Source organism: Zalophus californianus, chromosome 9, assembly GCF_009762305.2.
Source record: "Zalophus californianus isolate mZalCal1 chromosome 9, mZalCal1.pri.v2, whole genome shotgun sequence".
In the NCBI taxonomy this organism is placed as follows: domain Eukaryota; kingdom Metazoa; phylum Chordata; class Mammalia; order Carnivora; family Otariidae; genus Zalophus; species Zalophus californianus.
The window spans coordinates 27,871,631-27,943,719 of record NC_045603.1 but is presented as its reverse complement, the minus strand read 5'-3'; the positions used below and the strand labels follow the sequence as shown (position 1 = coordinate 27,943,719).

General features: G+C 41.1%; 1 long non-coding RNA gene across 1 annotated transcript; it reads left to right on the top strand.

Moving 5' to 3' along the window:
- The first annotated feature begins 59,629 nt into the window (after positions 1-59,629).
- On the top strand, positions 59,630-68,793 carry LOC113923153. The gene is made up of 4 exons (XR_003520193.2): positions 59,630-59,753; positions 60,277-60,469; positions 67,960-68,082; positions 68,614-68,793. It is a non-coding gene; the product is annotated as an uncharacterized LOC113923153 (long non-coding RNA).
- The last annotated feature ends 3,296 nt before the right edge of the window (positions 68,794-72,089 follow it).

Genomic DNA, 72,089 nt, shown 5'->3' with positions numbered 1-72,089 from the left:
TACATATACACATATAATATGTATAATTTCTTGAACTACTTGAAAGCTAGGTGCAAACATCATGATACTTCAGGTTCAAAGATTTTAACTTGCAGCTGGAGGTGTTTCAAGCATGAACAAAACCTCACAAAAGCAATTTGGAAAGATGTATCAAAGCCTTCAAGACATTAAATCAGCATAATAATTTCACATTTAAGCATTTGTTCAAAAAATATTTTATTTTCATTCCTCAATCTGAGCCTCCTTTTTTTATTACATCCATTATAACATTAGTTCTTATCTATGATTTTATAGAAAACTACTCAAATTACTACAAAGAAGGTATATAAAATTACTTCTAGCTTTTGACACTAATGGAATACATGTATGTGATAGCTTTTTTCCAGAAATGTGTTCATATATTCATTTATCCCACTAATATGTACTAAGCACTTTACTATACCAAAAGAGATAGGATGCAGACTTACTCTTAAAGAGTTTATTATCATGAGTGGCTTTTTGGGCGATGCCTAAAAATTTACACCTTGCTTAAAAGGGGAAAGTAGTGAAGGATTTTAGATATAGGTCTAATCTGATTTGCATTTCAGAATAATTCCAAAGATAGTTTCAGTGTTAAATCAGATGGGAAAAATATTTGTTAAGGAAAGCGGTTGGGAGGCTGTTACAGTAGCCCAGGTAGTTGAAATAAGAGAAGTGGACAGATTCAAAAGAAATTAACTGGAAAGACTCAATAGGAGATGAAGGTTTGTTGAACATTTTTTTTAAGATTGATTGATTGATTTATCTGAGAGAGAGAGAGAGGGAGTGAGCAGGGGGAGCAGCAGAGTGAGGGGGAGTTGTAGAAGGAGAGAAGCAGATCCCCCAGTGAGCGTGGAGTCTGACATAGGGCTCCATGTCATGGCCCAGAGATCATGACCCAGAGATCATGACCTGAACCAAAGTTGAGTTGGACACTCAACCAACTGAATCACCTGGTGCCCCAGGTTTGTTGAACATTTGAGTTACATGAAAAGGAGGACTGAAACTTCCCTTCTGGGTTTCTTAATTTGGGTTACTTGCCAATGGTGGTGCCATCCATGGTTAGAGAGGCAGGAACCGAAAGTCAGGTGAGGATAAGGAGTATAATCGTGAGTTCAGTTTGGTGCTTGCGAGATGCTCAGTAGGCTGGATAATAGATGAGGCTCGCTCTGGAGATATAATAAGAGTTATGGAATTAGATAAAAATACGGATTTAGAAGACATCAGTGTATCATCAGGAGTTAATGCTGTGGGAGTAAATGAGATCATCCAAGAACAGTGTAGAAATTTAAGAAGAAAATTGAAGCTGGACTCCCAGAAAACATTTTAAAAGTAAGCAGGAAAACAAAAAAATAGAAAATGTAGACAACAATTTAAATAATCTAGGGAAGGAAGGTCTTCCTAAAAGCAAATTAGGACATTTTAAAAGTAAACAGGAAAACAAAAAAATAGAAAATGTAAACAATAATTTAAATAATCTAGGAAAGGAAGGTCTTCCTAAAAGCAAATTAGGACACTCAGAAATCATAAAGGAAATGACAGCTGTATTTTAATTCATTATTTAATTAATAATGAATTTTAATTTTTTTTATGACATGTGACACCACTGAGCAAAGTTAAAAGGTAAACAACTGAAGAGTAGCACAATATGTCACCACAAAATATGTCACTTTGGCATGAGGATTATCTGGAGGTGAAGGCAATTGAGATAAAGCAGATATAAGAAAAGCTCTCTGTTCTCCCCCTATTTGCATAAAAGCAAGACATAAATTTGTAAAGCTGACCCACCCCCCAGGAAAGACAGAAGTTAATTCTTGGAGATACTCTAGACCCTTATCGGTCCAGAGACAAAACCCAAGAAATCTAGATAACAAAATTTACTGACTAGCCCCTGTCTTCCATTAGCGCACCCATGTATTTATCTTCCAACAATTGCTGCCCCCCAAATCCTTTTCCTTTGTCTAGTCACTTCTGCAAGAATTTTTTTCTTTCGTAAAGGTGCTATGCAAGGCCAAGTTCTCACCACCTTTTTGAGTTACTCATCACTGCATACTCCCATGTGTATGTGCAATTCACATGTTTGTAAACATCTTTTCTTTTCCTCTTGTTAACCTATCTTTTGTCAGTTTAATTTATAGGGCCTCAGGCAATAGACCTAAGATGAGTAGAGGGAAACAATTTTTCCTCCCCTATATCACAGACAGTAACATATATGATAAAAAGCTCCTACAAAATCACAAGCAGAGAGCAAATGCCCCAAAGGAAAAATGGAAAAATATATAAACAAATACATATACCAGAAATAGAATTTCAAAGGACAGCAAACTAATGAAAATATATACAACCTAACAAGAGTTGGAGAAATGCCAATTAAAGAAATGGTGGGATTCTATTTTTCATCCATTAAACTGGCAAAAATTAAGGTATGTTCAATTTCAGCGAAGAGGTAAGGAAACGAATATGCCCACTCAACATGTGGCTGATGGAGTTGTAAATTACCATTTCATTTTGGGAAACATAGCAACATATATTAAAATGTAAAAGACATGATGAAGCAATGTCAATTTCATACTTGAAAGAAACAAAAGCACCAAAATTTTATGTGTGTATGTGTAAATATATGTGTGTTTGTAACTGTATATTTATTTAAAATATGTATATGTAAGAATATTTATTGTAGCATTTTTGAGTAATTGCAAAAATGGGTTGATTGTTCAAAAATAGAGAAATACTTGAATTAACTATGAATCATTTATAGTACAGAATATTATGCTACTATAGATGCAATTGGTGGGATCTATTTTAGCTGGCCAGAAGAGATGTCCTGATGAATTAGTAAGTGAAAAACAGCAAATGTCAAATTTATGTGTCTAAGCTGATTCCATCAGCACACAGCTTCCCCATATATGAGAACATGTATTTAGGTTTATTGTCTAAGCATACAGAAAAAGAAATGTGAGGAGGGGCATCCATCAAACTACTAACGTTTATTTTTCAGAGGAGTCAAAATGGATTGGATGGAACAGGGAAGATTATCAACTTTTTCTCTATAAATCCGTGGATGGTTTCAAACCTTCCTTATATTAATAATTTTTTTAAATTAAACTAAAAACTGCAAGAACAACATACAAAATAGTAACTCAAGAACTGCCAAAAAATTAACAGATACCAGTGATTTTTTTCATTTTTCTATATTTTATATTAAAGTGTAAGTACAAAATATAAGAACATTGTTCAAGTAAAAGCACATATCTCATCTCACTACTTAACAAAAAAATTATTTTCGTATCAGTGGTCCTAATTTGCACCTAAGTCGTTCTTGCCAGCGTAGGATTCAGACATGCCGGGGCATGCATAGAATCACAGACACTGGGGGTTGATTTCCATGAGGAACTTCAAAGAACTCCTAAGAAAATCCCTCTTAAACAAGTGAGAGTGGACACTTACTTTTGGTCCAACGGTGCAGGGAGGAGTTCAGTGATTTGGAGCACGGCGTAAGGAAAGGTGACCATAACCTCTTTACTATTTAACGTTTTCTGACCCGGTTGAGCAGGCGAGGTTGTACGAGATGGGGACCAGTGTGGGAGAGGTGGCCCTGCAGTGGGGGCTGACATGGTGGGATTTCGGCGGCATTACCAGGAAGCGCCCCTCATACCAGTCTCACTGGTGGGCACAGGAGCACCCGTGGTGACACTGGAAGCTTCATCAGGTGTCTACAGGCTCTGCACCCACAGCAGCAAGATTCAGAGCAGACAGAAGGTTTGCTTGAATAACTAGCATTGGAGGCAGCAGGGAGACCCCTCGCTGTTATGCTTTATTCACTTATTGTGGAGTCTTTCTCCACACTTCTCTGGTCTTCTTCGTTATCATCTTAAATGGGTAAATAATATTTTCTTTGTATATGCAGTTTATTAATCTTTTTTCTCTTTTTTTCACTTTTTTCTAGTATTATAGAAGTTTATATATACAGCTTTGTTTTGATGTTCAATTATTTTCCCAGAACAAATTTCCAAGGGTGCACTAATGGGTTCGCAAGCCTTGAACAGTTGCACAGATATGATACGCCACCTTCTTGTTTTCCCAAAATATTGAGCCAAGTTAGCCTGCCCTCAGCAATGTTTGAGTTATCCAGCTTTTGTCACAAATGGGACAGTTAGGCATTGTGGTTTATATTGAATACATTTTAATTGAGTATCTGCTATGGGATCAAACCTCAAAATTCTCTTCAGGGAGCTTAGATTCAATGGAAGGAAGCTCGTTTACTAGACATAAAGTCATTTTCAGTGTCGCTTTGGCTTCATGTTCTTGGTTACATGTGAAGGCGATCACCAGTCCGTGTTTCTTGGCTGCCTGTCATTGCAGTTGTGTGAACTGCTGATTTGTGTCATTTTTTCCATGTATTACATGAGTTCATAATGTGAAGTCTCATAAGATGCCCTGCAGCTTCGATTTCTCTCCAACTTCCCATGTGGCCTCCTGAGTCCTGGGATGATTGTCTTCAGAAATCACTGCCCTGTCACCGCCCCATAAAAAATTTACTCACAGCTAAGTAAAATCCACCTGCCATGGGATCCTGTTTCCCCTGCTTGCAGACCCTCCACTTTCCAGTGGGTCTTTGGGAGACGCTGTCCCCATCTTCTTCTTTGCCTGGGGAAGGAATTTCTGTCCTTGTCACTGAGCTTATTTTCTAGGACAGCTCTCCCAATACTTTGCAGCAACATCCAGAGCTGTATCCTCTGTGTTTTTCCTTCTTCCTTTCTCCCTTCTGATGAAAGGAGCCTGGTAGAAGACAGATTGCCTGGGTGACCACATCCTGCCCTCCCCTCGAGCCGTTCCAATTCGTCAGTCCCCAGAGCCTTGCCAGATTGAGGCGAGCGTCAGGTCAGCCCCCTTCTCCCTGTGCATGGGACGTGCAGTGGGGCGGTCCCAGGCGGGACCCCACTACACCAACCGCACTCCTGCCCGGAAGCGGGTTTTCCTCTGCTCCCACGGCCCCCACGTGGAGAAGAACCGGTCTACTGCTTTCACTCCTCCTTTGAAGGTGTTCATCACAGATGATAGCCTGTGTGTGTCACGTTTGATGTGATCCTTTCCCATCTGCTGACCTAAGTTATTTTGTTCTCGTTGTTGTACATGTGTTTACAATTTTTGATGTAGCCAAATCTGTCAGTCTTTTCCTTTGTGATTTCTTCTGTCACTTCAAAGGAAAAAAAGAAAAAATAATGGCTTCTCCAGATATCTGTCCAGCAATAACTTCTACTTCCTGCTAAGTTTCCCATTATCTATCATGTTAGCCAGTTCAAATGTATTTTGATCAGGGAGGTATGAAATTGGGGTATTAAATTGATTTTTTCAAAAAAAAATGTTAGTTAAGTATCCTAAATAATGAGTATCAAATAATTATTTGCTATTCTTTTGAGATCTCTCTTGTTATCTATTATATCCTTAAACACAGTATGCTCATTTCTGAACTATGTTGTCCCATTTATCTACATGCTTATTCAGGGAAGACCTAGCTCTACTTTAATGTTCCCTTTGCAAAATACTAGTTAGTGTTCTTAATCAAGCATGGTGGTGTTAAGTGCATGGGTACCAGAGCCAGACAGCCTAGATTTGAACCACGGCTCAGCAATTTATTAGTCATCATGTGAACTTGGCCAAGTTATCTAACCTCCCTCGGCCTCAGTTTCCTTATTTGTAAAATGAGGATAATAAAGACACGTATTTGTTTTCTATGATGATTAAATGAGTTATTAACTGCATGTGAAGCCTTTAGCATAGTGCCTGCCGTATAGTAAGTGCTGAATAAATAGGATCTGTTTTTGCACATACAAATTATACTCATCAAATTCAAAAATCTTATCAAGATTTTTGAGTCGGGTTATCCTCAACCTATAAACTGACTGAAAGAAATAGAAGCCTTTCTGATTTATTATTACTTTCAAGGACAACAATATGCCTCTCCATTCATCATCTTTAATATTCAGTAAAGTTTTACACTTTTGTTTATATTAAATAAGACGTGCAACTCTCTTATAGGAATACTTATTCTTAAATCAGTTAGACATCATGTGATTATTTTGACATGGGATAAAGAGCTCTAGTGATTTATAGATATTTGTTTTGCATTCATTGTTTTGCTTTCTTGATGCCTATACATTTTTTTTCAGATTATTCCTTTTAGTTAGAAGACAATCACAGTATCTTAAAAAAATGACATTTTAATTTTGTTTGCAAATATTAATTCTTCTAGTTTCTTAATATCCCCTTGCCATGACCAGAACTTGAAAAACAACATTGAACATATACAAGAATGGTCGTTTTATTTTCTTACTGATTTAAAAGAGGAAGTTTCTAACAGGAGAAAGGACAATTTGGAACAAGACTTGACATTTGCTTTGTACTAATGGTGTCTCTTACTAGCTTGAAACACAGAACAAATCCCACAATTTCTCTGCACCCTAATTTCTTCATCAACAAGACAAGGTATAAACACTTATCAGCATTACAGGAATAACTGAGACATCATATGTAAAGTGCCTGGCACTCACAACACCCATTACATTTTAATTCCATCAGAGTACATCATTTATCTATTAAGAAAATCTATTTTCCTATTCCTAAATTTCTAATGTTTCTATTACAAATGGATAGTTCTTAAATGTACTTCCTTTGTGCTCGCTTCGGCAGCACATATATTAAATGTACTTACTTTGTGATTAAAATCCAACTTGAAAACCATTACAGTTTTATGTCTCCTGGCATTTATGACTTACTTCCAACCCCTAAAAATACACGTGTTTCTTAATTATGCAATAAATATTTGCTGACTATTTTATTGAATGAATGAGCTCAGTTAATTGAAAAAAAAACTAAAATTTTTTTGTAGGTAATTCATAAGCAGCAGTTCACAGCTGAATACCCCTTTCTTTGTCAAGTCTAGAAAAAGGAACTTGGAAACGTAATAAGTACACATACACACATACATATATACATTTTATATGTATTATTCAGAGACAAAGTTTTTCTAAGAGGAAGAAAAGTTTTGTTTACTATGGAAAAAATAAAGACACTTTTTAAAAAATTGTTTTACTTGTATTAACGTACTTGAAAAATTATAACAAATTTTGTTGATCAGGTACTACTAACACAGAGAAAGGATTGAATTGGTCCTTATGGTTATATTTAATTTACATTATGTTTGCTCACTACTAAAGCATTTACACTTTCACCTTGAATTTCATCATATCATATCTTTCCTAAAATAGCTACTGTTCTGGTTACTTTTCTCTTGATGACTTATATATAATACTGGCCAACACGTTAAGACCCAGTTGGGGGGAAAGTGAGAGAAAGGCCATAAAAAGGGAGATTAAAAAAAAAAAAAAAAAACAGAAGAAATAATATAGATGACCAAATTTGGAATCTGTGTATTTTCTTAGTAATAGTAGGTCACCGCACAATATTTCAAAGGGTTCGTTTTTCCTTTGACTACCTGTCATGGAGTACTGAATGTATCAAGCAGTTGCCATGCACTTACTCCTTCCATTCTCACCTCCATTACGAGATACAGGTACTACTCCCTTCATCTGCAGCGGACTGAGGCTCAGAGAGATTAAGTTACTAGCCTGAGGTCACACTGCTGCTTTCCACCAATGGAGGCGAGAGTTGAAGCCAGATCTGGCAGACTTCCGGGTCCATATTCATACCTCCCTTCAGAGGGCCTGCATCTGTATGGGGGTCGTGCCCCTGTCTGGAAACAAACACAGTCACAGATCTATCGGCAGCAGCAAAATGAGCCCTGGACACTAAGCTATTTCGGTTTCCCTCACACACAGCATCTCAGACAGATGGGCAGATTTGAAATGTCCATGCTCTATCTCATAAATACAAATTCCGACGTAGTGGCTACCTCCGGGAAGAGAAGGAAGAGGGGCTGGTTGGAGTCAGGGGACGAACACACAGGGAGATACAAGTTACTGATACTATTCTGGTCCTTAGTTTATATGATGGTTTCACGTGTCGTCATTATATTATTATACTCTAGTATGTATCAAGTTTTATATAAAAAATATAATCTTAAACCATTAGACAAAGCAAAAACAAAAATCCTCTGGGCGCATCTCAAAGGTAAAGAACATGAGCCATCAACAAACAATTCCTTTTCTCTCCACCCCACCTCGTTCTATAGTGACCAAAAGTATCTCAACCAGGCCGAGCACCTGATTCTTTCCTCCTGACAAGCACAGCCTCTTGATCCAAAGACCTGAGAGTCACGAGACCAGATTTTTGGAGGAAAGTAATACGAAATGTTTTTGGAAAGTAATACAAAATGTTTTTCTTTAAAAACTAGTCCTCTTTTAATCAAAGTGTCATGAGGCAAAGGAAAAAAAGAATTTGAGAAAACAGCCTGTTTCACTGTCACCAATTCCTAAAGACTGCACCGAAGGGCAAGGACCACACTGTCTCTCCCTCTTGCATCACCCGCAAGCACCCAGGGCAAGGCCATGCACTTAGTAGGAGGGCCATTGATGTTTATGCATCAATGTATAAATGGATCAGTCAAGTTTCGCATTTCCATGGAAAATTTTAAATGTCACTCTTCTCAAAATTTGACCGTGCTGCTCAACCTACTAAAAATGTCATCATGAACCACCCACAAACACAATCTTGCATGAATCTCCCCTGTGTTCCCCAGATCCTTTGTGACCTATAGACACAATTGCTGAACATGAGTCATGCTTCTACCACTGTTCCCACACAACTGGTATTTTTAATGCCCCAGCATTTCCTGAAGTCGAACCCTCAGGAAATGGTTTTTGCAATAATGACATCACCTTCCCCATGTTCCCCTCAGCCTAGAATCCCAGAATAACCGAACAGGTGTCCAAATACCTAAAATTACCCAAGAAACTCTACAACCTGTCTTCTGTTTCCTATCGAAGCCACGAGGACAACCTCTTATCCTTTGGAGTTTGACAGGAATGCGTCCATGAACTAGACACACCCATATTTGTGCGTTATTTATATCTAGATACAGTTTATTCCTAAAACTGGCAAGCGTCTCTACACACCAGAACTCGATCATTATAACATAGTGGTTAAAGTTACAGGCGCCAGGGTCCAACAGCCCTGAAGATCAAATTTTGACTCTGACAGTAACTATGTGCTTTCAGGAAACTCATTTAGCCTTTTAGAGCAACACTATTCTCATCTGTAAAACGGGAATGATAGAAGAAACAATGCCCTGGGATGTTGCGAGCATCAAATAATATGACCCTTGTAAACTGCTAATCTCTGGTCTGACTCACAGGAAATGCTCCGTCCTTGCTAATGGTTATTATTGTGTCAAGTTTTCCCAGACCTCAGGCCAGGTCAATGTCTCTCAGACATCATTTCTTGCTTTGTGGTCATTGTGCCCACTCAGGGTCTTCCGGTGTCCAGATACCTTCAGAAACTTACCTGGCTCACCCCATTCTTGAGCACTGCCTGGCCACTGTGTGAGAATCGGAAACCAAGGGAGATGAAAGGGGGAGAAGAGAGCTGATCAAACCACCTAGTCTCACCTGCCCAGGTTCAAAGCAAACAAAGAAGTTGCCACATGAGAGTGGGAGGGGAGCTGTTTACCCAGGGAGGCTCCTTTGAACCCTCCTAATAAGACCACACTTCTTTGGTAAAGAGTATATTTGTCTTACACTTTTTCTTTACAGAGAAACCCAATAGCAAAGATGATGTTGAAAACCTGCCATTCCCACCAGACCATCTGATAAGCTTCCCAAGGGACTTTTTGAGGCTGTCCAAACAGCATGGGACAGAGTAACCTCAAAAGGATGCCCCGGTGTGCAGCCAAAGAGCAATTGCCCTGGAAATCGGATTCAAACAGCTCAGGTGCAAGGGGAGAGAGTACGCAGGGTATATGACCCCAAGCCACCAACCGCGCAGCCCCGCAGGGGAGCACATACGAAGCTTTCCGGGAAGAATTGCTCCGGTGGGGGGCGGGCAGATATGAAGAAAAGGACCCACGGCACTGCCGGGAGACACAGTGGAAGTCAGCACACGCTGGTCCTGGCAACCAGCTCCAGACCAGCTCAGGCTGAGCAAAACCTTTCTCTGCACATGGCATGAAAACAGACTCCTCGGAGGCTCCGGCTCCATGGAGGCTAAGGATCAACAACAAAAAGACACAAACCTCTCTTCTAAATGACATTTCACGGCCATCAAACGTCCATGACAGGCGCTTCAAAGGAGCAGCCCATAGATGTGGGCTGGTGGGAGGCACTCCCAGCAATATAGACGCGTTGGCAGTCCCGGAAAGGGGAACACAGCCCCTGGGGTCTCTGTATTTATAAAGGGCAGCATTTCACATAACAAATGTTCCATGCATAATCTTTACTTGGCATAATTTTTTCTGGACCCAATAATGAGTGTTACTCACTGTCCTAACTGAGGTCCTAATAATTGGGAAAATAAAATGGCTAATACTTCTATAAATCCGCAAGTAGGATCAGTATGATGGACAAGGAGCCCTCCAATTTACATTAGGAGATTCCCTCTGTGTGACCTTGAGCATGCTGTGCTCTTCAGTTTCCACACCTATAAACCTTTTCTTTAGGGGGACATCTTATGGGTTCTTTGGAATACTCCTACCCTAATTTATTTATTTTTTTCCTTTTAAATTTTTTAGGTGAGGTTTTAGTACACATGCAATAAAGTGTACAAAGAGATATATTTTTCTTTAAATTTTACACTTTTCAGGGAGTGGAAATATGACGGTGGGAAGATGTTGATTCTCTCCTTATATCAGCACTAAAGGACATTTTACAGATGGACAGCTAGATAATCAAAGGTACAGAGAATGTGTCCATTATATCACTCAGAACTCCCAAGTCTTTTCATTAAGATAATAAGCTTCTGCACAGCGAAGGAAACAATCAACAGAACTAAAAGACAACCTTCAGAATAGGAGAAGTTATTTGCAAATGACATATCTGATAACGGGTTAGTTTCCAAAATATATAAAGAGCTTATAAAACTCAGCACCCAAAAACCAAATAATCCAGTTTAAAAAATGGGCAGAAGACATGAGCAGACAGTTCTCCAAAGACAGAGACGGCTAGCTAACAGACACATGAAAAGATGTTAAACAATCACTCATTATCAGGGAAATGTAAATCAAAAACACAATGAGATATCTCCTCACACCTGTCAGAATGGCTAAAATTAGTAACAAACAATAGGAAACAACAGCTGTTGGCAAAGATGTGGAGAAAGGGGAACCCTCTTACACTGCTGGCGGGAATGCAGGCTGGTGCAGCCACTCTGGAGAACAGTATGAAGGTTCCTCAAAAAGTTAAAAAATGGAACTACCCTACCATCCAGCAATTGCACTACAAGGGATTTACCCAAAGGACATAAAAACACTGATTTGAAGGGATACGTGCAACCCAATGTTTATATCAGCATTATCAACAATGGCCAAGTTATGGAAAGAGCTCAGATGTCCATCGACTGATGAATGGGTAAAGAAGTTGTGGTGTATACACACACACACACACACACACACACACACACACACACACTGGAATATTACTTAGCCATCAAAAAGAATGAAATCTTGGGCGCCTGGGTGACTCAGTGGGTTAAGCATCTGCCTTTGGCTCAGGTCATGATCCCAGAGTCCCAGAATTGAGTCCCACATCAGGCTCCCCACTCATCAGAGAGTCTGCCTCTCCCTCTGACCCTCCCCCCTCTCGTGCTCTCTCTCTCACTCACTCTCCCTCTCTCTCAAATAAATAAAATCTTAAAAAAAAAGAATGAAATCTTGTTATTTGCAATGATGTGGATGGAGCTAGAGCATATTATGCTAAGTGAAATAGATCAGAGAAAGACAAATACCATATGATTTCACTCATATGTGGAATTTAAGAAACAAAAGAGATGAACATAGCGGGGGGAAAAAGAGAGAGCCAAACCAGCAAACAGACTCTTAATCATAGGAAACAAACTGAGGGTTGCTGGGGTGGGGGGTGAGTGGGGAGGGAGATGGGTTAAATAGGTGAAGGGTATTAAGGGGGGGGCACTTGTGATGAGCATCAGGTGTTGTATGTAAGTGATGAATCACTAAATCCTACACCTGAAACTAGTATTACACTGTATAGAACTTAAATAAAAACTTTGAAGAAAAAAAATATTTTGAAAGCTTACTATCGAACCTAGAATTGGAAATTTCTCTAATTAAGAAATTAAGAAAAGGAAATTATTCAGAGAAGAAACCAGCTCTTAATGGTTACTTGATAAACAGTTTAGCATTAAAAAATAATCATGCCAATAAATACAATCTTTGTAACTTCATTTTGACTAAAAAAATTATATTGTGTCATGATTTAGTCAATCATCTTTTTTAAATTAATTTTTATTTTTAATTTTTATAAATATCACTTGAGTTCAACTTCTATTATCTTCACAAGAGGGGGCCAAAAGCTTGTCTATATATTCAGCCTAATAATTGTTCATATATATTTATGTATTATGACTGAAGTCCTCTTAAATCAACTTCTCTGTGGCAAGCAATGATTGTTCTTTAAGTCTCATGGATTCTCTTCTGAGTCCATTTCTGTTTAAAATCCCCTTAACTTTCCTCATTAAAATATTAGACTAAAAAAAAAGAAAAAGAACTCCTAAGTCCTGGTTCACAATGGCCAGTCCAATGTTTAGTCTCAGAGCATCCTGCAGTGATCTCAGGGGGCAGCTCTCCCTGATGGGGACAGCCTTGCTTAAATTAGGGATAAGAGTGGATAGAAGTACTAGTCTGAAAAGAGATTTTTTAGGTCACAAGCAAATGCCCTAAAAAGATAAGTACCAACATGTCTGGGAAATTATGATTCCCTTTGACCTTCAAGATCTACCATAATTCAATAGCTATTATTATTGGGTGCTTATTGTTTGCTAAGCATGCACAGAGTTTAACATGGATTATCTCATCTAATCCTCAAAATAACCTATGAGATAGATACTCATTTTACAGAAGAGGAACCTGAGGTTCAGGGAGATTAAGCTACTTTCCCCAAGTCATGGATGGAGAGTGGCAGAGCTGGGATTTGAATCCAGGTCCACAGATTTTACCACGACATTATTTGGTTTTCCACAAAGCCACTTCCACCTTACTCTACAACCAAGGCACCGCCACGCCCTGGGAAAATGCTGACTACCCCAGCCAGATTGCGTGCTTCGCTTCTGTCTCTGTTGCTTTGGCCTCTAGCTTGGCATGTCTTACCCTCCACTCTGCTATCCAAATCAATCCTTCAAGACTTAATCAAATACCTTCCCCCAGCCATCCTCTCCTCTGAATCCATGTAAAAAGTTGCCAGTCTACTCCTCTGTCATTTTTTAAAAATGTGTATGTTATTCATTCAATAACATTCACATTTATTGTTTTCACCTCAAATAATTGTCAACTAGTAGAGGACAGAAACTATGTTGTCTTCTTTTTCTTTTTCTGTTTTTTTTTTTTTTTTTTGTATCTCCCAAATTATCAATCATGTTCCAAAATTTTAAATCAAATAATGGGGTTCAGTATGATGGATACGAAAATCATATAACATTAGAGTCATATCTTGTATTTGTTGGCTAAATTTTCCTCTTCATTTATTTCCCAAGCATTTGACCCACTTTTCCCCAGAACAAATCATCTTTAAAAGTTCTTTCCCTCCTAAGACCGTAACATTCCGTCTTGCACCTTTTCCATGCTGAGACATTATGCGTGTGTGAAAAACATATGTCGACAAAGCGAGGGACGTAGGAGAATAGCCCATTACACTTTGCAGCCAGGATGGCACTGCTCGCATGCTAAGCAGCAAACCTCTCTGGTCAATGAGCACCTTTCTCAGGCTGCGCTCAACCTGCTGTGCAGACAACTTAGGGAGAGAAGATTTTAATTGCATTCATAAAGTAATACCTACTCCCTCTTCCCTTTGGATTGCTTGCTTCTAGTCTGAAATTACTGAACAGGTTCTGCAGGTTTTTCTTACCATTTGCCCAGCTTGAATCAAGAAGGGAGAGTCCAAGGTTCACCCAACTGTAAACAGTCCCTCCCAGGTCAAACCAGAGAGTCTGCACAGGAGTGGGGGGCAGAGGGAGGAAGGTTTCTGGATGTAATCTATGACAGAAACATACTAAGTGTGTACCGTCCTCCAGGTCTGAACAGAGGAAAAAGTGAAGATTTCGTGGAGAATAGTGGCCAAATTGATTTCATTCGGTTTTTTGGCAAAGCATGAAGGTCAACTTTTTCAAAATAATTGGACTTCTGACCTTTGCTTTAGCCACGGCCACAACCCTAAAACATTCTCTATCGTATGTAAACATTATTTGGAAGTAGCGAAGAGCCCTAGCACAGCCTAGGAAGCTGGATATTGACAAAAGAAAGTTAAGGAAGTCAGTGAGCAGGGCAGGGTTGGTAGCCTTGAAATAAACACCTGAGACTGAGCTCCAAATTCTCGGCTCTGATACATTCAATTCACTCACATGTCCTGGGCACTACTTTGCCCCAGGCTCGTGGACAACACTGGACAAGTTCAGACTCTAGTCTCTAGGAGCCTGCAGTCTGGGTACAGGCATAAACATGGACAGAGCCACCATAACACAATGAGGCCAGGCAAACATAGAAGGCAGGCAGCAGGAAAAAACTTCTATGTTTTCAATTTTAGAAAACACTACTCACCCATTACGGGTCTTCATTTGGGTTCGTTTTGGGTTTTTTAAGCCTACATACCTAAACTTCAGGCTCATTTTTTTCCTTTCCCTGGCCATAAGACAGGAGACCAAGCACATCACCAACTGGACCTCGCTTTCCTCATCTGTAAAATTAGAGTGCTGGTGTAGCCCGGGGGGTTAGTAAATAACAGCCTGAGGGCAAATCCAGCTCCAACCTGTTTTGTTAATAGCTTTTATTAGAACACACCCACACCCATTCATTTACATATTGTCTATGGCTGCTTTCATTCTACAGCAGCAGCCGAGCAGTTGTGACATAAGGTTCACAAAGCCTAAATAAAATATGTACTATCTTAGCCCTTCAGAGAAATGTTACCTGACCCTTGGCATAAACCATCTCTAAGGTCTCGTCCAGTGGTTCACAACATTGTATGTCGACGGATAAAAGCTTTGAAAGCTAAAAATAACCACACAAATGTAAAAAATGAATCAAAAGATGCATGCTCGTTCCAGGAAGATAGTAATTCCACATGTTCATTTTCATCAATAGCAAACATTTATTCCAATGGGTCTCAACTCTGGATTCACATTAGAATCAACAGGAGTGGGTTTTTTTTTTTGTTTGTTTTTTGTTTTTTGGTAATGTCATTGCCCAGGACTCAGTGTCTAGACTTTCCGATTTAGTTGGCATGGAATAAGGACCTGGTACCAGCATTTTTTTTAAGTTTTATTTATTTATTTGAGGGGGGCAGCAAAGAGGGAGAGAATCTCAAGAAGACTCCCTTCTGAGCGCGGAGCCCGACATGGAGCTTGATCTCCCAACCCATGAGATCATGACCTGAGCCAAAATCACGAGTCAGACGCTTAACCAACTGAGCCGCGCAGGTGCCCCTACTATCTGCATTTTTAAAGGCTCTCCAAAAAAATGTGAATACGCACTCAAGGTTAAAAAAACACTGATTTATCCAAAGGCTGCACACAATACTATGATGTGTTTTGAGAATATAAGAAGTCATAGTTCTTCAAGTAATTTTCAATCAGGTTGTATGAGCTTGACATATGAAATGATGAATGAAAGACCTATAACATTGCTATGTATCAAGCAGGCAATATAGGTGAGTGGTCCCCAGACTGAGATCTGCAGACTTTTGCAGAGCTGACCTGCATAAGAATTGTCTTAGGTACTTGTTAAATACACAGGTGTTGGGGCCCCAGTCCTAGAGATTCAGATTTTGATATATCTGGGGAAAGATCTAGGCATCAGTATTTTAAAAGCTACAGTGCTGATTCCAACTAGTAGGCAGGTTTGGGAATCATACTCTAGACAAACTGTGATGGAGGGATTCAGAATGAAATACAGAAATCCTAAAGCTCAGCCCCACATCTTTTTACTCTTTGACTCTCCAAGGCTAACCCAACACCTGGAATTTAGTAGGTATCTGGCAAATGTTTGATAAATAGAAATGAATTTAGGGAGTGACCAGGGAGTGTTTTGGTGGACAGAGACACCAGACTTAGGGATATAAGCTTTACCTTGAAAGAGACAAGACTCATGTTCTATATATATTTAACAACCATCAACTGCAACCTTCCCCACCTACCCCACACTCCTGTACGCACTCCTAATCTGACCAAAAGATCATTACTTTGTAATCACCAAGCCGCGGAAGCTCCCTTATTCAGACTGAAGTTCACATGATTGCTTAAACCTTTCTTCTGCGAATAGATCTTTTACGCCAACTGGGAAGGGTTACTACCCCATAAACCTACCTTCTGTCACTAGCTTTGACTGTTGACACTGGCAGTGATTAGACAGGGTTGAGCAAAGGGTATTTTTGCAATCTGTAGGTAAAAGTATGGAACATAAATAAACACCGCATCTCATTACAAAGTCCTGAATGTGCAAAACATATTGGTCCAAATGTCGCGATTAGATAAGCACCTGCCACACCCATGAACTTCAAAGGGAAATTAAAGCCAAGTGTGGGCCCAGATGCGCCTTGCCCTGACATTTAAGCAAGTCAGATGACCTCTATTTTCACATTAAATTAATTTCTGAAACAGCCTACATGATCGTTGTTGTTCCAGACTAGTAATAATCCTCCCCCCAGTGGCCTCCCCCCAAACACACTGTGAAATATTCTCCACCTACAATTTCTAGGGTTTCATGTGAGTCTTTGGCCACACCCTGAACATGTTCTTTTTAAATGAGCCAGTGACAGCCTCGCCCTCTCCCACAGAAGAGAATAAGGTATGATGTTGATGCACAGAGATGCGTGCGTTTTGTGTTGGGGCAAATAATTACTAACGTGACCGGCATAAAAACTAAGGTGGACCCTGGAGGATTGATGGGCAGGGAATCTCTAAGGAAGAGAGCACTGAAAGCCTCTCTTTCTCAATCCATGACATTCCACTGGCACACTGCCCACATGCCACAACATCACATGCAGCTCTACCCATCAGCGGTTCGAGGTGAGAGGCTGTTTGTAACATGAGGAAGGGCCACACTCAGAAAATTTTTATGCCAACGTGAAGCTATGATGACAAAGCAGAGCCCAAAGTAATGATTCATCCTTTTAGGTGCCCCCCCCAACTCTGGTCAGGGTACAACTCAGGCATAGGTGTAGGGAATGATCGGCTACGTGGAATGGGGTCAAGGACCTAGGAAGAACTCCTCTGTTCAAGTATGTCCTACCGCTTCCGTGTTAAAGGCCCTGGAATCCCATCATGAGAACCCAGTCCTTTATGCCCTTGACTGTCAGAGGCATGTGCCACAGAGAGGATATGAGCCTGGGGGACTGCAGTGGGCAAAGGGACCCAGGGATGAAGGAGGCCCCACAGAGGGCCTGGAAGGTGTCTCCAGCAATCCAAAGTTCAGATGGTAAAGAAAATGAAAGTAAGTGAGCTCCCGTCTAAAACGAGCTGATTTTTCCCACCCTCGCCAGCACCGGCTGAACCTGTGGACATGGAACCCTGGGTGGAGAGCTGGCTAGTCATTGACCACCAAGCCCACCAATGCCTAGAAGCAACAACTGCAGTAGAAGGCAGCTCGAGCTCCCAGGAGAAGCACAGGCAGAACAGAGGGAGCAAGTCCACTGGAAAGGATTAGAAGTGTTTGGGGGTTTTTTGGTTTTTTGGTTTTGGTTTTGTTTTTGTTTGCCATTTTCTGAGGCTGCTCCTATCGTGTAATGCCACGCGGGGCCATGAAGAGAACTACAGTCGGCATGCTCACTGAGGTGCCAGGATAGTGGGAACTTGTGAAGCCCGGATCACAAATAGCCACTCCAGGTTGCCACGTGGGCGAGTGGTTATTCAGAAGCAAAGGTAGAAGAAGAATAGTAAGTGTCTCAACAATTCTGACATCTGTGTAATTAAAGATCTCCAGTTGATGAAAGTTCTAAGTAACATTCCGCAGAGGGCAAGTGTCTCCCACAGTTCACATAGACCCAGAAGAGCTGGTACTCAGCAAGAGACAATAAAATTAATTACCTAGAGGAACACGAGAAACATTGCATAGACCACGGTGTATCGTGTATGTTAAACACGGACCTCTTGGATGATCTTTTTTCTGTCAGATATTTGTGAGATAGGTCATACTTCAAATCGTTAACATTTTAGTATGAGGGAGCTTCTTTCTAGTAACAGACTGGGCCCAGGACTGAGGTTCCATGATTTAGTGGAAGTGACCCAGGATACCAATCAAGGAAAAGTCAGGGAGAAGGGAAGTTCTGTCTGTAAGCCCGGTCCGCAATGAAGTAGAACTCTGAAGCATTTGTCATGAAGGCTACAGATATTTAATGCGCACCAGCAACCAGACAGTATACTCGGCACTTAGGAGGATATAAAGTTGCTTTAACATACTGATGCCACCCTCGACTAGCTCAAAATACAGTGGGAGAAATGGCATAGATAGCACCAAGCTACACGACAAAATTAGAAAGTGTCACGAATTGACACAAGGACCCATAGCATCGGCGGATTCTCGGGCCCCACAAAGAACTTCCAGAATCATAATATGCATTTTACCAAAACTCCCAAGGTGGTTGGTATGCACATTTGAGACACACTGCTCCAAACAAAAGCAGGTAGGACTTCAGGGGAAGGGACTATCACTCATTTCAGAAACCAATGACATGTTCATGGGGCCTTCCTGCTCCCTTGCAAGGGAGCTTCAAACATTGCTGAGCTTTCACTATGGGATAAGTGAGAGCAGAGGAAAAGGAAGCCAAAGTTCAGGAGAGAAAGACTCCACAGATTTCGCAGATTTGCTTGGGGGATGGCAGAGAGACAAGTTTTGAAGGCATTTAAGATACTGGTATGATGGTCATAGACAAAACTTCGGGAGACATAGGTGTGGGCTGACTGCAGAGTCCCATAATAACCCTAAATTCTGATTTCATAAGACACAAAGGGGTACAAGCAGAGGGGGATGGGGAAGATTAAGATGGCAGTACAGACTCTCTTTAACCTCTCCTCAGTAGAGTGACTGGAACCTCTGAGCCACCCCCAGTCCCTTCTCCTGTCAGAATCCATGGGAGGCTCACACTTTATCTTTACCCGTATGGTCTTAACAAAGAGGAGACCCAGGCAGCCAGAGCACTAGGGGTCCAGGAAGGACTCCAACCCCAGTGAGGAATGAGAGTGCACCTCACAAGCCACACGGAAACTCATCAACATGCACAGAGAACTCAGGCGAACGTCAGTGGGGACCTCAGCTCGGAGGACACGTGTTCTGGGCCTTACCCAGTGCTACCGACCAGCAGCTCAGGGTGCGAGGCACCATCACTGTCTTTGGTTCGGATGCACGGAGCCCAGGCACCTGCCCTGCGGGCAGCATACCTGGGGACTGCAGGCTCCCTACCCCACTTCTCTCTCGTCAGCCCTCTGCTATGACTGGACTCTCTCCCGTCACTAAAAGCTAACCTATAAGAGCACTTACGATGTACCAGGCACAGATCTGAGGGCTTTCTGTACTATGTCATTAACATCTACAACCACCCCATGATTTAAGGACAGCTGCTGCCCCCGGTTCACAGCTAAGAAAGCAGCTACAGAGAGATCTAACAGCTTGACTAAGGTCACTCTGCTCGTAAGAGGTGATGTTGGCATTTCCCTCTATGTATTTGACCCCAGAGGCCACACTCCTAAGCAGGTATCTCTCCAGGAGGCTTCCTTATCAGCTTACTCTGAGGCTGGGAGAAATAGTTCCAGAAAACCCCCCACCTGACTCATGAGTAGCGACCATTCTGTGCCACATGGATGCCCCGTGCCAACCATTATGGCTGCTGGAGCTAAGCCTGCTTCCCACCTCACACACCATGACTGCAGTTTCCGGGGCTGCCTCTAGATCAGGACATCTTTTCAGCCCTCGTTAGGTTTCATGGTTGTGTCTGTCGGGAAACTGGAGAGTGTATTCTAGGAAGTATTTGAAATTATAAGAAATTTTTCTGGATCTAGAGTAATAGATGTGTCCGTGAAGGAAGGTTCTCGAAGGTGGGTGAACCAGGACATGGAAGAACAGAATTGGATGGTATGCTTGCACAAGACAACCGAGGAGACCAGAGGGGCCTGAAGAAGGAAGGGGCCCCAGAGCAGATGGAACTGACAGCCCGAAGGCTACTCTGGGACCCTGGATGTGGAGATGCGTCCGTCTGCCACTTTCAGACGAGGGGGAGAAACCAAAGTGGCAAGAAGAGGTAGGAAGACAACAGGGGTGGAGCAAAGTTAATTAATTCATTTATTTGTGCATTCTTTCATTCTGCAAATATTTATGGAGGACCTACTATGTGATCCCTTTCCTGTTAAATGCTGGATCTCTGACTTCAGGAAGCTTATGAGCTAGTCGGGGACCCAGAAAATGAGCAAAGCAACGGGTCTCTTTCTTCCTTTTTATATATTACAGCAGTAGACGGGGGGGAGTTCTAGAAGAACACAGTAGAGGAAAGAACCTTCTGTTAGGGTTTCAGGAAAGCTGTCTCTGAGTTGGTGACTTTTAAAAAGAGACCCGCAAAAATGGGAACGAATCTGTATGCAAAACGTAGGGGGAGAAGGTGAGGGAGAAAGAGGATATTGATTCTCTAGGGACGGCGGTAAGAATGAGAAGGGAGAGGAAGCAGCAGTTGCTCGGGTTGCCTGGACGACCTCTGACTGAGCAGTGTCTGCAGACTGGCGTGGGTGTGAAGGGGAGAGTCTGCGGTAGGAAATGGAAACGGGACGGTAGGTGAGCAATTTGTGTTAGCTGGAGCAGGGGAGGATGAGCCGGGTTTCGCTATTTCAGGCCATAGGTATAGGCGACTCTCAGTTTCCATTCAAGCCAGCCTCGTTCCAGAAACGCCAAAATCACGACGTGGACTGATTCATCTCTAGCTGGCTCCTTACCAAATTCCCCACAGTAACTATTTGACACCATTTCCTTAGGCCTCTGCCTCCCTGTCCCCCTCCCTCCCTGCCAGATGACTTTGTCTCCTTCTACTCTGACACGGAGGCCACCAGATAAAGGACCCTTCCTCTTCTCTCTGTTCCGTCTCCCTCTTCCCCTACAACTTCACCCTCCTGGTTTTGGAGAGGAATGCCTTCTTCATTCCAAAAGCGACTCCACCTAACCATATGATTCCTCTCTTTTGCCGCTCTTCCATAAACATTTCCTATCAATCAGGCTCTCTCTTATTTATTCACTTTCTTTCTCATTTACCTCCGTTTATTCCTAAGTCAACAGTTTACGCAAGTCTCCCCTCTCCTGAAGGCTTCTCACTCAGTCTTGCTTATCGTTCCTGCCAACCTCCAACTCTCTGGAACTTTACATGGGGACCTCTCGGCTAGGTCACTGATTTCACCTCCGAGTGACCCCCCTCAGCCCTCAGCCCTTGTCATGTGGCTTCTCCACCAGCCGTGTGCATTTGCCCTGCTGCATACTCTGCACCTGCCAGGTTCCCGGACCTTGCATCCCTCCCCCTGAGCCCCACCTGAAGAGCAGCCCTGTGCCAATCTATAGAGCCACCTCTAGTCAGGCATGGGAGACATAAAGGTAACTCACCTCACCCTCTGAGATATAGCATTAGCTAACAATTCCCACTGCTCCAGGTTCAAGTACATCTCTATGCGAGACCACCTCGAATGTCCTAATATGAGCCCAGTGTAGGCTCCCGCACTGGTTTCATATTCATTCATCCTATTTATCGAGCATTTATTATGTGCCAGGCTCTGTGGTACATACCTCCCACACATGATCTCACACTCCTCACGGCACCCCTGCACTGGAGAACCCCACACAGTCAGTAGACCGCATTACAGAGGGTTTGAGCAATTTGCCCAAGGTCACACAGCCAATAGATGGTGGAACCAGGAATCAAGTCAGGCCTTCTGACTCTAGAGGCTGTGCTTGATAAAGCTGCAACTTTTGGGCACCTGGGTGGCTCAGTCGGTTAGGCGTCTGTCTGCCTTTGGCTCTGGTCATGATCCCAGGGTCTTGAGATGGAGTCCCACATCAGGTTCCCTGCTCACCGGGGAGTCTGCTTCTCCCTTTGCCCCTCACCCCTTCTTATTCTCTATCTCTCTCTCTCTTTAAAAAAAAGTTATAACTTTCAACAGAAGAGAGACGGGCGGCGTGTGTGTGTGTGTGTGTGTGTGTGGTAGGGTGGGGTGATGGTGGGAGAACTTTCTGCAATCCTGCTACTCCTGCCAGGTTTTCTGGTCCTGATCAGCGGCTGCCAGACTGCCAGGAGCTGTGATTAGCCCTCACTCCTGTGTCCCCATCATTGGGCCTGCAGGAACTTGCCCTTCCTTCCTGCTCTCAGCCTTCTGATGTTGACAGCTGTACTGGAAAATCACATGCTACCTGCTGCCCTGCTTCCCAGACACGATCGTACGTGCTGCTCTGGACTTCCTGCCCGCTCTGGCCCATGCCTGCCCCGACAGAGGGGGTGGGCCTGCTTCCAGGCCAGGGCCCTTCTCGGCCTGTTTTCCCTCTGTGCATGTGACCTGAGCGTTCTCTGTGCAGCCACTTCTGCAAGGAGCCTTTCCCCGGCTCTCCATGACAGAGCTCACACTTCAGACCCTGCTACGTTCCTTTAACTCTTGGTTTATGTCCTCCCCCGGGCTCTTTTCTCAGCCTACGTTACATTAAGATAATGTCTTACTTGTCTTGTTAGCCTCTTCTAATACATAATTTCCTTTTTTTCTTTTTTTTTTCAAATTAGATCTTTGTATTGAGTTAAGTAATTAGAACACACTCCTTCAAAACCAGGATGGTATGGAAAAGCTCAAATTAGTAAATTTGTTGGTGAAAATGAATGGAAAGAGAAATCTACGAAGAGAACAAAAACAATGATGATCAGCACAACAATGGCCAATAACTAGTATTTTCAAAGTGTTTGGCAACTTACAAACACCAGACTCCCTGGGTCCTCGCTATCCCAAAAGATGAGTTCTGTGCTGAAAACCACACAACAAGTATAACGATGGCAAGACTCAACTCCCAGCCTCTGACTTCAAATCCAATCATCTCCCTAAAATGTTCGTTAAAGAAAAATCTTCTGTCTCATCAGCCACCTCATCTGGACCATTTGAAAACCTCAAGCAGAAATTCCCCAGGTCAGATTATGTGTTCTCCAGCAGCAAGCATCTTCAAACAGAAACCCAAAACAATGAAAACCAGGTACCAATGACTTCTGGTTTCTCTTCAGTGGTAGCGAGTCTTTGTCCTTTCTCCTTCTTCTGTGTGAAAAAAAATGATAACCCTCAAGTGCAGTTGTGGGCTTTCCAAGGGCAGAGCAAAGAGACACGAGCTGAGGAAATGAAACTTTGAGGAATGACATTCTCCTTCCTCCCCTGTAACAATGCTTAGTACACACTCATGTTCTTACATCTTATTTCACTGAATTTAAACTCAACAAGACCATAAAAGGCCAGTTTTGTATTTAGTCCTTTTATCCTCCTGCAGCTGCTATCGCAAAACTAAATAGGCAGGGCACCAATTCTTTATAAATCTTATTTCCAACAGAAGAATAGAGTATGCCCTTCTTTCAAAATGATGAGACAACTTTGGGGGGGGTGGGAATCAGCGTAATTCTCCTCAATATAAGAAGTCTGTAGGCCAAATGGTCTTCCCTTTCTGGTCTTAAAATCATGTTTGTAGAAATAGTGTGGTATAGATAGCAATGTATTGAAGTGAGAAATTTTCTGTCTGCTGAATAAGCTAGACTCCCAGCCAGCTGACTTGCTGCCCTTCTGATTTGTCTCTCCCTCCTATGGCTGGTGTTTACCCACCTTTCAGGTCTGCACTCAAATATCACTTCCCAGGAGACACCTCCTAAAACTGCTCCTCCATCACTTTCTGTCCTCCCCTTTATTTTATTTATTAATAGTATTTATCACTATCTGACATTGTATTTTTACCTGTTTACTTCTTTACTGTCTTTTTCTTCCTACTAGAAAATAAGACCTTTATGTGAATTTGTCTTAGTTATTGCTATTTTCCCAGAAACCAGCATCCTGAATTCATTTTCCTGAATAAACATCCAGGATGCCACTCGCAAAAACAGTTCTGTTATATTTTTTCCCTCATGGTGGAGAAACGAGGATTTGGGGATAACATTAAAGATAAATAGGACACCAAAGTTTACTCATTGATAAGGATTTTTCACTTCCAATAATGCAGAGACGGGTCTCCTCCCTCAGAATTTTTCTGTTTTCTCCGCATTGCAAACACAAGCACAATATTTGGGTGAGAAAGAAAAGTCCAGTAAGTCTGCATCTTATCTCAAATGTCAAAGAAAGAAAGTAGAACAAAGAAGCAGTTGTTCCAGATTTTTTAGAGGGATTCTAATAAGCTCAGTGGCTCACACCCACTCTATGGGCTTCTTTCTAATGGTTCACTTTGGTTTGTAAAACTTGTTCTTTTCAGAGCCGAGAAAAAAGGAAAGATACATTTATTCATTCAGCCAAAAGCTCAACTGTCACATTTCAGAGAGATTGCCCTCATCACAGCGTCTAAAGGAATCCCTCCACCTTTCTATCACTTCTTAGTCCATTACACTCCATTAGCTTCTTCATAGTATTTATCTTTATCTAAAATTATATTTTTATACATGTTTTACATGTTCATTGTCTCATTCTTCCTGGTGGAATATCAGCCCCATGAGACCAAGAATGGGCCTGACTGGTCCACTGAGACTCCTCTAGAACCTGAGTTCTCGACATGTGGAAAAACCTCAACAAGCATCTGCTGAATAAACGAAAGAAGAAAATTGCCTTAGCTCCATGAAGTCTTCCTTGACAAACCTTCCCTGGCCAACTTTGACATTCTCACTTTACTGAATATTCTTTGCACTTATCAGCTCTTCCCCATCACCAGGACTTCGTTCGCTAAGTTTCTCTTCCCTGATGGTTGTATAGTCCCCCTGAGTCCTTGGCTGCTTTATTCTACCCAAGTGACATTAACACCAGCTTGTTTGAGATTACTTCATGCACTTGGATTTTGTTTCACCAACCAACAGAGTAAGTTCCCCATGGGGAAGGCCTATGTCCTAGGCTAAGGAATAGAGAAGGAGGAGAAGGTTTGCGAGAGAATGATATTGAAATGAGTGTCTAAGATACAAAGTTTTATATTTCCCTAGTAGATGCAGGTAGAGATGTCCCCTAGGCAGTTTATGTGTATGGATCTGACATCAGAAGAGAAATCTAAGCTGAAACTGTGTGTTTGTGATTTGCCAACATACATTCAGTATGACTCAGTAGTTGAGTGCACAAGCTCACTTAGGGAGACTATAGAGATTGAGAAGATGAGCAATGAAGGGCACAGCCATGGTGTTACTGCCACTTGAGGGGCAGGTAGGGAAGACTGAGAAGCCACCATGTCAGTGGTAGGAAAGGAAGCATGAGAGTTTATCCCGGTAGGTGCCAAAAGAGTTGACTCTTCAAGATGACAGACAATGGTCAATGGTGGCAAATGTCACCAAAAATCCAAAAAAAGACTAGAAAATGGCCACTGGATTTGGCAGTTGAGCTTTGCCATAGCCATTTCCCCTGAGGAATGAGAACAGAAGCCTGACTGGGAGGGACAGAGAATGGACTTCACTGGAAGATGAGTAATTAAGGAAAGTGAGTTAAGACAGTGCCCTTGACAAGCTTAGCTTTGAAGACTAGGAGAATGATCGGTTGGTACCTAAAAAAAAAGAACTTCTGTGGAAAATGAATTGAGGTTTGTTATTCAAAAGTAGATTTTAAGTTGTGCATTCAAAATGTGTATAATTTATTGTATGCCAATTACACCTCAGTGAAGTGGTATTTTTTAAAAAGCATGTTTTTTTTAATTTTATTATGTTATGTTAGTCACCATACAGTACATCATTAGTTTTTGATGTAGTGTTCCATGATTCATTGTTTGCAAATTTTACAAAATATCAGTATCTTCTGAGTTGAGAATCAAATTTTAAATTCATGATAACATATTAAGGTATTTCCTGATATATAAATGCGAAAAGCCAAGATAAAAGGAAAAGCCCAGATATATGTAAACTAAAACAGCTGTAAGCAAAGAAGAAGAAGAAAATCAATAGTAACAGAAGCACTTTTATTCTTATGGTAGGAAGAAAGAAGGCATTATGAGCTCGAATATAGATCACCATAGAAAAAGGACTATAATTATGGTTATAGTTTGTAGATTATTGTAGACTTATCGAAGAAGCTAGACACTGGGCTAGATTCTGATCCAAATTAAGACAAATAAAAGGTAAATTAAGACCTCCAGCAAAGTCTCCAAGAGTCTCCTGAGCACTTTCATCAAAACTTTATTGAGTGTCATAATAAAAAAATGTATAGGAGTATATTGAGTACAGAAGGTAGAATAACATCTAAATTAAATATTTGTCCTTTCCCAAAGATTCAGCAATTGTCCTACCGATGTAGGACAAAAATTGAAGGTAATAAAATGCCAAGGTTTAAATAATCACTCAGTAGTCAGTAAACTCAAAGATGAGACAAGTAGACAAAACTAAAGAGGAATATGAACTCAGTGGGTGCTGTTTATTTAGAGTGTAGTCATCTAGAATTTTCTCTATAGCATTTTCACATGGAATAGAAAAAAAAAATGACAAACAGAAAGCCAATAGACCAAATCCTAATGTACACAGGGCTTTATATTTTCTCCAAGCGTACTTTTCCTCATTGGATCCTTAAAATAATTCAGTGTTAGGCAGTATGCCAGAGTCTTCCCCACACTACCCCCCAAGTGATATTTATCTTTGTGTTTTCACACAAACAGACCCTGAGAGGTAATAAGTTTTTCCTTTGACCTGTCTTGTTTTCTACAAATTATCCAGAGAAACAGATTTATCAGTGACTGAACATGGAATAGAGTACACAGGGGAAATTGGAGAAGAGGCATTTTATATCCACTGAAATATGTATAGTCACCTTATTAATTACCAAAAAAATATCTCAGCACTAAAGATAAGTGACATGGTTACCAACTTACTAATTAGAGAACTCGACAGGAGGCTAAGTGATGTGACCATCTCATTCCAGATTGCAATTCACAATTAGAAAAGCAACTTCCAGTACCTGCCACAGAATTAGCAGAGAGTCATTATAAGCCGTTCTACACCCCTGTGACCTCAAAGCATACAGTGGGAAGTGATGGTCTAAAAGCATGATGATTCACAAGACGTGACAAGATACTCAGCATCAATTTCGTATCAAATGTACTTACATCTTCAGTTATTCATCACTCTTCCCATTTCCCCAACTCAGTCCTGTTTCTCCCCCCAAAACAGTAGCTAGTATTTATAGTTTTGTGATGTACTAACCATTGTTCGAAGCACTTTTCATGTACTAGACACTGAATGATCCCAACAGCTCTATGAATAGGTGCTATTTTTTTGCATATTCATTTACAGATGAAATGGCCATGACACAAATAGATTAGGTAATGTACCCAGTTGGCACATGGCTGGTGAGTGTGAGAGCAGACTTTCAAGCCCAAGCCATCTGGAATCAGAGCCTTTGTTCTCTGTTCTTGTAGCCAGTAGGCTAGACCGTCTCTATTTTTATTTCAGATCAGAATCACCTCTTTTCTGCAATATTACAACAGCTTCTTAACTGTTAAATTTACCATTTATTTACCATTAAATTTGCCTCTTTTCACACAATTCTCTTACTATAAAAATAATAGATGACCACACTTTCTAGGTAAAAGAATAAAATAGCATGAATAAGACAAAATTCCATTTGGCCACCAGCTGCCCTCCCAAGTTTCTCCCTAAGTTCTTGTGTGTCTCCTCCTAGATGTTTTTCTGCATATGTATGTGCCTTTAAAAATATGCAGTAATGTTTAATGGAATTTTTTTAATAAATCTGCAAATTGTATTTTTTTATTCATCTCTATATCTTCAAGAGCATTCTAAATCAAAACATTGTGACCTTTACAAGAAAAACACATTCCCTTTCTTGAAAAACTACCCCCATTCCAAAATAAAGATATCATAACCCTATTGAAGGGTTTTAGTATTATTTTATCTATTTATTTATTTTTTCTTTTAAGTAGGCTCCACACCCAGTGTGGAGCCCAACACAGGGCCTGAACTCATGACCCTGAGATCAAGACCTGAGCTGAGATCAAGAGTCAGACACTTAACCAACTGAAGCACCCAGGTGCCCCAGTATCATTTTAGTAATCAATGGAATCAAGGAAAGTCCTCCAAAGGGGAAGACCAGAAAAAAAAAAAAAAAAATTAAAGGAGTAACAAGTTGAATGGTACATACTCAGAAGGATGAAGAGGACGGTTTTATAGCAGCTAATACATAGGTGAAACAATCCATGGGTTTTTCCATGCAGTGAGGCCAGATTCATTTTTTGATAAAGTCTGTGTAGATCACCAGAACCTTCTGTTTCCTTGTGCATCTCATTGTTGTAGCAACCTGGCACATTGGAATAAGATTATAGTTCCACTCACTGATCTAAAGTTTTCATGGCTTGAATATGTTTACCTCCCAACTTGTGTGCTATTTCTCAAGTGTAAGATCATGAAGACTGGAGTTACATCTCTCTTATTTCCTGCTGCCTATGGCATGCAGTTGGAGCTCTACAGATATTTATCTGAATGAGAGAACGAAGCCAAAGATGTATGGCTAATTCTGATGATCAGGGTTCCATGAATTCTAGATTTGATTTTTTTTCAAGCCCTAGAAAACAGGATGATTTGATCACCCTGGCCATGGCACATTGATCTAAACAGTTATAGATCCGCAGCAGACATTAATAACAACTCATCTAAATAATACTGTCTGTGGCACAGTAGAAAGAGCATATGCTTTAGAGTCAGTCACCTGAGTTCAAAAACATCTCCACAGTATGCATGCTGTGTGACCTCCATCAATTTTCTTAACTTCTCTTCAGTTTCCTGAAATAAAACTTCTAGGATTTAGCGAGGACTAGATGAAAAACAACATGTGTTAAAGCATCTAATGACATGTAGGACATTGAGTAAGTGTTGGGTAAATGTCACCCTGCACCTATTTCTCCTTCCACCCATTCACTGCCCCCTTATTAATAATAAGACTTGGAGTTCATTTACCCTGATAAACATTCCTCTTCTCTCGTTTCCATTTGTGGCAATCAGGCAATGACTTTTTTTTTTTTCTCTTCCAGGGCTGACCTCCTGTTTTGTTGGAATCAGTCCCAGGGTTCGGGCTCTAGAGATTGCTTTGGACTGTGAAGCATTGAGTCAATTCCAAGCGCTGTAGCACATAATGGCTCTGGACTTTGGGAAAAAAAAAAATCCAAATTATTGTAGCTATTTTATGGAGTGAAATATATATCCAGAAGTTTATAATAGGGTTACAAATACAGTGTTCTAAAACCCCCAAATCATCCAAAAATTATTTAACTCCTCATAGAAATAAGTTGCTATGTTGAGTATTAAAACAGACACCTTACTCTGGGGCCTAAAGTTTTCTCCAAAAGTCCCACAGTTCTAATTTCAAAACTGAATATGATTCAAATAGTGAAAGATAGAATCCTTAACTTTCATCAGATTTAGATTTTCACCCTGTGATACTCTTTGTCCAACTCCCACCATTTCTGCTACTTCAAATTCTTTGGGATCTACCTAAAAGCCCCGTATTTACAGAGTCTTAGAGTCTCAGAAACACTTGCATTTATTCTCTCAGGTACACACCCTAACAAGTCATCTCAGGGTTTTAAGAAGAATTTAAGGAGGCTCAGCTGACCACAATCCTTTCCATATTAAAAGTCTTACTCTTCTCCAGCATTTAAGAATGTCTTCCCACAAATCATTGGGGTAGATCTATTGCGTCAGTACCTGAATGATCTCCCAGAAATTAGACATGTCTTTAAAGCATCATGTCCATTACTTTTCCTTCATCCTGCATTACAACCTTAAACAATGCCCCGCTTGATGGAAGCAGTGTTTCTACTCTCCTGGTTAGGTTCCAACCACAACCTTGGAGTGGAGATCAGTCTGAGCAACTTATAAATCTTGTGTCAAAGCATGAATCAAGTCCTTGCTTTGACACATGGGGAGCTGGAGTATTTTCTTCACGTGCCCTTGGCCTAAAGATTACATCTTTTCCTCAAAGACATAACAAGAGCCACCCAGTTAGAATTATATTCGATAGGAATAGCTAAACATACTACGCCCCAAAGACCCGTAGCAGCCGCGTGACTCTACCACAGCACAACGATCTGTGAGCGCTGATCGCAGGGTTCTTTATTCACATAAAGTTCGAAACTCTGAGGAATTCTCACATCACTCATGCCTCGTCACAGAAGAACCCCGAAGTAGAAATTAACAGCTAGATGGGGGCCTGAATGACCTCAGGAGAACTACATTTTCTCAATTCTTAATTCCAAGATTATTTTTTTGGTCTAAGTACACCGCTAAGATATGCCTCTAGCTCATCCACAGCTTGCTGTGAGCTTTTGCTGTGTTCAGTAACCACCGTGCAAATTTCATGGAGAGGCCAATGGAGAGAATCAATCCAGTTGGAGGAAGCTAGTTTCACACAAATATCATGGGGAGGTGGGGTGGATGAAAAACAAGGAAATAAATAAATGTATAAACTAACTGAAAAGTATTTTCTGGGAAGAGGGGCTGGGGAATCCAATCAGGAGAGTTATTTCAGTACCTAGATCTTTCCACTGCCTGGATCATTCTTCATGTGCCATATGTCTTTCCAAGGCTCGGTGTCTGCACTGAAAAATGCCCAATAATCTTAAAGTGCAGTGCATTTTATGATGCTGTTAGTTCCTTAAAGCAGCTTGTTCAAGTACCTTAATTCTCTAAAGATGGAAAAGAGACAAACAGAAATGCAGGCTATAAAATTCATCCTTGGAATGTTTCATCACCTTACTGGATAACTCTAATATTCCATTAGCAATAAGATAAAGCGAAGCTGAAAACATTAACTAAACATGGACACATTTCAAACTGACCAAAAACTCAGCCCAGGTAAGATTGTAAACTAAAATTTAAATCTCTTCTCTCTTCTTTTTCTTAATTTTTTTCATGTATTTTTCATCTTTTTCTCTCTCTCTCTCTTTCAAAAGGCAAATTTACTCCAACCCCAACATAAGTTAAACTACAAAATCACTTAAATTACAGTGGTGAAATCGAAGCTTTGCTCTGGATATTGGGAGCTGAGATCTATTTTGCTATCTATCTTATAAAATCGTCCACCATTCCAAGGAAATCCAGGGATAGCATTGTTTCTTCTTTGACCATGCAACAAATTTTAAACTCTCTGTCATTTCATTGCCACCTTTCTCCTGGTGGTGAGAAGTGGGCCTGGGAGGGGCAGGGCAGAGATTGGGAAATTGGTCAGCGGCGCATTTTTCATGCCTCAGTTAAAAAGGCTCATTAGATACAAGACATCCCTTAGATGCTACAAAATTATGTCAAATCCTTATAACAAACTTGTTAGTTTTGAAGGGAGGTCACTCCCATTTTAAATGGGGTCCCTCAGATTTGCTATTTGGTATTGCTGAAACCGAAAGAGCTCAAGAGGGGAATAAAAAAGCAAAAAACAGAAAACATGGAGAGTTTGAACATATCAGCAATTGTTCAAGGCCAAAGACTAAGACAAAAAACACATAGTAGACACAAATTTTCTTCTCATCTAGAAGTCAGCATAAAACACTTTGGGAGGAGTTAGAATGATCTGCTTATGATATCAACTCTAGAAGTCTGCCAGCTGACACCCGCATTGGTAATACCTTATTCACTAGTTCCTTACAACCAACAAGATCCACTTCAGCCCTGGCTACCTCAAATGGTCCAAAATGTCTTATGGGAAATCATGAAAGTTTCTCTTCCTAAGAACAGCCACCAAAAAAAAAAGGTAAAAAAAAAAAAAAAAAAAAAAAAACACCCTCTGACCAGAAGAATTGGGTCACAGGATGAGAGGATGAGAGAGACACCATTCTCTTGAATGTCATTAATTCTCGATTTTTAAGGAAACATGGTTCCCATTAGGCCTAAGAGAGTTTCTTAAATGTGACCTACATTCAAGCATAATTATCTTTCTTTCCCAATTGGCAAACATACACTGCATAACCTCGTTATAAAATCCCATAATTAATACAGTTTTGAATGTCATGAGCCAGATTATCTGACCTAAAATGTAGTAACATATATAATAGTTGAAGACAACTGGAATAGTCTGACTCTACCTGAGCCCTGCTCCCGGTGTTTTGAAACAACAGCTCTTCCTTTATGCAACATGACACATTTTATCAGTGGAAGGTCTCAATAAGTTCACTGAGAGAAGTTAGGAATGCTACATTCTTATCAAACATTCAGGAATAGCTTTAAACAGTATTTGAAAAAGTACAACCAAGATGAAAACTAAGCATTTCACATGAAACTTTATGGAAATAGAAATTTATTCTTTAGACAGATTAAATTATTTATTTACACTGTTGGACTTAATGGGTTTTATCAAGTAGCATGTAGGAGACACGGTGAGGCTTAGGAGGAAAAGCACTGGAAGGTTTGGATCTAAATCCAGGCTAGCGCTCACCAGCTCTACGATCTTAAGCTTGTCACTCGACTCTCTCATCAGTGAAATGAAATAGCAATACCTTATTTCACAGTGTGATTTTAAAGAACAAATATAAACATTTGAAGGAATTTATACCTCAAAAGGATTAAACAAATGTTTGACTTGCTATTATACCTTCTAATTTTAAGAACATAGCCAAAGAAAGGACATATACTAAAAGACCTATTAAACATGTCCGCTGAAAATACAGGTTTACAAATGATGTGGGCTATAAATAAGTACTGAATATACATCTAGAAATTTCCGGTCACACAAATGTGCCTTCACAAAATAACACGAACTTCCAGATAAAGATGGCAAGTCTTGCACACGTATTTATATTCTCTTCTATCCAGAAACCCATTAAAATGTTAGTAAAGGACTGCAAATAAGTATAAACTCATAAGATAAAAAAAAGAGTAGGAAGTGGCCATTAGCTGTTAAAAAATTTCAACAAATTTTTGGAAGATGGCAAGTGAATGGAGACATGATAACAGATGAAAGGCATCCAAAGAGGTTAGCTTAGAGTAAAATAAAGGAAGGCGAGGTGGTATAGTAGCAGAAATGGAGATAAAGCGGCCTAGAAGAACCACTGAGATACTCAGAATTCTGATAACTCAGACCCAGTAGCGGTGGGAGTGACACATAAGACTGAAAAATAGGGGAAATCAATCAAATCTCTGTTTATGGGATAGCTGATTTCACCACTATGTAAATCATAACCCCAGTCATGATGTTTGCTTCACTCTAAAATGGGAACAGAAAACCAATGATTTCCATACATTTGAGGTTCTGACAAAGATAAACAAATAGGAAATACTGATTCTAAAATAAAAAGAGAGACTATGAAAACAGATGTTTTTGCAGAAATTATAACATCCTTAGAAAGATCCAAGAATACATTGCATCCATTGGGCAAGAAAAGGGTACTGTGAAAAAAGGACAAACAGATTAAGAAGGAAACTTGACTTTAAAAAAATATGATTGCCAAAAGGAAAAAGAAAAAATGTAGCCTATATAACTAAGAAAATCTCTCAGAATGTAAAATAAAAATAGGCAAAAGGCTCAAATGAGGAAGACCAATAGATAATTAGTAGGAATTATGAAAAATAAGGAGCAAAGCTGAGTGGGAAGAAATTGTTAATTTGAATGACGAAAGAGAATTTGGGATAGCTGAATGACTTAAGACTTTAGACAGGAAGAGCCCATCAGTGACTGTAAAAAGACCTCCATCTAGGATTACTGCTGGAAGAAAAAAGCAGAAAGAAAAAGCAGATTGGGTAGCTACACTTACTGTGGTGAGCATTGAGTAATGTATAGAACTGTGGAGTCAATATGTTGTACACCTGAAACCAATATAGCATTGTTTGTCAATTACTTCAATAACAAATTTATAAAAAGAAAAATCAGATTATCAAAGAATGAGAACCAAGCTGGCATTAAACTTCACATCAGCAGTCCTGGATGGTCAAGAAAAAGGAACAATGCCCTTAAAATTTGGGGGAAGTTATTTTTAAACTATATTTTCTATACCTAATTAAACTATTATTCAAGTGTGAACATAGATCACACTTGTATGTGCTGATTTTCATACATTCAAAATTTCAGAACAGTGACATCTCACATACAATTTCTTGGGAATTTTGTAGAGTATGTACTGCAGCAAAAAGAAGGAAACAAAGAAATCAAAAGACTTGAGTTCCAGAAATGAGGGAACAGAGCAAAAAAAAAAAAAAAGCTAATACCAAGATGATCACCGTGTAGCAGGCCTATGGAACAAGTACAGACAGGATTAGCAAGATGAAGAGGCTCAGAAGAAAGAAGTTTCGGAAAAATGTTAACAAAATCTCTGCATGGACAAAAAAAAATGAGAACACAATAAAGGCAGGTAGTATAAGAAAAAAAAGGCAATTAAAAATTCCAGCAAAATTAAAAGCTGTACAAGAAGCATCAAAACAATAGACTATGTAACACTGCAATAAACAATATGGAGCCCCAACGTAAACACCATTTATTGGTGTACAATTTTAGAATCAACCTATAGACAAAGATGGTAGAATTTGATCAGAGAGCAGCAAGCAAATGTTAATACCCTCAATATTGTAGAGGTGCAGGTTACAGTAACTGGGATGGAGAAGTGGAAAAGAAGGACAGAAACGTTGGGGACTCAAATTGTCAATTATTAAAGGAATAAGTAATTTATCTAAAATTGCATAGGTAACCAATAAATATCTGAAGCAGTGATACCACTAGCCGGAGGTATTGGGTGGCTTAATTGAGTTACAATCTCTATCAGCCTAGGAAGACAATGTATAATATCTAAAACTAAGAGCCCAAGAACGAGCAGTACAAGAATATTGTTTAGAGATACAGAGGTAAATAACAAAAAGAAATGCTATAAAAGTTAAAAGTCACATCTGAGAAGACACTGAAGATAAGGAGTGCTACAGGGGGCTCTTGCTTTTCAGCATAAAAGCTTCTAACTTTTGTTGTTATATGCACTTTTTGCTTTGATCAAAAATTTTAAATTATTAATATAAAAATCCAAGTGTATACATTTTATCTAGAGATGCAGAATCCACCACTATACACAAGCTGATCAAATTTATGTAAAAATGAAATGACAAAGTATTCTTCTACAACATATTTAATTATATTTAATGCTGAACATGATTCCAGAATGGAGAGATGCTCAATTTTGATAAACAGTCCCTAACAAACACTCGAGTGTTCCAAACCCAAGATGTAAAGTATCTTTAAATATCCCCTCCATTTGGAGACATCTGTGCTCATCGATTTACAATGTGCACAGACTGCCTGATTATTTTATTATGTCATTTGCTACCACAGGAATTATTCATGCCCATTCACCAGCAAGCTGAGAACACATGGGGCTGATGTGTTGATTGCACAACCCTAAACCTAAAGTGGTTATAAGGACTTGGTTGATTTAGAGGCAGATTCCATTCCCCTTCCACCACCCTTATTCTTCTACCTTCATATACAGTTACCACCAGGAGCTACAGGTGCATTTTGCGTGGCATGTCCTTTGTGAGCAGCAGAGAACAAAGAGAATTTCCTGCAAAATGATGCTGAAACATGATCGTTGATGTATATTGTCTTGGCAGCACCTTGCCTATTGAATATCATCCCTGGCTATTATTCAGATAATTGTTCTCTTTGGATTGGTAGGACAAAGATGAGAAGTGCACTTAAGTGCTCAAACAGTACCCTCTGCTGGTTGAGTTAGAGCTGAAGATTTGATTTATAGCAGGGCTGAGACACCGACAATGCATGGGCAAGAGAGAAGGGAAAGCAAGGTGAAAACCACAGACCAGGAGGTAAAAGGCAAACACAAATAAAAACTGGCTAATTTTAGTGACATCTAAGGAAACGACATTTTAGGCATCATGCCACATAGTTGATGCATGTGTACTCAAGTCAAATCTTAACAGAATACGTTGTTCTTACAAAAAGGATGTATTAAAGAAGGATTTTTGCATATGACATTCAAATTCTCTGCTTTGCAAAACGGTCCATCACAAGTTCCTCCAGTGAGTTTTTCTTGGGCTCTGAACAGGTGACGTGACTTCCACCCTGGCTTTCAGGAATAGATTAACCATGAAAAACAAGTGGTTTCTTGCATCACAGTCTAGGGTCCTGTTACACCATACCAAAGATGTCTGCATGACTTAACCTGTTTATAAATGTATGGGGCGCCTGGGTGGTTCAGTCGTTAAGGATCTGCCTTCGGCTCAGGTCAAGATCCCGGGGTCTCGGGATCGAGTCCCGCATCGGGCTCCCTGCTCAACAGGGAGCCTGCTTCTCCCTCTCCCTCTCCCCCTGCTTGTGCTTTCCCTCTCTCTCTCTCTGTGTCAAATAAATAAATAAAATCTTAAAAATTTTTAAAAATAAATAAATAAATGTTTATAAGTGTTTATAAAAAAATCAAAATTAATTTTTTGCCATCTTCATCTGGAGATGTTAAGATTAATTTATCTGACCGAGGAAGGAATGGGTACACATATGTCTCCAGAGCAGGGCTATCTTATGATCTATTTTGCTTAGTGTAGTAGAAATGCTTAATAAATTGAATAACAATTAAAAACTGATGCAGTATTATGACATTTAGGGGCACAGAACCAGCATTTTGTATACATCTGACTACCTATCAGTAGAATCTTCAGTTCTCCGTGCTTTCTTCGCTGGTGGGATTTGCGATGTGTAAAGTTACATCCCATTCTCACTAAGTATTTGCAGTCATTTACACTGAGAAAAAAGTCAACGTTTCCTCCGAGGTAGGATTGGGGGGGGGGGCGGATTTAAATGCCCATGGGCACCAAGACATGGTCCCTGAGTGGCAGACTCTGAGTTTGAGGAAAAGCGCAGGGTTTTCTCAGTCTATCTTTCATTCGGGATCAAGACAAGGATACAGAGAAAAACTCCACCGCAAGGAAAACAACAGCTCAAACAAGATGACAAGTGGTAGCTGAGGGGGTGTGAAGACACCACGGAGGAGGAGCACTGAGGAAGTGGAGAGTGTGCACCCCACCAAAGGGCTCAGACGCTTGGCGTTTGTCACTGTGGCACGAAGCCCTGAGGGCCAAGGGGTGCCAGGGCTTAGGCTTTTTTGAGAAGAGCTTTAAGTCAGAATATTAATACATTTCCTCTGGGAGGCTCAAATGTTTCCAGAAGAATCTGTGAGCCAAAACAAATATCTACAAACTAAATTTATCCCACAGGCCAGCAGTGTCTAATGACCAAAGACTAAAAATTCTTTCCTCCTGCTTCAGGGCCTTTGCACAAGTCCTTTATTCTGCCCATAATTCTCTCCTCCCATTTCCCTTCTCTTCCTCCTGGTCAATTACACTCATCCCTCTGGTCTTTACTCAATTGCCACTGCTTCCAAAAAATTTTCCCTGGTCTGGTAGATTAGATTGGGCCCCCTTGTGCCATGATCTCCTGCTCTCCCACCATCCTGTGCCTTTCCACTGTAACACAGAGCACACTTTATAATTATACGTTTATCTGTGAACGGATTTGATTTTTTTTTTCCTCCTCTACCATGCAGGCAGAGGCCATCTCTCTTTTGTTCAGGAGGACATTGTTCATCTTTCTTTTTTAAATATTTTATTTATTTATTTGAGAGAGAGAGAGAGCACAAGCAGGGGGAGTGACAGGCAGAGGGAGAGGAAGAAGCAGACTCCCCAATAAGCAGGGAGCCCAATGCAGGGCTCAATCCCAGGACCCTGAGATCGTCACCTGAGCCAAAGGCAAACGCTTAACTGACTGAGCCACCCAGATGCCCCTGGAGGACATTGTTTGTCTTAAAATAGGCCTTGGTCGATAATTGTTAAATAAATGGGTAATGGTTTTAAATTAACTCTTCATAGGTGTAGCTGAACCACTTATCTATGGTAATATTACAGGAACGCTTAGATTTGGGCTTTGGAGGCAGAAAGCTCTGGATTTAAACCCCAGATAGTCCACCTGCTGTCTGGGTGATGTTAACCAGTTGCTGAACCTTCCAGTCTGTTTCCTCCTTTAAAAAGTGGGACCTCATAGGTTTGTGCAGAGGACTAAAGATGATGCTTCACAGCGCTAATGCACAGTAGACGCTCAAAAATGTGAATTGTTATCACTACCACTCCTACTAACAGTTGGCTTGCTCACGTAGCTTGCCTTCTTGCCCTCTGGGAGCAGCGATGAGGGCTTGGCAAATCTGAGCTCACAGGCCCACAGTTGTGCCTCTGACCTCAGGACAACACTCTTCCAACTATCAGCAGCATTCTCCCACCAACCCAACTAATCAGTATTCAGAGAAATCAGGCCTGAAATTACAATCCAGTGTCTTAATAATAGTTTTTTTTTTTTTAAGTCAGAAAGATCTATTCACCACTGATCTTTCCTGATTATGTAATTGATCTTAACCCCTTAAGAACGCTTGATATATATCTTAGGAACACCAGGCCAGGAATGAGTTAAAAACTTAAGATGGATCAATGGACATATTATCCTTAAGGTGAGACGCATGATTTCTTGATCTACAATATCTGGGAAAGAGGCACCGTGGTGTGTGTCATGGAAAGCAGGTCAGGTTGGATCCAGACTCACACGGGTTCAAATTTTTTATTCACCGACCAGCTCTGTGATCTTGGCCACATCATTAGGCCTCACCTGTAAAACTAACCCCATAATATCTGCTTGGAGGATTGTGTTGAAGATTACAGATAACATGTGGAAAGAGCCAGGCATGGAAGTGATGATGCTCAATGAAAGACAGTGATGTAGTAAAAGGGAGATCCAGCATTGAACTCATTCCCTCCCCCGCCTGCCTAAAGTGAAATTCTATTTAATTTACACAAGATAGCACAAACCATCACAGGCCGGATTGTCTACTGTAAATTGTAGGATTTCAACCTTACAGTGGACGAAATAAAACAATCTTCGGGAACTTTAGGATCATTGATAAACTGGGCCAGAAGTTTGACTGCTAGGTACACAGCTCCTTGTCCTCTGTGTTCCCAGGAACGTGAGCCTGGGAATCCAGCACCCTGTCGCCCTGTCCCACCATAATCCCTGCTTGCAGCATTTGCCCTCCTAATATCAGGCTGGTCTAGATGTGCCTCGTTTCTATACTTCTTCATAACAAAATGTCCATGAGTTCCTCCCTTCATCTTTTTTTTTTTTTTTTTTTTAATATGTCACACTGGCTTCCCTGGCCCTTTGCCTCCCTGACAAATTGACCAGGATACGGGTTATCATTCATTGTTTTCCATCCCAGGCTTCCCCGGTTCTTGGTTCTACCCACGCAGCAGCACTCCCTGAGTCTGACTGGGGTACCTGTTTGTCATCCAGACTGAGAACACAGGACCTTTGTCTGATGGATGTTTGTTTTCCCAACAACTGGTACGTAGTAAGTGCTCCTATCCACCCACAAAAGAAGCTAATTATGGCTGATTTAAGCAAGAAAAGAATTTATTCAAAGGCTTTTGGGTAGTTCCCAGAATCTCCCAGAAGCCTGAAGATCCAGACTTTAGATCTGTGTGACTAGAGACAAGGCCCGAAGAGCACCAGATGAATGCTATTCATCGGGCAAAAAGATACTTCTGCTCTCTCTCCCTCCACTCTTTGGTAACAACGTCCCAATTAAAAATCCAGGACGGCTCTCCATGCCTGCCCGCAAGGGAGGTAAGAAAGTTGATAAATCTAGCACTTTCAGCCTCTCACATGAGACAGGACCTCCTGCCCGGCAAGACTTAAAAGGTCAAGAATTACTACATAGGATAGGGGTCAAATGTGGGGGCAACCAAAATTAAAATACAGCAAATCATTATTGCACCTACTTCTTAGCATTAACTAGAGTCCAACTCCTCTTGTGTCTGGGTTTTCTTAGCACTCACTACAGCTCCAGAAAAATCACAGTGCTCACTGCCTGTTTGTTGGAAGAAATAAATGAACAGCGACTCTAAGGCCACATAGTTTCTTTCTTCCCGGGCTCCCGTGACATCCACCCGGCTTCTTCCTTTCGTCCTGAACTTTTCAAGTGTTCCTGACTCTCCACGGCCCACAGAGCTGAGGCTAAGCGCAGCAAGCTGTGGGTACAGCACGACCCTCGCTCCCTTTCCTTCAGCACAGCCCGCTCCAGCCCCAGAGCTGCCTGGCTTAGCCCCTCGATGGCTTTGGCTGCCCTTTTTCGTCATTCCCTAGCCCTTTGGACTTGATGACTGCATTTGGCTCACTTACTTTTTGACCCTGAGTACTTCACAGTGTTTCTCAACAGGAGCACTGTTAGCGTTCTGTGCAAAACACTTCTTTGCTGAGCTGAACTGCCCCTTATGCTGCAGATTCTGCACCCTTCCTGGCCATGCTCATTTAAGGTGGGGACTCTTCTACAGTCTTGGTGACAACCAAAACATGGATACAACTTTGCAAACTGACCCTAGTCTGTGGTGGGGAGTGGGGGCATAGCACCAAACCCTGATCCCCGGGGAGAAGCACCACCATGTTAAGACCACTCATACACACCACCTGCTTGCTCCCTGACTGGATCTCAGCCTCCTGGCCCTGCAGCTCGGGACTTGAACCCAGCGAGCTGCCCACCTGGCCAGGAGACTTCCACGTCCCCTTGGAGGAGGAAGCTTGTCGATCAAAACTGACATTGGGAGGAATTATCAAATGATAAGAGAACAGAGACAGATGGAACTGGAGTTTGTATTCCTACTCTTCTGTGGGATACGGGCAAACAATTTAATCACTCTGAGCTCAAGTCTCTTCACTTGTAAAATGGGGAGTGTTTTAGGTCAGGTTCCCTAGGAGTAGAACTTGATTTGGAGCCTTCTGTTCAAGCAGTGTATTGGGAGAGTATTCTCCAGAGAAGGGGAGCAGGTGAAGCAGAACAGGGCAGGAAAAAGCGAAACAAGGAAACTCTGAAGCATAAATTAACATCAGAGTTAGTTCAGCCTTGAGATAAAGGAACTGGCTTTTTGTACCCCCCGGGGTTAGTCAGGCGCTGGCCCAGGTCTGGGTGGGGAGGCGGTTACCACTGGCCAAGGGAAGCCGCCCCTTCCCCATCCCCGAGGATGTGGCAGTAAAGGGTTAATCAGCCATCTCTCAGGGCAGCCAGGGGATGGGTGAGCAGCCGTAAAGGGGATCTGGGCAGGGCATCCATTACGGGAAATGATAATACATACCTGGAGGAATATGGTTGTATGGTTAGCACACAGTGAGTGTTCAGCAAATGGTCTTATTGAGTGGAGTGTCATGAATCTCTAGCAGGTGGGGTGGGGGCGCTGCCGGCAAGGACACCAGTCAGGAGTCTATCAAGTTCTCATTCCCTCGCAGGAGCCCACAGCTTCCCCAGCCTAACCCTCACTCTGACGGACCCCCACTAGCCTCTGTGCCCTGCGAAATGGCTATTATTTCCCATTTTCACAGTGCACAGAATGCACAAGTCTTAGAATGCCAAAAATATAAATGAGGAATCATTAAAGGAAGTCGGTTGTCCAAGCCCTCAGAGCTTTCCAGAGATACAAGGTGGGTGGATTTGCATAAAGAGAGATATTCTCTCTTCTATTGGGAGGAGGAGAAGAGAGGGAAGGAAGGAAGGAAGGAAGGAAGGGAGGGAGGGAGGGAGGGAGGGAGGGAGGGAGGGAGGAAATCAAGGAGGAAGAGAAGGAGAGCGGGAGAGAGGAGGAAAATACCCGGAAACATTTGTGGGGCATTGAAAAAAAAAAAAGTCATGCATTTGATGAGACCATGGCTAAAAGAGAGGAAATTAAAACTAATTGACAGGACGCAGGGGCTGACTAAATCCTCCAGATCGAAGGCCATGTCTTTCTCCAAAAAAGAAGCAAATAAATCTTTCAGTAAAGTCACTTGTTCTGACTGATGAGAAGAGAGAAAGTCAAGCAGAACTAACTGAAGGTAATTTGCAAGATCACCTGCAACTTTCAAAGATTTGAAGAGTTTTCTTGGAAATGAAACATTTTTATTTCTTGGATAGAGATGCAGAGAAAAATACGAAGGGAAGAGACCACTAAGCTCACTGCTATCACGTAGTAGGGTACGTCAGTTTGCTCCGAGGCCTCCCACAAGGCTTCACTCTATTTGTTCCTTTTCCTAAAAGGCCTTCCCCCACTTCTATATTTATACATGAAATCACTCAGCAAGTATTTCCTGGGGTCTACAACAGGCTCAGCACTGTGTTTACAGGCACTGAGGATAAAGTCGTGGAAAAAATTAAAGCCACAAACACTTCCTTCAAGAATCTGACAATGCGGGGGGGGGGGGGGAGTTAGAAATTTAAAAAATAATTACATTAATAAATTCACAAACACATATTGCAATCGGTGCTCTAAAACCCAAGCATGTAGTACCTTTGAGTGTTTTATGACCAGGTGTCTTAACCTTGGCAGGCAGGTCAGGGAAAGCCTTTTTGGAGCAAAATGACATGAAGGGACAAGTAAGGGTTAGTCAGGCCTGGAAGGTGGGGTGAGAACAACTCAAGTGTGAGGGCAGCACCTCTAAGTACCCGAAGCTGGAAAAGAAGTTAAATCTAAATCCTACACAGGTGGAAAGTTCAGTGCAAATAAGCTCGTCTCCCAAGAAGTTTCTAAAAATTTACCCTCAGATATTTTGTCTCTACCTCAGCTTTTCTGCAAAATCTCCTGCATTTTGTCAGTCATAAAAATAACAGTAAGAACACATCAATCACATTTAAAGATTTTACTTATTTACTTGAAAGAGAGAGGAAGGGAGAGAGCGTGCACAAGTGCGGCGAGGGGCAGAGGGAGAAGCAGACTCCCCACTGAGCAAGGAGCCTGATGCCGGACTCCATCCCAGAGTCCTGGACCATGACTGAGCCCAAGGCAGATGCTTAACCGACAGAGGCACCCGGGCACCCCACCAACCGCATTTAATCAAAACTTAACAATGTGCCCTCCTCTGCTGTAAGCACTTTACCTATTGTTCTCATTTATCTCTCACAAGAAGTCTATGAGATAGTTACTGGTTTAGCCCCATTTCACAGGTAGATAAACTAGAGCAGAGACTTGAATAAATTGTCCCAGTTCTCAGTTAATAAGTGGAGCAGTTGGGCTGGAACTCTCAACTAACGCCTCCTGAGGATACTTTCCTCGTCGTTTTTGTACATCTTAATTCCTCCACCAGATGATAGAGTTGGAGAGAAGGGGCCAGAGTAAATGACCCATTCACTCACCATTCATTCCGCCAGCACTCAGCCCAAGACTACCATTTCCCTGGCGGTGTGTGTATCCCTCTGCACACCCGCTCCGTGCACTGTGGGAATGTATGCGTGAATGATCACCTCGCACAACCCGGAGAGCCTTGTCTGGGGCAGAAGATGGAACGTAGAAGCTTTAGTGGGGAGCAGCAACAGCAAAGGAAGTCATTTTTATGTCACCAGATGGCATGTCTCATAATTCCTCTTGAGCAAGAAGGGCCCCTGGGCACAACAAAGCATCTGACAGCACATTAAGTGGCTTCATGTGTCTGTCACCTCACTTCCAATAGAATAGCCTTGTGGGTCGGTTTGTTATTCCAACTGCATAAATAAGGAAACTGAACTTTAGAGTGTCTATGGGATCTGCCAGAGCCATACAGCTAGAAACAGGCAAAGCAGATATTTCCCCCAGCCTTGTCCGAGGCCAAGATCTCCTGCCACTCCGCCTCCCAGCCTATATTATGGGGCCTCTCCTTGTTAAGCTCAAGAGGGTCAAAGACCAAAAGAGTCTGTCAGTTTCCAAACCGTAGTGTTTATGGATGAAACAATCGGAACACACACATGGGGACACACACACACACACACACACACGGATATGATTCCCAATTAAGTCAGAGCAGGGGACCTCTTGGGAGGAAAGGGGTGGGTGTGTTGGAAAGGAGCACTCAGCAAAAGTCTGAGGTGCTGGCCATGTTCTATTCCCTGCCCCGAGTGGCAATTATATGAGCCTTCATGGTATAATTCATTAAGATATTAATTTGTTCAGTGTACTTTTCTCCATGTGTGTCCTATGGCCCCATGACAAAGTTTTAATACAAAAGTCTGGCCATTTCTTTCCTCAAAATACAGCCTGACATAGATTGTGGAGTCAGGTGGTCTTGGTAAGAGAAACACTTGGGTTGAGTTACTTTTCAGCAAGCTCCAAAGGGACAAACACTTGAGAGGGCTGCCCAGGAGAGATTAAGTCACCTTCTCCCGAGCCCTGGTTGTAGCCCCCAGGGACGCTCACTTTCACCGATCTATATAGGAGCCCAAAATGCAGGCGCAAGACCTACAGGGCCAGGTGATGTTTCCAAACAGGGGTCAGGGAGGGAATGGGGCTTTACTGTAAGGGATTATTCTTCTGGAAATTTACCAAAAATAGCTAAAGGACACCAGGCAAAATTGTAGTCTGCAAGGAGCTGCTTGTGCAAATCACATCATGACATTCCCCAGTCTGCTGCCCTGCCGAACCACTACCCCGGGGGCTGGCATTCGGGAACCTCCATTACTCTGTTCATGCGAGACGGCAGAGCCTGGGCGGCCAAGAGTGGGAAAGGGCCACAACTTTACAAGAAGAAGAACAGACAGTCCAGAACTAAATACGACCCACAGAGGGTATTTGAGAGCCGTCACTCACATCAAATGTTCTGCCTTACCCTGAGTCTCCATTTTCTCCTTTTTTCCCTCATATTTTTGGCTCATTATTTTAGGTACAGTGGATCTATTCTGGTTTCCCAAAGCAATATTTTAGCTATAGAACATCTGTCACCTTGAGAGTCTGAGTGGAACTGCTCTTCATCATTTTGTAGCTGAATTCTAATATATCAGACATTGACCCCATTAGTACGTACCAAAATGTGCAGAGCACCAATTTAGAAGACTATAGCCCCCAACACCAAGCGTGCACACACACACACACACACACACACAGGTCCTGCTTCCATGTGCTACATGACATACTCTATACCATTTGGGTCCCAAAAGGATACACATCAACTGTTTTATTTTATTTCTTTTTGCTGTTATTTTTCTTTTTTTTTTCCACTTAATTCATTTTTGTGATTACTAACTGTATCACTCACAGGCAACATTTTAAATATTTGTTTAGAAATGACATTGATACTGTATTTTTCTACTCTCCTGAATACCTTAAAAATTGAGTTAACTATCGGCTGTGTATGTATAATGCAAACAGCTGTCACTTGAAAACCATGAGCTCTGGGCAAGTGATTGAACCTCCTCTCTGAGACTGAGTCTCCTTGTCTATAAATAGGAGCAGGAGGGCATGGCTCCCAGGACTGCAAAATAGCAAAATGAGATAACATATGTAAAGCAGATAGCATAGCACATGGCAAACAGAAGGTGGTTAATAAATGTAAGTCCTCGCCCCTGAGGTCTCTGGAGGATACTGCAAATAAACACAAATGATACGGTGCATCCTGTGGATTAAAAATGTGATGTTCAAAGGCATAGAGTGTTTTAGTTTCTAAAACAACCATTGTATGTCCAAGAATAGCTCTGTTTATGACTGTGTGTTTTTATCCATCTGGGTTCACTCAACCCTCAATGTATCAGTTAGTCTTTCACATTCGATTTAAATTTCATTTCTCCTGAGGAAGTCTTCCCCAGACATTTCCGCTCACAATGAGCTCCCCTTTCTGAATTCCCCCCATGCGATAAATAATACCTTATGTGTGTGTGTAATTTGTGTGTGTGTGTGTGTGTGTATGTATATAAATTTTCTGAACCAAACTGTAGACCTCTAAAGCAAGGATTTAACCAATGCCTCTTTACGTTTTTAGAGCTCAACACAGTGCCTTGCATTCAAGCAGCTACTATATACATGGTAGTTGGTTGGTTGATTGATTGATTCATTGATTGATGGACAAAGACTTAACTCTTTTGTTGTAACTGTGTAACAGGCTTGTAAAATTTAGAGCTCATACAGGGAGCCGCACCTCCTCAAGGAATCCAACCACCAATTTCCCAGCAGCCTCCCAAATGGCCCCCTTTAGAAGAGTTGAGGAGGGATCACCCAGGATCTAAGATTTGAGCCAGTTTGAGATCTACTATAAATCCAACAGCTTAATCCACTGCTCCCTCATCCAAGCAATGAGCAGTGTTTCTTCTCCACTGAAAACAAAAACATTTGTCCAGCTTAGCAAATGTTAGCACAGCACCATGAAGACAAAAAAAAAAAAAAAAGAATGCCATTTCCATGAAGCAAAGTTACTGGGCCAACAGCAGATGCATCCGTTGGCATCAGGCAAGGTCCATTATGTAAGCAGCGGTAACACCAGAGATCAAGAGCACACAAAGCCCAAGCTTTCAGGCCTGGTCAAAAGGCCCATCTATTGTCTCTGGCAGACAGTGCCAGAGATAAAGTATCCTGGAGACACAATGTAAGGCAGGCTGAAAATGCATGTGCCAAGCCAAAACGAAAGCGAGGCTACACAATGGGAACTAGTGAAGGAGCAGCTGGTCCTGGTGGCACCAGACTGCGTCTTTCAGCCCATGTCATCAACACTTGTCCATATAGTAAACATTTTCTGAAGAGGTGCCTGTCAGTTTCCACTTATTTATAAATATGTGAGTGAATAGCATCCAACTTACACATTTTTCATGGTCTTTTCCGCCCCCCCCCCTTTAAATTCCGAACCCAGATGAAAAAGGCCACCACATAGCAAAGCGATAACAGGAGGAGAATGCAGCTCTGTCCTGAAGGAGAGTTGCTGAGTGACAGATGATGCACGTTGAGACAATGAAATGAGGCGGTTGCAGGCTATTGTTGGAACAAAAGGAGGTCAAATCTTGTTCTTTTCTCCTGCCAGGTCACAAAGAGTTGGTCACAACTTTTCTTTAAAAGGAAGAGGAAGAATGCATTCCTAAAGCAAGGCTTCCCAGGGCAGCGGGGACAATCCCAGCACTCCTTAGATACACTATCTTGGTTGGTGGACAAATATTTCTGACCTTTTATACTGAACTCTAAGAAAGTCCTTTTAAATGTAAATGGGCCATAGTCATCTCATTACCCCTCCTCTTAGAACTATCAGAATGATTGTGAAAAGATAAAACCATACACATCCACCATGGTCCTTTATGAAGGTTCTCACATCCAATGGTCCCTGAATTAAGTTTCTGATCAGCAAAAATGGCCTTGGGGGTTCTTACCAGTTGAAGTTCCTTACCAGTTCTCTTACCAGTTCTCTCTTTACAAAAGATAAAAATTGAAAAATTGAGTCAAATTCTTCTCGGGTCAGAGGGTGAATTGGAAACAATACAAACATGCAAAGGGTTAAATAAATGCACCTTCTTTGAAATCAGTCATGATATTTTCTAGGCTCATCTCAGATCACATGGGGCTTCCTTTTACAAAGCATTATGGTGCACAGCAAATGGCCTGCCAGGCTTTGGGATGAAACCTCAGGTGACACCTACTGGCCAAGTTGGTAGGTGGATTACATTAATTTTCCATTCTTTACCCCTTCTGTGTCCAGGTTCTGACTATGGCCCCAACCATACAACCTTTGACCAACAGCTTGTTATCAGACACAGTAGCAAGCAGAGAGTTAAAAAGTGCTTCCATGTTTCAGGTTGCACTCTTTCCCTCGGCCATTGTCATGAGCACTTGCCAGGCCTAGCCTAGAAGATAATGGAAGACAAAGGGAACATAACTGAGGCCTCCTAGTCATCCCAGCCGAAGCAATTCCAATGTGCAGACAGTCAGTTGACGTCCAGGCATGTAAGTGAGCCCAGCTCAGACCAGAACTGCCCAGCTGAGCCCAGCCGAAATCATCAATCCTCAGACTGAGGAACCAAATAAACACTATTTTAAGACACTGGGCTTTGTTTGTGGGCTTTGTTATGCAGCATTATTATGGCAAAAGATAACTGATACACTACGTGATACTGGGCAAGTCACTCTACCCTGCAAGCTTTAGTTTTCTTCAATTTTCTCAACGGCAAAACGAGTGCACAATGACTTCTTCACAAGGTGGCTGCCATGATTAAATTTATAAAATTAGACAAGGTATGTGAAATGGTTTAGCACTGTCCCTGGCACATAAATGACATGTAATCTGTGAGAGTTCCCTCTATGCCTCGTGTCCTGCCTTTAGATTGCTCCCACCAGAAGACATGCCTTCTTAATGTTCTCACTATTGATCTCCAAACACTGTAGAAGTTACATGAGCCATAGTGGTACCCTATGTTAAATACTTCAGTGGAGTCTACATGATAGATTGCCAAACATTTAAACAAAAAATCTCTTGTGATACCCAGATTTTTCCTGCAATGTGCCTGGAATTTCTCAGATCACTTCAAAGACTTATTTCACTTGAAACCACAAATCTAGGTTGAAATCTAGAGAAATACCATTGACTTCCCACTGCCTTGTGGCTGTATCTGAAGGTTGGAGCCCACTCTTCCTGCAAAGGGGCAATCCAGACACGCTATCCCTCAAGTGATAATAGAATTTTGAATAAATTTACAAGCTCCAATACCCTTAGATGGGATCATTCTGGGATGCATGGTCTATACTATTCTCCCAGGGATCCCTAGAGGGATTGAATCTCAATTGCCCACAGCACTAATGTCATCTCTAGTATATTCTTTATTGGATACATTTCTGTCACTGTTTTACCTCTCCACTCTCCTAACAACATTTCCTGGGATCACCTCCCAAATAAGCAGCTTGCATTCAAATCCTTTCTGAGACCTGCATCTGGAAGTTCCAAATGTAAATAATCATGGAAACCCGTCTTTGGAATGAACCCATCTGAAAACCTAGATTCCAAAAGCCAGACCTGGCAAAGTATGAGAACAGAATCATTCCCTCATTTTAAAAAATTTTTAATGAGGGTAACAAATCAGGATCTCAATTCCCAAGGATCCATGCAGGCGTTCAGCATGTCCCTTCTAGGATTTTCTAGTAATTATCTAAGTGGTCTCTCTTTTTGCAGACTCGTCCCATCTCCCCATCCCCACCCACCCCCACTATCCATTTTCCACACAACTGCCATGTAACTCCTCTGCTTAAAGTTATTCAGTGTTTTCCCACTATCTTCATAATGAGCCCAATATCTCTAGAATAACATACAAGATCCTTCCTGATCTGGTCATCCCTACCTCCCTCTCCTGACTCATTCCTTACCATCTGCCTGTACCTTCCATCTTGGCCATACTAAACAACTTGTAATTCCTGACTCAGTATGCTATACTCTATTTCCATGCAGTTGCATAAATTATTTCCTCAATCTGAAATCCCTTCTTCCCACATACCTACTTGCTGAATCCCAATTCCTCCTTCAAAGCCCTAATAGGGGAATGTAATGAAGAGGGCAGCCACATCTACTGTGTTGCTGACTATCCCTCTACAACATATCTCTAACCCATCCATTTCCCTCCAGGTCCACTCCACCATCCTAGTCAGATTCCTCTATCATGATATACCTGCCCTCAGTACATTTGCCCAAGTTTAAATTTTATATTATATGTGAGGTTAATTGATTAATGTCTCTCTCCTTCTGCAGATGGTAAATTCCTAGGAGAACAAGGCCAGCTCTACCTTCAACCACTAGAGAGTTCCTGGCACAAAACATGCCACCTAGTAACCATTCAATAAATATTCCATAAAGTAATTTGTGAATCACTCCCTGCTATTTATAAAACTTTACCTTGAAATCATTTATATTATTTCATATCTAACATTCTGTATTAGTCAGCGTTCTCCAGAGAAACAGAACCAATAGAATATATGGAGATAGCCATAACAGGTGGTTTACCATAGAAATTGGCTCACACACTTATGGAGACCTAGAAGTCCCATTCTCTGCCATCTGCAAGCTGGAGAATCAGGAAAGCTTGTAGTGTAATCCAGTCTGCGTCCAAAGGCCTGAGAATCAGGGAGCTAATGACTTAACTCCTGGTCTGAGTCTAAAAGCCCAAGAAGTAGGAGAATGGATATGAAGAAGGCAGGAGAAGATGGCTATCTCAACCAAACCACAGTAAATTCTCTCTTCCACTGCCTTTATATTGTATTCAGGTGCTCAATGGATTGAGTGATGGATGTCCACTTGTTTGGTGAGGCTGATGGTCTTTACTCAGTCTACTATTCAAATGTTCATTTCCTCCAGAGACACTCTCACAAACACACCCAGAAATAATGTTTTACAAGCTATATGCGTTTCCCTTAGCCCAGTCATGTTGACACATAAAATTAACCATCACACACTCTATGGCAACTTTTTGCTCACATGTCAGTTTCTACCACATAATTGTCATCTTGGGGCACCTGGGTGGCTCAGTCAGTTAAGCGTCTGCCTTCGGCTCGGGTCATGTTTCCGGGGTCCTGGGATCGAGCCCCACAGAGGGCTCCCTGCTCAGTGGGGAGCCTGCTTCTCCCTCTCCCACTCCCCCTGCTTGTGTTCTCTCTCTTTCTGTCAAATAAAGAAATAAAAATCTTTTTTAAAAATAATAATTGTCATCTTGAAGGTCCCAGGGCCTTCATACGGTACTCCATAGGAACTCGCCATTTATTGAGCTCATGTGCTGAATTAAGGCTTCTGAAAGTATAAGGTTATAATGCACAGAGAGGAAGGTACATTGGGCAGGCTTTGGAAGTTGGATAAAATTTCAACTGGCAGAGATCATGGCTTAAAAAATATGGCTTGAATAAAAGGGGAAATGCAGATAAAAGCAAGTTGTGTTGGAAATAGTAAGTTGTCACCGCGATTGGAAAGTGATTGGAGTGTGTGTGAGTAATGGAACAATTTAGCTGACATGTGTTGAGGGTTTATTATATGCCAGGCATGATTATAAACATTTCACACATATTAACACTTTTTTAAAATAATGAAAGTTAAAAGTAGAACAATAAATAAGGGTCAAAATATAGAAGGCTTTGAATGTCATCTAAGGAATTATTCTTTATCTGATGACTGATAGAGATTCATTAAAGGTTTCCGAGCAAACATATGATGTATCCGACATCTCAAAACCATGCTGTAAGAATATTAAGCTGGTAATAGCAGGCAACAAATCTAGAAGAGGAAAGAGATGAGGGTATGGAGACCACATTGGTCATCTCTATGAGAGTTTTCAAAGAAGACCCACAAGACATGTCCCTTTTATACATGGCATGAGAAACAAGAAAGAATAAAGACTTAGTCCACAGACTAGATCATGAATGGTTAACCAAAAGAGTAAGTAGCATTAAAATTAAAAGGGTGAGGAATGGCTAAATAAAATACATAAATAAATAATATGTCTATTCTGTGTCTAAATCAATTGGAAAAAAAGGAAAATAAGCAAGAAAGATTAGAGACCAAAAATTACCTTTATTATTGATGAAGTTGATATCGGATAAAGTGGCTTATATCTGAATAAGAAAAGCAAATGGACATTCTCATACTAATGCTCAGAATTAGACAGACTGTCCAGCATGCAGTGCTGGTCTCGGGAGGGCAGCTCCTCTTGGAACAAAAAAAGTGTATGCTCCCTGCAGACAGCTGGCTCCCAACAAGGAAGAAAAGAGGAAAGGATATGCCCACTTTCTCCTCTAAGCACACCAGCCATATCAAGTCTCTCCACCTCCTTGCGGGCAGTTAGTGGGGAGTGAAGAATGCAGGTCACTCCACATGAAGGACACACAAGATGTGAAGAATGAATAATCCTCCCTAATGACATATATGGGGGATTGGCAAACTATAGCCCATGGGCCACATCTTGCCTACGGCATGTTTTTGTGCAGCTCCAAGCTTTGTATTTTTAAATGGTTGAAAAAAATCAGAAGAATGATATTTCATGACACATGAAAATTATGACATCCAAATGTTAGTGTAAATAAATATTTATTGGCACACAAGCATATCCACTCATTTCTGTATTGTCTATGGCTACTTTCATGCTACAGGACAGGGTTGAGTAGTTAGGACAGATCCCATAGGGACCACAAAGTCAAAAATATTTATTCTCTGATCCCTTAAAGAAAAGTTAGCCTACCCCTAATTTAAACTATGGAATTCTATGCTGCCATCAAAACAGAAATAGAACTACATATACTGACCTGGAAGGCGACCCATCCTATTCCATGGTGAGCAAAAACTAAGTTGCAGAGCAGCAGATAGAGTGCAAGTCCATTTTAGTACAGATGCATATACAGCTAGACAGAAGGAAATTCACGTATCTACCTAACAACTCAAGCTGTCAACCACGATGACTTGAGTGGAAAGGAATGGGCAAGAGCTGGGAGAGCTTAGACATTTGTACATCAGCGTTGCTTAACAGTTTTGGTAACGACCATTATTACCTTTGTATATGGACAAAACAAGAAAATAAACACAGGGTTGGCTTATGCTGCAAATAGGTCAAAAGAGAGAAAAGTTGGAAATGACTTCACGATAATCACAAGATCTCAGGATTCGGAAGCAGACATGGAGTCTAAGAGCTCATCTGATGCTTAAATCTATTCTCCTACAACTTAAGCTGAGTTTGAATACCTCCAGTAGGAGGAAACTTGCTGCTCCCCACCAGCAGCCCATTTCATCTCTGGATAATTTCAGTGGTAATGGAATACATCCTGATATTGTACTGAAAATTTACCTCTCTGTAGTTTTTATTCGTTAATTCAAATTCTCCACTGTAGGCTTGTAAGAAAAGTAATCTTTCCCCATCGGAGAGCACTTTATATATTTGAACACAAATTGCATGGCAAATTTGAGCCTTCGCTTCACCAAACTAAATACCCCTCTGTCTTTCCACCATTCTATATGTGGTGCTAAAAGGATGGAAAAAGCTACAGTCAATGAGTCATGGAATAGAGTGGATACCAGTAAAATATATGCTTTTGGAAAACCTCAGCAATAAAGGTTAGTGATGAATTGAGATAGTAGCTGGAACAATAAAGCTGAAATTTCAAGAGGAACAGATATTTCGAGTAGACGGAAAGAAGCGAGCGTACCTCCAGATGAAATGATGTCAGTGAGAATGGCACAAGCAGTGCAGTGGGACTGAGGACCCGACAAAGGAAGAGAAGACCATGGTGAGGATATGAAGAATTTGCAAGGGGAAATAAATAAGATAAATAGAAACAAATTTTCCCAGGAAAACAAGTGAGCAGGTCATGTGCTATGAGAGAGGGAAGCCAGCAATCTGCAATGAACAGGGTGGAAAAAGTGTGTTGTTGGAGTGAAAAACTCACATGACAGGTGTTCCGGTGGTCACTGAGGAAACAGAAGACAGAGCCAACGGGAGTTAAATAGAAGGAAGTCTTAGCTTTGGTGAGGGCTGGGCGTAGGCGAGAATGGACAGCTCTCAAGGTTGAGTGGGTTTTTCCAATGGCATTTAACAACTCAGATTTTCCCACCTCAGTCCATACTCCACCCGCCCCTCCAATTCAGGACCCTGAGAGATCGTACTATGGATTGCTGGCAGGAGATTGCGAGGCCCATTGCAAGAAGACAGCAGTGGCTCTTTGTGTCCAGCTACACCAAGGTGTGTCTTTATGTGTGTAGACCCACAAATACACGTTCCAATAGAAACATTATACTCGGGCTTATTAAAGAATCATAATGCTTTCCAAAATTTCCCAAGCCATAATAAAAGGCCAGTATTCAACAGTGTTTACCGCTTGACCTATTCAGTCAGAAATAATGGGAAATATATTAAAAGTGCTACCTTGTCACGCTCTTAACATAAGGCTTTGAATTTCCCATGGCATCCCAGTGGATTACTATGAATTACCTAGCAGGCACAAAATCCTGTTTGTTTTCTCTCCCACCTTAGGCTCTAATCTTTGAAAATGTATTTATCTAGAGCTGAAGTGGCTTGTTTCTCCTCCAGCCTTCTCTGGAGGGGCACATAACAGCATGTGGAAAGCTCAGTGTTTAAAGAGCTAGGATTCTTTCCGTGTGTAACTCAGCGATCATCTCGTTCCTTTCTGGTTGACTCTTTGGGCTCTTCCCCACTCCCATGGATGCTCTTCTAAAATTCACCCAAGTTCCCGCCTTACTCTTCACCCACTTACTCTCTAAGCTGGTATCTTCCTGTTATCTGTGCTGGGACAACGCCCACCCATCATCCCCGAACCCTTTTCAATAGTTACGACTTTTTGGAGTGCCGTGTCTCTATGAGAGAAGACAGGGAGTGGTCAGAATTAAGCATCATTGAATGGATATGAAGGCGCCCATAGCTCCATAGGAGCAGGTATTAGTGTCCTCTGCCCCATTAACAGTATAGACATTCTCATCAAGGTTTAAATATCTCATAATTGCGGCCTCCCTTAAGTGTTTTCTGGACTGGTCTCCCACCATTTCCTCTCTGGGAACTCAGCATTACTTGACATTCACCTCCACATCTTGCAACCTGGGTCGAGGAACAATGAACCAAAAATAACAAGTAAAGGAAACATGCATTCCTTGTTTTCTTTTCCCCCCATCCAAGCTCTTATTCACGTATAGCATTAACCAATGCCAAGCAAACAAAACCTCCAGCTGGGGAGGAAGGAACCACAGAGAAACCATTTGGTATAAGAGTGAATAAGAGTGAACTAGATGGAAAGAATGTCAGATTCTTGATCTGAATGTGGAAAAGAGCAAAGATAATAATTTCAAAGGTACTCTGCCTTTCGGCTGGGTAATCAGCACATTTCACCCCAATTTTGTCTGAACATAGCCTTTTAAGTCCACTAAGTCTCTTCTTCTGTTTTATTGAGAAAATCAAGGCCATCCGATAAAAGCAGACCAAATTTCCCTCTTCTTTTATCAGCATTATATGGTAGGTTAGGGACAAGTTCTCTGGGCACAGGCGGACTGAAGCTTTCTCTGACACTTACTAGCTATTGGGCAAGTTCTTTGATCTTTCCATGCTTGCAGAAAGTTTCCTCATTATCAAAAACGTAAAAATAATGCTGTTTTTCAGGATTGTTCTGAAGTTTTATTTAGATCATGTATCAAACGCTCTGGGTCTTTCTTTTAGTATGAGATTAAAATGATACATAAAACTCCGGATTCTTGGTCTGTATTAAATTATATGGGCCAAATTATGTGTTTAGTAGCTGGTTATTATTATAATTTCTTTGTTTTCTTTGCTAGAAATATGGAAAAGAATTTAAAAAATTACACTTGATAGAAGTGCTTTGTCACCATACTCCCTGTCCAAAACAATTGTAATATAATTAGATCTGACAAGAGATTAGCCCACCTCTACCCAACTGAAGTTATCAAGAAGATGATTTGGAATACGGATTTTTATGCACCCTCCCTGACAATGAATGCCACACTAAGTGTATATTAAAATATTTGTTATAATTTTAGCAAGACACTTAAAAATGAAGCAATCAGTAATGGTACGGTTTTTAGTAAGATAAACATTGAAAATCAATTTTAAATCTTTTAAATATAGGTTATCTTTATCTTGTCCTTTTTAATGCCTGCTTTTAAATTTTACACTATGCAACGGGTTACTAGTACAAGTATGGATGTATATAATTTACAAATAAATAGATATGCATATATTAGCAGGACATGCTCAAACAGTTTTCACTGATGGGGTGCACTATCAAAGGTTTGGAGAAGATGATCTACACTGACCTCAACCAAGTGTTTGCCTCACTCTTTGGGTTATGTTACACCTCTGCATAAAGATCTATCTTTCATAGTTCTCCATTTCCAAATAAATATGGTCTGAGCTCTTTAAATACATGCAAGGCCTTTCCCGACTTGTCCCTCTTGTATCTTTCCAGGTCATGGCGGGAAACAGATCAACACATAGGTACGCTGAAGAAAGATTAATAGAGAGACCACCTACAAATATGTGGGTAGAGAAACCACAAGGGTCGTGACATGGAAAGATAAGAGGAGGTGGCACTCCCCTTAAAGTGATGAAGGGAAGAGGCATGTACCCTTTCCTAGAAGCAGAGAGACTGTGTGAGGAGATCCCTTGGAGAGACCATCAGGGGAAAGATGCAGCCGGCTGGAGGCACCAACTCCTTTCTCGCCCTTAGCTGTTCCCTTTTGGCTGAATCCAACCCAAAGGGTAGCTATTGATGTGGTTCATACAAGTCAGCCTTCCGTGACACAGAATTGGATGAAAAAGGATGGCGATTGGACCTGGAGAAACAAATGGCAGATATCCAGACCAACCTCTTTCCAAATTTTTCATCCATTCATTCATTGATGTTTTCCTTTCTTCATTCAACAAATTTCCATCACGTGTAGTGTCAGAGACTGATCCGGGCACTAGGGCTACAACAGGAACAAGACAGTCAGTATCCCTACTCCCAGGTCTCACACTACATTCCTGAGTGGCAGGCAGGCAATGACTGGTCACAATGCATCCCATGCAACATGTGCTGTGATAGGGAATACTAGGGCACTTGCTTCAGGGAAAATGGCCCTGGGGCTGGCCTCCCAGAGGAAGTAAGACCTGAAGAGTGAGAAAGGGTCAGCCATGCAAACAGGTAGGAGAGAATGTTCCAGAGAAAATAAGCAGTCAGTGCAGCAGCTCTGAAGTAGAATCATGCTTACTTATGAGGATCCAAAGACAAAAAGGAGCCCATGTGGCTGGTGGTTGTGAGGCAAGACATGGAAGGTGGGCAGGGACTGTCTCACGCCAGGCTCTGCCAGCTAAGCTAAGGAACTTGGCCCATGATGTGTCACTGAAACAGGGCAGCACCATACTCCTTCTGAATTGCTCAGGCTGTCCCAGTGTTGCAAACCTGTGTGCCTCCGTGCCTTTGCACATGCAGTTTCCCCACCTTAAAACCTACTCTCTCTCCTGTTTCCAACAGTTAGTCATCCTTTGACCAGTTTATATGTCATTTCCTGTCTAAAGCCTCCCTGGGTCCCCTTAGGCTGTCTTAGTCACTTCCTCTTCTGTGCTTCTTTAGCACTTTGTACCTCTCTCACTGCTTTGTCACTCTTTGTTTACTGCTCTTATCCCTCTCAAGACAGTGAACCCTTTGAAGGCAAGGACTACTCTACTGGTTTTTGCATCCTGGCCTCTCGCCCTCCCACCTGAAGCCCTTCCAGAGTTGACACCAGGTCTTAATCATGTTTATGTCCTCACCCTACCCTTCTTCCACCCCTGGTTCACTTGGCCTGGGGCGTGCCCCATCAGTAACACTCGGGCATGCAACAAAGGGAACAAAGTCACAGAAAGCAGACCTTCTCCCAACTCAGCTTTAAATAACAAGAAAAGCCTGCCCAGAAGAGCCTATTGGTGATTAGGTGATTCCTTAGAGCTTCCTGAACGTGCATAGTAAGAAGACAGCTGGAATCCATTTTGACATTTAGAAGGGGTTTTTGTGTGTCTGTGTATTTGTTTAATAGAGCACAGACGTTTAATAAATTACTTAAACATTTATAACAAGTCATAGTTTAAAGTAAGTTGATGAAGCTGCATGAATAGGTTTGCCACACATTCTGCAAGCTCGCCTTTCCCAAGAAAGCAAGGACGGTGTCTTTTTTAAAAGTTGCCTTTACGTCCACACTACCTAGCACATGGTAAATGCTCATTGAGTGAGTATGTGAAAGAACAAGAATTAGATATCAGATCTGCTCTGTCTAAACTATTTCCATATCAGTGGTGACTTCAGCTCATGGTTAGTTGTGTGTATTGGTTACCCATGGCCACATAAAAAATTATCTCAAAATACAGCTGCTTCAAACAACAAATATTTATTATTTCACAGTTTTAAACAATTAGAAGTTTGATGTTTACCTACAGTTTAGAGGGTGACTTTAATTCATATGAGGTTCATAATATAATATTTATTAAGTACTTACTACATGCCACACTATCCTAATGTCTGTCCATATCCACTCATTTAATCTTCAGATTATTTATTCCTCTTAACTTATTCTGTGATGCAAAAATCTGGGCACAGCGAGGTTAACTAACTCAACAAAAGTCACACAGCCGGTAATAGGCAGGCCTGAGATTCAGACTCAGCTAGTCCTGCTCCTGTGCAAACTCTTCATCTCTAACAGCCCGCCTTCAAAAAAAGGAAGATAGCAATAATTTACTCTTTAAGGATGAAGCTAATACCATGAAGGCTCCTCCCTCTTTTCATTATCGTATATAGGTCACGTCATCTCTCCAAGAAAGATGATAGACTTGTATAGATCCATTGTCCCATATGTGCCTGATGGCTGCCCGTATTTGATGGTGACCTCAGTAGCCATGGGTCTGAACTTAGCAAATTAGCTCAAAGGAATTCCCCTCCAGAGCTCTGACAGTATTAGAATGATTGGATCAAATTGTATCTTATTCAGTGTAAAAGATAAAGGGTGCCATCATTAATCTAAAGATTACAGCCAGTACCACTGACTATGCCTAAGCTCCCAGCCTAAAACACTGACCACTCTCTCGCTAAAAAAAATGACCAACAGGGCCGGCAAACAATGCTTTTAGGGTGCAAATCTCTTGTAGATGACGTAAAGACCCCAGCTCTTGGAGGGTCTTTATCGTCTGCCCTTCTCCATCAAGAAAATAGGAATATCTCCCTCTCTCACATAGATATTTTGCACTAAAGGACACACAGTGCATATTTTTTCAGTCAAATCAAACCAAAGAGTGGAACGAGCAATGGGTCTTGAGCAAGGAGGCCTCAGTTCACGCCTCAAACTAGCTGATTCGTCTGATTCATCAGAGACCCAGCTAGCTCTTCACCGCCCTGGGTGTCAACTTCCTCAGTATACCAAGGGCAAAAAAATTGGATGAGAAATTATCTATGATCACATCTAGCTCTAAAAATTGTTGATTCTTAGACGTACAAGTCCATATAAGATGAACACTTCTTTTACCCAGGTGATAGATACTCTTACGCTTTGTAACAGTCTATTAACTGCATGTGATGACAAATCTCACAAAACAGGTCGTGAAAATTTATCATTCATCAAAGGCCTAACACAATGTCAGTTCTGAGAAAGAGAGACGGCATTCAGTCACCTGGAGACCGGCAGAGAATTTCTCATTACTCTCTTCCGTCACATGGCGGGGGAATAACAAAAGATGACCAGACAGATTCCCACTTCCCTCCCTGCCTGCCACCCAGCTTTGGTCATGGACTGAGAGCCTCCTTCACAGGGCATGCTACCTACTGTGCTTTCATGGGCTTGTGGAGTATGGATGGGTATGTGGAGTAAGATTTCTTTAAGCTGTCATGAGAATTGTCATGGGAAGAAGTCTATTGATTAACACGGGAAGAAGATAATGAATGGAACCCCGTTGACATGAGAAGTAAGAAGGGCTAGAGGGGGCTCAGGAAGTGGGAGGATTGTTCTTGACACTCCAAGTATGACATAGTGAAAACATCACTATACAGGGACCTGGTCCCCCGGGGAACGAATTGTGGGATTCTGGGTAGGCCATCTTATCCCCATTTATAAGTTGTGCAAGTGGCATTAGGTTAGTGGTTTTCAAACTAAGTCCTTAGACCAGAGGTCTCTCATGGAAAAATCAGGTGGGTGAGAAGGACACAGACCCAGGTGGGTCATGCTCTTGACTTTCCACTCCATCTCCTACACGATCATCTTCGCTTTTACCTGTTTTGTATTGGAGCTGAACAAAAGAGTTTATTTTCTCTGACTTGTGCTATTATAAAGAATCAAGGGTTTGAAGCCACCTAAACTGGATGACTTCACACATCTCCAACTCTTTCTATGAGTCCCCATGAAAATTAACAAACAAGCATACACTTGCTATCTGAATTCATTTTCACTCCCACAGCAAACACCTCAGAGTGAATGAAAAGTAATTCTTTTGAATTTGGCCTCTTTTTCCTCTCGCCCAACAGTGAATTCTGGAACTCCTTGACAAAATATCTAAATTATAAAAATCACCGGTGTCTTCTCCTCACTGGAAAATAAGTCTGTTCATGGTTTTTGACCCTCAAACTTAAGTGACTTTCTCTATCAGCTTCCTCAAATCATTATTCCCCTTCTGCTTCACCATGATAATAATCATTATCATTTTTATTCGTGAAGTCTTGGCAGAGTCCTTCGATAATCATCTCTAATATCATACGTCAGCCTTCCTGTCTCCACAACCTGAGCAGAGGTTGGCAGCAGCTGTCGCAGTGTTCCACCGAAATGCTGCCACTTTCTGATGATCCAGTTGAGTCTTCAGTTTCCTTGGCAACCCAAAAGACTTTACACGGTCACCTCAATCTTCTTTGGGGTAAGAAAGCAAAAGACCTCCATTTGCTGGGAGAGGTTCAGAGGTGGTAGGTGGGATGATAGAGCCAAATGAAATTGAAATGAGTGAATAGAAAGCAATACAGTCTTTATACATAGAATAACACGGGAGAAATTGAGAATGATCTGCCATATCACCAGGTGTGGCCATATGATTTGACTCCATAGCAGTTATCCCAGCCAGACCTGTGGAATTTGCCCAGTCTTCATCAGGCTGTTTTTCTATCCCTAATAGATCCCAGAGCAAAAGTGCATTGACGTCCCAGAAGGCATTTTAGTTGTTATCAACCAGCTTTGATTCAAATATCATGGTGGAAGGAAAGGACAGCAACAACACTGTATTCCAGCTCTTAGAATCCGTTCCAAGTTTTAATCACATAGACAGTTCCTTTCGAAGTTTAGTGCTCATTCCATTTTGCAGTATTTGAAGTGATATATCCAGGGCCACATGTTGGGGCATTTATCCAATTCGTTTTCTATACCTGAAAAACGCAGAGTGTCAGCAAATACTAGGCCTACCCTGCTGCCGCAGCTACTCCTGCAATCAAGGTACGTACTGAAAATCGATGACAGCGCTCTTTTCACTCATTCCAGATGCAACCTTAAAAGAGTTCTCTGAGCATCCATTAAAAATTAATCAGAGTTGACAGTTAAGATGAAACTTATTCCTCGCCATGGGCATACCCTTGGTATTCATGGATTTAACATTTATATTTCCAGCTATTCAGAAGCACCCCTCAAGGTCATAATAGCTATGTAACTTGGCTTAGTCACGCAGTTGAATCACTTATGATGGAAAGATCCCTCAGCTGATGAGTGAGCCAAACCCCTCCCAGCATCTGTATCTCAACGCAACTTTTGATCTTTCTTCCTCCTGCTTTCAAAAAAAAGCATTTTTTTTGAGAAAAAAATATGGCCTATGGTAGCATTTATTATTTTGGAGATTTCATAAACGCTCCTGTTATTTAAAAATCCACTTTTATAACTACTGCTATTAATAGCCATTCATGCCACCTCCCCAATTCTAAACTCATTCATCCTCCACTGTTATTATCACAATCAATGACATGAATATTCAAACAGTTGTTCAGAACAGAAACCTGGAAGTCACGTTTGAATTACCCTCTTAACTCCCCACTCCGTGAGAACAACCTATGGATTCTATCTCCAAATACATCATGATCTGTCCACTAATCTTCCACTTCCATTGCCGCCATCTTGGTCGAGGTCATTGTCATCTCTTTGCTAGAATGCTCGTCCTGATTGATCTCTTCTGCCTCCTCCCACTCCGCTGCCGATTCTGTAGCCACAGAAATCATTTTTAAAAATTAATCTGATCATGCCATAACACCCCCCCTCGCCCACCACTCCCTCACCACCAAACACATTCACATGCACTGGGAATCTTTGAGTGTGTGTATGCTCCATGTGTTGCTATGTGTTGATCTGCAACAAGATAAGGAATGTACATCAGAACATAAATATAAAGCAGCACACTCCTTTTTTCATTGAGCAAGTCTTGTTACACGTGTGTGTGTGTGTGTGTGTGTGTGTGTTTAAGCTCAGTAAAAAGTGTTCTAGGTGACAGAGTTGATTTACAACTGCACGAGCTCTTTTTCTTATCACAGACAGGTAGCAGTTTGCAGACCAGCAGCCCATGTTCAGACCACAAGCTGAGTAGAACGGGCTTCCCAACTCCAAATAATGAGGCTTCTCCCTGTCTCTCAAACTTGAATTTGAGCCCCTCTTCCTTTGATTCCTCTGGTCCAGCCACGAGGCACTCCTTTTGGGTTCTAGACATAATCATGTTGTCTTAGAGACATAACCCCTTAACCACCACCTGTCCTAGAGACTTTGAACTTGCTTCCCTCAGCTGGGAATGCCTTTTCCTTGACTTTTATTTAAATGATACTCCCTCAGGCCCTCCTTCCCTGACCACTTATGCAGAGCTTCCTCTTTATTCCCCGTCACCATTTGGTCTCCAGTGTGACACCATTTTTTTTCCATCTTCAAGTCCATATTTATATGTGTGTTGAGCTGCTGATCGTTTGTGTCCCTTCCTAGACTGAAGGCTCCGTGAAGGCCGAACTCCCACTAGTTTCTCTGGTTTCACTGGTCAAGAGAACTACTGCTTTGGGCATGGGCGTATCCCTCCAGTGTGTTATGGTAGACGGAAGCTTCAAGAATACATGGGCAGGCATGCTGACACTCCAAGATGTTAATTTATTTCTTCACGTCTTCCCAGGATCATTTGCAAAATCTGAGATAAGACCTAGATTCTTATACCCAGGTTGCCCAATCTCAAGCCATGTTGTCTCTCACTTTATAACTGCAACAAGTCTCAGCCAGTTTAAGGTTAGGCAACTTGTAAAGGAGAAACAGAATTACTTCATGTGAGTAAACAATTCATTATCCTCACTTAGGATTTTCTCATCCTGAATCGTTGCAATGTTTTCATGGGCATTTACATCACTGTCATTCTCCTTAGAGACCCCATCATATAATAGCTAACATTTATAAAGCAACCAAAAATTTAGATGCCAAAAACTGAAGCCTCCTCAGGGAACAAGACCACTCAGCCCCACCTTCATGGAGCTTCTGGTTCAGTGAGAAACACAGACGGTAATCAAGTAATCAACATACAGAGTGGTGGGTGGAGAGAACAGTGCTATGGGAGCACATTGCAGGATGCTGGCAGTTCTTAGGAGTCAGGGAGGTTTGGCACCTGAGCATGGATAACAGGCACATAATGAGGGCAGAGGAGTGATTCCGGCAGCAGAGGGCTAGAAAAGGCCAGGGAAAAAGAGCAGGCTTGGTAAGTTCAAGTCCGTGGGGCTGGACTGCAAACTAATGGGAAGGGGAAGACAGGAAGGAGGCTGGTGGGGAACCAGGAGCCACATCTCACATGGCATAGCAAGGAACTTGGACTTTCTCCCTTTATGTCAGGGCATGACATGCAACACCTCCTGTCTCCAAACCACTTATCTGTAAATGATGTACAGGGATATCCGCCATGAAAACACTTGCTAAGTACATGTTAGGGACTATTAGAGGTCCATGAAAGAATATGAAGCAATGAAAGAAAAAAAAAACTGAGACAATGTTAACATCAGAGGAAGAAAAATTGTAGAAGAAAGGACACAGAATCCATACACCATGTGGCTCAGCTATGAAGAATACTTATGTGTATGTGTAGCACTGAAAAGGATTTTACCAAATATGTGATACAACTGTATTTGAAAGATTTCTAGGCAGTCAATAGATAATATTTAAAATTGGAAAATCAAGAAATATCTGTAAAAATAGATACTATTTATTAATCGTTACTTAGAAATAAAGTAAATACCAGAATAAAGAGTTGAAAGACTTGTAAGCAGTTACTTCCGAGGTAAGGCACTAGAAAAGGGAAATGAGGTAGGCTAAGGTAGAGCTGGGCACTGTTCTTATTTTATTATTATCCTTGTATGTGTATTATTTTGTTATTTCTATGATTATAAGCTATGTATATGTGTGGCTTTTTGACAGAAGTATAAATTAAGCACACACACACACACACACACCCAGCTCTAGCGAATACTAAAGAGAAAAGAATGGAGGGAGGCAGTCATGACGCCCCCTACTGGCCTTCTCGCAGATGGCTCTATCGATGAGTCCCAACTTGTCCAAACTTGCCTGGGTCCTTAAACCAATCATGTCAGCAGCAGCAACAGAGCAGCCTATGCCCCTTTTGTTGGGCATGTTGTGTGTCGGGCTGCCGGGCAACTTTTGGATTTGTAGTGCTGGGGACAGCCATAGTTACCTGCTTAGACTCCCAGTTGGCTCCGTCTGATGAGATCTTGAGCACAGACCAGGGCCCCCCAGTGAAGCAAATGCTTTGGGAGTTCCAGAGTTCTCAGGGTCTTCAGAGGAAGCCAGGACATGAGGGAAGCTTGAGCCCCACGTACAGGGAAGCAAGATCCAGAGATGGAGCACCTACTCTCTTTGATTGGGCTGACTCATTCACTTACGGGAAGTCAACGGATCCGCAAGATGCTGAAGTGTTACATCTCATTACTTCATACCCCAGTTGCTGGAGATGCGCGATGCTTACTTAACAGGGAGAAAACGCAAACTATCTTTTACTACCTATGAAGGAAAACACAGTGAGAGGAAGACCACAACTGAAACAATCCATTGCAGAGGGGAGGCTGTTCTGAAGTATTTTCAAGGACTTTAGAAGGACCCCTTTTACTGGCACATTAGTTAAAAACCTTTCTTATTTATTAAAGCAATTCCCCTAGTCTTCTCTACCAGGCGAAATTTTATCAGGCTACTTTCGGTGACTAGGTATACTTGAAAGATTAAAAAAAAAAAAAGTATTAAAATGTTTTGTAGATGAGAATTTTTACTTCTTCTGAGTAAGTTTGACATGTAGCGTTATAAGTTAAGTGTTATATATCCTAATGCAATTTCTCCACCCTTAAAGTCAATGAGGATATTTATCTCTTCTGAGTGTAGGGCGTTTTTTTACTAAAAAATGAATATTTTCCCAAAACAAATGCCAACTATTTCCTCATTATGTCTTAAAAAGATAACTTCCACGTAAGTGAATGTTCGTGTCAAATGTTACTAAGTATAAATAGCATAATAACTAAAAATAGTTCAAATATTCCAGCTACATCTTGTCAACAATCTTGCTCTAGCCAAGTTCCCCATTAATTGCACAATCTATATTTTGGAAAAGACAGAACCTAATTGTTTCCAAATAAAATTTCAAGCCTGCATGGGGTTTCCTTCCTCTGGTTGGTTTTGTTAAGTGAATTAATCTTTAAAAAGGAGAATGCAGAAAGAAGGACTCCTCCAAAAGCTCACTTTGTATGTGCATTTTATCAAGGGCTTTAGTTATAAAGTTGCATGGGTAATTTTTGTTGCAATCACCTGTGGAGAGATTTCCATTTTTTAGGGCATTACTTTCATCTTTTGCCTTTTTGTCCATACAAGATGTATGGACAAAGAGCAAACAGCAAATGTCAACTTGAAGAAAAGGTATTTAATGCTACAAGGGCCTGAAAACAAAGAAAAAAAAATTTTCTAATTCAGTTAGAGCAATATTCTATTAAAAAAAATTATCAGCTCATTCAATCACTCTTCTAAAGTAAGAAATACAAGTTAGTCATTTAGGACACCAAGTAAACTTTTTCTGAGTGGGTGAATGTGACTCAATAGGTTTTTCTAGTACCCTTTCAAATTCTTAAAATTCAAAGCGTAGTATGTGGATACATGGGGAATATGAAGAAGTATAAGACACAGTTCTTATTCCCAGTCTGATTACATTGGGAGAAATCATCTTATTGTGGGCATTTTGTCTGAACTGAGCCAGAATTCTCCATTAACAAGTCACTTACGGTTCAGAGGAATTTCAACACCATTAATGCAAACAATTAAAGGCATCAAAGTGGCAGAGAGAGATGAGTAGTAATGGGAACAGATCAGCACTAGATCCTGGTGTTTTACCAGTGAAAGGTCCTCACAATGGGATCCTTCAAAGACGCATCCTACCCAGTGATTTCTATAATTAAGTGTACTATGCTTTATATAAGTTCTTATTTAATCCTCACAACACTTTGAGGGAGATCCTCTAGATAGTCTCCTTTTACAGGTAAAGAAAGCAACACATAAAAGACAGCAATAATTTGCCCGAGCTCATGTAGTTTATTGAGTGGCAAAGTCAGGAATTAAATCAAGGCAGTTTGATTCCAGTACATGTGCTTTTAACAAACATGTATAGAGTGTTTACAGCATTTTGTTTTAATGTGATTATCACATTTAAATGTAATTATCACAGAAACACATATTTGCATGGAAAAAAAGGTGTGTGTGCATATGTATAGATATTAATGTCATTACAGAAGTCTTCTCTGGATGGTAAGACTGAATGATTGTTTTTCTTCTTATTATGTGAATTTACAATCTGTAATTACAATGGTTGTGTACTGGTCAGGTAATAAAATAAATATGAAATGTTATTTCAAAAATAAAATTAAATGGTAACAAGTTGACTTATTTAGTGACTAAATGAAGACAAGGGAGGGGATGCTTGGGTGGCTCAGTGGATTAAGCTTTGGACTCTTGGTTTCAGCTCAGGTTATGATCTCAAGGTTGTGAGTTCGAGCCCTGCATCAGGCTCCGTGCTGGGCGTGGAGTCTGCTTAAGATTCTCCCTCTCCCTCTGCCCTCCCACTCACACACACACACACACACACACACACACACAATCTCTCTCTCTCTCTCTCTCTCTCTAAAAAATATACATAAAAAATTTTAAAAAGACTAACTTAAAAAAATAAATACATGAAGACAAAGGATTCTATTCTCCTCCTCCTATTACTACTACTACTACTAATAGCTGTTTAATAATAAAATTTAAAAATATAAAAATAGCTGTTTGGGGGCATTTTTCAGGAAGAACACTGCCGAGTCCTGTACCTGCATTATCTCATTTAATCCACACAATTTTTTTACAGCATAGATGTTATTTATCAACCTCCCTTTATAAATGGTAAAAGTGAGACACAGTAAGTTTGTCCTAGGTCCTACAACTGTAAAGTGTTTACACCACTATCATCTGAAGCCAGTCTCCAGAGCTTTCCTAAGCACCATGGTGGCAGTCTCTCCTGTGACACAGGAGTGCTGGCTGGGAAGGGAAGGCACTTCCAAGCGTGGCAACTCTGGATTCAGAGACTGAGACATGTGGAAGAACTGGTGCCAGTCTCAATTCAAAGTTAGGCAGTTGAAGTCTTTCTCTCAATTCATGTCTCAAGCAGAAAAAATGTAAAGCCCTTTTAAAGGCCTCCTGATGCAGGAAGAGGATTCTCACTAATCTTTAGTATTTTGTAAACATAAAACACTTAGCCAAAATATTTGTCATTATGTTATGATAAATTTTGTTTAATTTTCATAAATAAAATACAGAGCCCAAGGTTTTAAAAAATATTTCCATAACTTAAGTTTTTCTAAATCCCAATTATGAATGTTCGCATTTCATTCCAAAACAGAATTTAATGTATGTTTAGGCTAAGATGCTGTATTTGAAGCATTATCTAAATGGCCTAAGCATCCAATAAGAGAATGTAAGATTCTAAATAACCAAAGGGATGAGTTTAAGAGGAGCAAATTTTTTATTATTATCCCAGGAGAGGTAATTATGGAAGTTTAGGTGTATAACTGCATACAGATTTTTAAATAAATTGTCATGAGACATTAATTAATCTGGAAATTTAAGAAATTACTCATGAGACCTGTTCATGTAACTTTTGACAATAGGTACAAAAGTTTGGATTTTTTCCATCAACCTGATGTTAACAGAGTCTCAGATTCTCTACAGATAATATGCTTCTAGCATGTTGTTGGAGAGGTTCCTTAGGTTTTAGAGGCAATAACATATATGGTTATGGAATGATTATTAACACATTTTGTTATTGTGTTTTGCTTGCAGTGATGTTCAACTAAATAAATATCTCCTGAAGCTAATTGTTAAGAAGTGACAAAAATCTCTGCTGTGCTCACCATCTAGTTCTTAAGACAGGATGCAAATGCCGCTTAAGACAATTCTTTCCAAGTGAGTGTTTTGTGAATAATCGAATACATTTCCTCCTAAGAGCAATTTAAAATATTTCAAGGCTTGTTTATTAAGAGAGAATCTCACTTTGTCTTGCAGAGACTTAATTTCATTAAACTCTTCATTTCATGTTTTTATCCCCCAGTGGGTTACTTAGCCCGGTTTCCTTCCCAGGACACAGGGAGAATTGTTCATCTATACTTCTTTAGTATTGGACAACACTGCGATACATTTCAAGCCCCTGACCATACATGCATGTTAAAGAATTATATACTGCCTGTCACCCCGTAATAGCACTGTCTAGTGGACCCATTAAACTGTTACTGGATCTTCCTCTGGCACAGAATCTATCAAGCTCTTTGCATCCTGCTGGAAGGGTCTGAAAAGCCAAGAGACATTTTCCCCTCTTTTTCCTCTCCCCACTCTCGCTCTTACATTTAGCTGAGTTGCTAATTCCTTTTGCTTCTTTGGGAGAAAAAGCAAAACCACTGTCACAGGCAAAAACGTTCTTTCTTGCCCTTTCATCTCCAGGCAGATGAATCAATAAAATATGAAGACAAAAGTGCTCCATCTTCTGGCTGAGGATGAATGTTCACCAGCAGATATTCCCAATTCTAAAAGGAAGCACTTCATCTCAGGGACCAGATCCTGGAGAGAATTATTGATGAATCCCTCCAATACCATCAAGAATAAAACAGCCTTCTCCTGGGCTCAGACTTGAAAGAATTTTCTTCCAGTCTTCTCTTTTTTCCTTCATTCACGCCTACCAACCCAAGCCAGCTAACAGTGCAGGCTTAGGCTTGGCATCGCGCAAAGCTGCCGCCTCATTGCCCCTTCATTCCCAGCACAGATCACTTAACTTTTTGAATCCCCAGTCTTCTCGTCTTGTACCTTCTATGTAATTGGGAGGACTAAATAAGATTTGTAAAATACTGAACCCCACATCACACACAGAGAAAACACTCAATGCATGTGAGTCACTCTGATTATGACAATTCCTGAGACGTTTTTTTTCTTTTACCATCTCCCTTCAATTCAATACAGATGTGTCAATCCTTCCTAGGGTTGAGATGCTAAGTGCAGTTAAATGTAACCTCTGCCTTCAACAAAGTCACAGTCTGCCAGTAGTCACAAAGAAGAGTGTAAATAACTTTAATACAAGAGAAGAGATGGTCGATGGCAAAAAGAGCTACCAAGTGTTCCAAGACAGTGCTTCTCAAACTGGGCCGCATGCCTCAATCATGTGGGGATTTTGTTAAAATGCAGATTTTGATTCAGTAAGTCTAGGGTAGGGCCTGAGACTCTGGTTTTCCTTTTTTTTTTTTTTTTTTTTTTAGGGAGAGAGTGCGTCAGAGCGTGAGCAGGGGAAAGGCAGAGGGAGAGGGAGAGAGAGAATCTCACGCAGGTTCCATTCTCAATGCAGAGCTGATGCAGGGCTCAATCTCACGACCTTGAGACCGTGGCCTGAGCTAAAAATCAAGAGTCGAACACTTAACCAACTGAACTACTCAGGCACCCTGGATTCTGTGTTTCTAATAAGCACACAGGTGATGCTGAGGCTGCTGGTCTGAGGTCTACCCTTTGAGCAACAAAGTTCTGGGATACGTGTAGGATATAAACAGGCTTTGTATTTAACTAGTGTGCATCAGCATACCTGTACTGGTATGCTGATGCACTCTTGAGTGCTGGGTACGCTCTGATTGGCCATGATCCATGACAAAACTATTGTAAACCTGTTGTTCAGTATCGCCCTGGCTATAAATACTACAGTACTCTGGTGGACAGCATAGATGTCACATTTGGTTTTAAAGGGGCATACATGGTGTTTAAGGACAGCCTTGAAAGATTAGCAAAATTTTACTCATTTCTACTTTCTTGTCTAGTATACTCACTCTACCTTTCCCAAACACCACGGTTACTGTTCATTTGAAATATGAAGTGCCCTCTTACGATTCCCTCTAAAATATCGTTCCTCTGAACATTTAAGAATAGACAACTTCTTTGGAACAATTATGTCCCAGTGATTCCTCCCATGTTCCTAGGGCTTCATTGTTGCTGTTTCTGACTTTGAAATGAAATTAAATAAAAATGCGCAGTGACATTTTCTATGTTAGAGACAAAGTCAGGTCCTCTCCGCCTCCCGTGTTCCGGTGGCCAGATACCCACTCTCGACTTGGATGCCAATTTTTAATTGGGGGCTTTCACATAAAAATCTAGATACTCAGCTTGGAAAATTGGGAAACCCAGCTAGCCAGAGCCCAAATTCACACTTGGAAGCAATCAGCTAGGGCAGCACAGCAGGACTGCCTTGGGAGTTGGGGGGTAGGGGTGGGGAGTCGGGGGAGCAGTGCCTCCAAAGTCTCCATAGTCCAGGCAAATTTCATTATCTCTCACGCCAGATGCAGCCTACTCTCTCCTACAACTCAGCCTATGTAGGTATTTGAGTTTATGATTCCATCTTCCGAAAGCCCAGGAGTCATATTGATTTAGAAAAAAATATATGGTGTGTCATTAATGATACAGAACCACCTATACATGGCGATTTTCAGAATACAAAAACAACTAGCTTTTTTCCAGGAAAATAAATCTTCATATAATAATCAGAGCAACTTTAAAGCTTTAGCTTTATTGGTTCGCAGTCTTCATCTTTATCCATCATTTTAATATTTGGTTCTAGTAATTTGTTTCTTTCCTTCCCTCTTGTGGACTTGAAAGGGAATCTGAATAAAAAGGAGAAAAAGGGTAAACCAAGGAATCAATACCCCATTTCATGAGCAAAACATTCCTAAAGGTTATCCTACTTTGTGAATCACTAGAGAATTCGCATAAAGTAAAGAAACCAGAAAAAAGTGTGTGACTTTTCCTAGCCTGGGTTCTCTACTTCTCAGAATTGTATTACCAACTTGGTAAAAACTGTGTAAATCATTTTGGTTTCTTATGCCTCATGAGAGTTCCCAGAATCGAGAGAGGGGAAAAAAAAAAAGACTAAAGAAAATAATTTTGAGTCATTTTTAAAGCATTTTGGATTGCTAATAATAGATATATATTTAAATTAAGACCCTCTTTACTCACTTGAAATACTTTGAGATCTTTTCCCTTCCATATTTAAAGGTAGTAAAACTACAGCGCTACGTCGATAACAAGAAAACAGAGGCACTAATTAATTTCTCTCAGATACGAAAAAAATTATCCAATGTTTTCATATTGCAAAATAGATAACCAATCTCTAGCATGACTGTTGCACAATTTGAAAAACAGGCTTCCAAGGAAGACAGGATCACTTCTCTCAACACGCCTTCCAAACGCACCATGGCCTCACTATTTAACTGAATGGCTGATGGGCTGGAAGAAGCTGGCTTGTTTTAAAATTAGAAAGTAACGTGATACCTGGGCCACTATCCGGCCACATTTAAAATCGATTAGATTCATGAATTTGTTCTACGTGGCATGAGCACAGGAGTTTGGAGTCTACAACCCTCTGAATGTGTGGGACTCTGCTCAGCTCACTGGCAAGGACCACAGCCCTCGCCTTATCTGAAGACCAGAGGTAGTGAAGACTACCTCCCCAGGTTGCTGGAAAGATCAAATCAAGAGATTGGAAGTTATCTGTACTATTAAGAAGGTCAATACAAAAGCAAGACATGATCTGCTGAGTAAAACGCTGAGAATACTGCCTGGTACATATGGCCTCTTGGTTTAAAAAAAAAAAAAGTTCTTCAGATCTGGGATACTACCCTATTATGAATTTCTTGGTAATGAGTTTCACAGAACATTTCCATTGTTGGCTGTCTCTCCATTCACTACTTATCCCACCCCAATACCTCTGGAAACAGCTGAAATACGGAACAGGTTTGGTCTTGCTAGCACTCTTACCAAAAGGTTATCCAAAACAGTTGCTTAATTAATGGAGGATAGCATTTAATTTTAAGTGGTACGTAGGATAAACTAATGCTCTAAATTAAAGGGGTACCATATAGAAGCTGAAATTAAAGTTGTTATTCAAAATC